We start from the raw sequence: 72,089 nt of genomic DNA on the forward strand, positions 1-72,089 counted from the left end.
TTTGTAATATTCAAATACTGAATCCTTTAGTAGATATAATGTAATATGTATCAGTCACGTTTTTAATATACATTTTTGAGAATTATTGCTCATGATGTTAGATCAATAGATAAACAGTAATTCTTTCAAATATGTTCTTTGAATCTTTCATAATGAGCACACAAATAATCGCTTCTCGGTCTTTTGGCTAAGATCAAGTGTGGAGATACACAAATATATGTTTCTCCAAATCTGAGTTTTACTGGCTGAATCTTGTAGTCGTATATTCAGAATAAACTTCTTTACACGACAAATATTTTATGCACAAAACAACAAAATAGAAAAAATACTTACTTTCCACATATTCCCCAGGGGTTTTCTTTGCTGATGCATTGTGAATTTTTTATTATAATCAAATATATATATATATTTTTAAATTTTCTAAAAATTAATTTCTAACCCACATTTTTTGTTTTGGTTCACTTTCATCAGAGAGTCTGTTCACATTAAAATCCAGAGATATTTAGAAACATACAAACATACATAAACATTTGTGCATTTCTCTCTCTCTCTCTCTCTCTCTCTCTCTCTCTCCAATCAGCATACATGTGGCATTTCAACATGTTATTCTGATTTCTCTACAAATCAGATTAACCTTTGGGTTCAGCCTAACCTAAAGTTTAGAAGTCATAGCTATTTATTTGTATCAAAATGGTGCTATCTTATTATTAATGCTTCTTTTTTCTGTTTTTCTTAAGAACTAGCTACAGTTTTTTCTGACTTGAATGAAAACAGTTTTGAATAAAAACATTGCCATATGTTATATATCCAGATTTTATATACAGAGAATATTTACTTGGAACTGGTAAAGGTTCTTGGGGATTCTTATGGGAAAACATACTAATTGACGATTTTCATCATTAACCCCAGAAACAAAATATCAAAGCTAATTAATAGCCTTGTTACAGTGTCTATAGGGAAGTCTGAAATGTTGATGTTAGAGTGGAGTCTAATTTCTATTGTGGTGTTCAAATGATGAATGAAAAACTAAGTTATACCAAGTGTATGATCTAGGGGAAACTTTCTCACTCTCTTCCAAAACAAGAACTGAGAGAGGAATGTCTAGCTAATGACAATGTTGTTCATAATCATTAATCACTGAATATTTTAAAATTATCTCATAGTATTCATTTTGGGGGCATCAAACATATTTATCACTTATGGTCTCTACACCACCTCAAAGCATGAAGTATTTACACGTGAATATGACGGCCAGAAAAACAATGTGATTACCAACATTCTAGGAAGTAATTTTAAATAGAAATATAATTAAATAAGTTCTTTTCAAGAAACGCACATCTAAATTTTTGCATACACATTCTTTAACCCATGTAGATAATTTATTCTGTCATTAAACATAATGAAAAATTACATTAAAATAAACTCCTTCTTTAAAAAGACTATAGTAAAATGTGAAAAAATATAAAAAACAATTTCAACTGGTAAAAGAAGAAGCCAGATAAATTTCTACAGATATTGATATTAGTAATTCATTAAGACATATATAGCATAGTAGGATGAAACATTATGTATCCCCTTCATAGGTGATACATTATATTTCATAAAATGTTCAAAATTTAATATTAAACTAACAAGAAAAATGTTTACCTTTCTCGTATTAATATATGCTCATCACAGATGTTTTGATAGTACAGAAGAATAAAATACTTGATAGGGTTTGATAATAAAGAAGAAAATTCATTATGATTAGTATGGACTAAAAGATATTTTAGGGAAAATGGAAATAGTAGGTCATACAATTTGTAGAACAGATGACAAAATATGTGAAATATAGTATTTCATGAGTAGCAAAATGTTCAAATATACATGTGAACTGGTATTGCATTAATCCAATAGCAATATTCCAAACAATAACTGCAAAGATTTTATTTGCCGATTAAAATATATCAACCCAGGGTACTCAGGAGTTTAAAGCACGAGGATCACAAGTTCAAGGTCAGGCTTGGCTAAATAACAAGATCCCATCTCATTAAAACAAAAATAATAATTAATTAATTAAAAATAAGGTAAAATGTATCAACTCAACACATCAAATCTCGATGAAACTCAAGCAAAAACTATACTCAGTTTACTCAGTTTTTTCTTCAATAAAGCCAGCTGAAATGAAGCTCAGGCAAAAAAATTATTTAGTTCAAAATCCTCAATATGTGTTTGTGTAGCCCTTTAGCTAATAAGTAAACAGACTCAGTTTAAGTCTGGATCAAGGCCAAAGGAGGTAGTGTAGCCAATGGAATGATGATGTAATAATGCCATATATGGTAGTCATTTCTTACATTCACCTATATTTTTTCATCAGTTCTGGGCTAGAAGGAAAAGAGAAATATCACTAGGACAAACTTTACGCAAGGGATTTATTATTCACTGAAAAGAAAAAAGAGAGAAGGAAGAAGAAAATGACCATGGGGGCCACCCAGAGATAATAAATGTCTCCTCATGGATAAATTAGAGAAAAGAAGGTACACATGCATGAACCCTGAAGATGATCATAAATGGCACTGATGCTTTGCCTCAGTCTATTGGATTGTTGATTCTGTGGAAAGAGGTAAATTTTCAGAACACAGGAGTTCAGAGTTGCTGCTAGATGAAATTGGTGCTCTTATTTGAATGGAATCAGGAAGCAAGAGAGTGCAAGAGATCCCCTCATTATGGAAATGTATACCCAATGTCACAATCCCAGTGACCCATCTCCTCCAGGCACATAACACCTGCCTACAGTTATCATCCAGCTCATGTCCATCAGGGATTAATGCACTGATTAGGCTGAACCTCTCATGACCCAGTAATGTCACCTCTAAACTTTCTTGTATTATCTCCCACATAAGCTTTTAGGGTACACCTCATATCTAAATCATAACACCCTGGAAAACCCCCAAGGCTGGGGATATAGCCCAGTGATAGGACACCCAGGCATCCTGCATGAGACCTTGAGTTCTATCCAGATGGTACAATAAATTTTTGAAAAGCAAGAAGAAGGAATAAAAGAAATAAAAAAAGAAGAGGAAAAAACTTCTCAAGAATATTCCTATGATGCTTTTATAAATAATTGCTGAAAAGTAGCTCAGTAGTAAATATTACTGTGTTTCTTGCTGTTACTCCTCTACATTTTCTACATTTCCAACTATTTTATAAAAAGATAAGTTGTGGTAGTGACCTTTAGAACTTAAATATTTATAAGATATAAAAAAGAATTTTATCAAAGTATAAGAGGAAATAATATTACCCAAAGAATAAAAGTTATTACAGTCTGTTTTTCCCTTTACTGAAGAAATTGAGCATGCATTTGATGGTTCAAGAGACGCAATTTCGTACTGGGAAATGGTATGTTTTTCCATTTTCTTGTCTGAGGGTTTTATATAGATAAATTTTTTTTTTTGGGCCTATGTGTTTTTGGGCATAAGAATCACAGGAGGAGTCTATGCTGCCCACCATGCATTTTATTTTATTTATTTTTTTATTTTTTTAATTTTTTTTTATTGGTTGTTGAAAAACATTATAAAGCTCTTGACATATCATATTTCATACATTAGATTCAAGTTGGTTATGAACTCCCAATTTTACCCCAAATACAGATTGCAGAATCACATCGGTTACACATCCACATTTTTACATAATGCCCTATTAGTAACTGTTGTATTCTGCTACCTCCACCATGCATTTTATAACTGAATTTTTTTTTCTCCCATTTTTCTAGCTGAAGAGACAAAGGGGTAAAAAGGTTTTGCACTTGCTAGTTTCCTTTAAGAATATTGTGTTTCTCTAGATACAAATATTTTCACACATATAAAGAAAAAATATATTAATAAGAAGAGTAAATAAGATTACTCATAATTTAAGGCATTAAATTAGTACAAATAGAAGAGTAGAAAATTTATCTCCAAGCCCACAGGAAAATAAGACGTAAAGTAAAAATTTTGTGGAGTAAAGTTAGCTTGAGACTTAGATGAGAAAAGTGTAAAACACAAAAAATAAATGCAAACTGATAAGCTCCCTCAGAAGGAAAATTATCCCATTAAGTGAAAAAATAAAGATTTGGTGCACTATATTGCCAGGTACAAAAGAATCCAAAAGAAATAGATGTCAGGCTTAATAGATTAATGTTCGTCCTTACAAAGCTTTCACTTTGATGGCACAGTCTGGCCTCTTTTGTAGTAGTTTCTGATATCCTATAACTAAGTTTTACAAATTAAGCATTTTCAAAGGACACATTAGTGAAGTCTCACGAAGTCTGAGTGGAAAACCTGAATATTCTACAATATTTTCACAAAGGCATCCTGTGGGCTGGGTCCCTTCCTGAGCCTCAACTGGGGATCATGAGTTCATTCCAGGATTACACAGGCTGTTGACAGCACATTTATCATGGCTTTGGAATTCCTGAAAACCTGTTTCTCCAGAGACAGCAATGGAAAGATGCTGGAGAGCAACTAAGCTGGCAAGACTCTTGCATAATACAACATAATGATAAGAGAGGCAACAAATCAGCTTTCTCACAATAGAAGCAAGCCTGTCTTCCACTGGTGGGGAAGTGATTATAAAAGGGTCTGATCCCAAGGCTTGCCAATCATGGAGCCTTCATTAAATCCACTTGCCACATCTTCAAAAGCAAATATTTTCCTACAAGCCTGGTGGAGAATGTAAAGAAAAAAAAAGTTCTGAAATATCTTGCACCAAACATTGACAAAATATTAGAAAACAAAGGAAGGAGCACTTTTTTTTTCTTTTTTTGGTTAAAAAAAAAATTCTGTCCTTCACTGAAGTTTCTCTTAAAATAAGATGATCAACCTAAGTCACCAATATTTCTCCTCAATTCCCCTAGATTTTCTGCCACAGCAAATCTAAGTAGATACAAAAACAATTTGAAGAACAAAAGTAAATCCGATTCAGCATATGTGCCAAACATACTCTATCAAACAATTTAGTAGTTGAAACAATGTAACAGACCCCAGATTGTCCAATAGAAGTAATCTGACAAAGACAATAAATAACAGGAGCACTTTAGAGAACAGTGACTTGGATCATGGTCTCTGCCTCTTGCCTGTGGCAGTGCTTGCACTGGGAACTTTCTGTGCAAAGTGGAAGGACAAGATTGCTCAGTTGATATGGTGATGCTCTTCCTGAGAAGGCTTTGTGCAAAGACACAGAATTATATCAGTCTTCACCTTAAGCTCACTCAGACACCAGCTCCTGCGGATAGAGAATTTTGAGCACAGTAAGATAATAACCACAATGTCTCACAAGTGCTTCGACCTGCAATCCTGTCTGCTTTTCGGAATCCTTCCCACAAATAACCTATTGATAATAAAAACATATAATAAATGTGCTGGACTGGCTCTATGTCATTGTTCCTCCATCAGAGGACAATGTCCCACCTGATCTCAGCTATAAGTGTTTATGTTTCTTAACCCCCCTTCACTTCTCCCTGGTTCCTAAGATTCAGCTGTGAAGGTCACAGCAAGCCCATAAACTTTGCTTGCTTTATTTATACTATGGAAAAAACAAACAAACAATACTTGAGGAGGGTTTTTTACTTGCCAATTTCATGAGATTTATGTTTATATTATACGCTCAAGTGTCATTGTATGTTTTTTAAAAATTTTTACTTATTTATTTTTTTACATGAGCTCTCATTATTATTATTATTATTTGCATTACAATTCTTAATACGCCTTTATACCACAATTTATCATATCTCTGTATACAAGATATGTGACATCATATTCACATCGTCATACATGTATTTTGTACAACAATGAGGGTCTCCTTCCACCATCCATGCAATTCCCTTTGTCCCTCCCTTTCCCTCCCACTCCTCTTCCCTATCTAGAAGTAATCTTCTTCCCATGTTCTTCCTCCTTATCCCATTTTGAGTCATGCCCCTTATATCAGAGATGACATTTGGCAATTCAGCACACAAAAAAATAATAAGATCATGGCATTTGCAGGGAAATGGATGGCATTAAAGCATATTATGCTAAGCGAAATTAGCCAATCCCAAAAAATCAAATGCCGAATGTCAAGTGTCATTCTATCTTGCTGATGTGACTTTCTACTTTCTCCTGCCTAAAATAGGCACTCAACATGTTTTTATAAATGAATAAAACATTTGAATTGCAAATTTAACATCCTGTGGCCTCTCTTCTTGTTCTTTCAGTTTTGTTACATTTCCCATTCCCTGAGGTTATATGAGATTGACAGACATTTCATTCAGGTTGAAATGAGATTGACAATAGGAAGTCCAAAGTAATTCAAGACTGTCCTGTCCTCTCTCTTGTTGATGGCATCGTACATTTCTCTGATGTGCAATGTTGGAAAAAATCATGATTTCTAAAAGAATCCAAATTAAAATTTCTCAGCTTTTCTTTAGGGTGCTCTCATCAATACCATGCTCTCCAGAGACATTTTAATTCTGCTCTCCAACAAGAATCCCCTGTGTCTGTTTACAGAGGACATAATCATTTTCTAAATTCTTGCCTGGCACAATTTTTTTTTGTTATGATCAGTATTCTTTTTTTTTTTGGTAACCGGAATTGAACCCTAGGGTGCTTAACCACTGAGCCACATGCCCACATGCCCGGCCCCTTTATACATTTTATTTAGAGACAGAGTCTTACTGGGTTGCTTGGGGCCTCAATACATTGCTGAGGCTGGCTATAAACTCACAATCCTCCTGCCTCAACCTCCTAAGCTTCTGGGCTTATAGGCATGGGCTTCCGTGCCAGGCTTATTTGGTATTTATTTAATGCTTTTTCATGCAACAGACTTTTTTCTTTTGTCCGTCATGCCCTATAATTACTATGTAGTTATCTGCAAACCTCAACATGACACACCTTTCATGAACAACAAAGTCTGCAACTGTCTTGTAACCAACACATGGCTAGCTGGTTTATTATTTTTCTTTCAGTGATCTGGGGCCTCCAAATGAATCTCTGTGACTCCAAAACTATTGAGCACTCCACCTGTGACTCTTTTCCTTTTATGCTGATTGCTTACCTGCCACAAAATTTCTAAAGTTCATGAGGTTTTTCTTAACAATAGTTACACTCAGAGTATTTTAATATTGTTGATTCTTTCCTACACACACATCTCGGGATTCCCTCTGCCTTGCAAAGTAAAAATGCCTTTTTCACTTGTTATTTTCATATGATTATGACATTCATTCCTTATGGATTTTGGATTATTCTGTATTTAAGAACATATGCGATTATGGAGGATGGTGGTGGGTGAGTGGCAGGTAGATGAGATCGGCTGCTCTGCCTTTGAACCAATCAACAGTTTTGCAGCTCCACAAGGAGACAGGAGAGCAGAGCTGCATTCCAACTCAGAAGAAGCACAGAAAATAATAGACTTTTAGAAAAATAAGAGAGTTGCAGAGGTGGAGTGAGTCTGAGTAACACTCTATAAGGCCACGTGGAGTCTGGCTGCTCAGAGGAAATAGGGAATTCCCTTTCTGAGTTCTGGGAAAGGGTGCAGATATCAAAAAGAGTTCAAGAATTAAAGACCACACCATCAGACAGACGTGAATTTAACAATTTTAAGTACAGGATTACAAATGGTCATGATGTGGAAACAAATCTGAACTGGGGACCTGAACTGCACTCCTGTGGAGACAGTGAAAACCGGGACAAGGATCCATGTTAAAAGGGACAAGATTGTTTGCAGAGAGGATAAGTGATCTACACCCACTTTTGCAACTTCTATTCTATTCTTGACATCCCCAGAACCCAGAAGACTATCTCAGTACATTTCTCATTTGTTTTCCTCTCCCTTTCCCCCTTCTCTTTCTCTCCCACTTGAATGGAAAGCCCCAGCCCAATAATAAGACCAGATGGCGATGGGGAGTGAAGGAGGTAGTATTGGGGATTGAGAATACACACACACACACACACTGTATTAATTTATGAGTATGTCAAAATGAACCACACAATTATATAAAACTATAATATATGAATGCAAAATAAATTTAAAAGAAAAACAATGGGAAAGATGAGCCCAAAGGAAATATATTAGAAATCATGCAGAATCTCAACACTTCCTTAAAAAGCTTTCATTTCTGAAGCAGAGTCAGGTATGTTGTGTATTAGTTTTCAATGCTGTGTTACTAATTGCTGCATAAGGACACACATGTAAATCTAGTGTTTGTGAGTAAAGAACCTGGGTGTTCTACAATATAGTTACCAAGTCACCTTGTGGGCTGGGTCCTTATCCTGAGGCTCAACTAGGAATCATAGATTCACTTCCAAGATTACTCAGGTTATTGCCACCATCACTTTTATCATGGCTTTGGAATTCCTGAAAACTGTTTCTTCAGAGACAGCAATGGAAAGATATTGGAGAGCAACTAAGCTGGCAAGAGTTTTAGATAACATAATCACAATAGTGACAGCTCATCATCTTTACCATATTGTGTTGGTTAGAAGCAAGGCACAGCCTTGACATTGGTGAAACACAGACTATGAAAGGCATGAACATGGTGATCTTGAATCCTACCTTAAGTCTTTTTGCCACATCTCAGAAAGAAAATACTTTCTTAATGTCTAGTGTAGAATGTAAAAAATAAATAAAAAATTTTAAAAATGCCTGAAACATACTGAATGTAACATTTAAGAATATTAGGAAAAGAGGGAAGAGGAGGATTAGAAGATGGGAGAACAGAGCTAGGCAGCCATTCCCCATTCCCAACAACACAGAAAGGAGGCAGTGAAGGAACAGCTGATCTGAGAGATGGTTGCAGAATAAATGCCCTAAGATCCAGTATTACAAATCTGAGACCTGGAGAGACTTGAAAATTAGTTACTGGAGAAGAAAATAAATTTAGTTCTTTAACTCAGATCAGAATAGGGCAAGAAAAGGGCAACAGACAGAGAAAGAGCAGAAAAGCACAAAAACTCACCCCTTTAACAACAGCTGGGGAACATAAATAGATCAAAATAAGCAAGACAGGAGCAGCCCCATCCCCCTTACCCTTTTATTTTGACATAGGGTCTCACTAAGTTGCTTACTGCCTTTTTACATTGCAGAGGTTGTCTAAGAACATGGGATCCTCTGCCTAAGTATCCCAAGTCACTGGGATCACAGGAATGCAACATCACCCCTGGCTCAGATCAAGCATTTTGGCCAAATCTTGAAGAGAAAGCAGAGTTGGGCTCTGCAGCCATTTTTGTGGAGCCCACAGCTGAACAGACACCCTTTAAATCAACACAGCATCTTGCCACCTCCAGTAAGCAATAAACTAAACCAGAGGTATCTGCATGTGGGTCTCTTAAGAATCTGTTTAAAAAGAACTTGTTAAGGAATCACTACTACCTGAAAATGCCTGAACCCACTCACTCCCTTTCACCAGGAACAAGGGGAGTGGGGTGGAGTGGATCCAACCTGGGAAGTGTAAGCCTGTTCCAGTGTTCCACACATTCTCCTCAGGAACTGTGGCAGAGATGGAGTGGACACACACAATTCTCTGTGCAGAAAGTGAGAGCTCATATCAAAGCAAGAAGGCACCTTGAACACAAAGCAGAGGAAAGAAAAACTGTCAGGATCGTTACACAAGCTCATCATTACACAGGAGGCCTGACCAGGAAGTTGCCCAAGTCTTAAGAAGGGACTATTGCTCTGATTGCAGCTGCAACCTGCATGAGACCTATCCTAGACGGAAGCTGCCTGGAAATCCAGGCATAGAGGGCAGTCTTTGGACCATGGCAGCAATCAGCAGAAGACCATGAGGAAAAGTTGCCTGAACCCCAGGAAGCTTAAAGTAAAGGTGCCTGAATTGTGATATTAGGCACTGGGAAGTCAGTCAAGGTAGAAAGTTGCCAGAATTCAATGCAGTAAAGAGCAATGGTGCACAAACTGACCCATGGCCAGAGATGGCGAATGTTTAGGCACTGTTTGAACACCTACTGGATGTTACTTCAGCTAGAACCCAGGTAAACCAGATGAGTCTCTTTACTTAGTGATAAGGACAGTACCCCAGTAATCTGTGACAGCCAGGGGAAATGCTTTTGAACCACAAAGAATCTACAACCATGGGACCTGTGCTTGTACACAGCCAACAGGCCTTTTACAACCTTGAAAATGATCCTGAAGAGGAGAGCAAGTACAAGGTGGTTTTTGGCAATCACAGCCCTAGTCCAGAGCCCAGCATCCTGAACTTCTACACACAAGAAAAATGATCAACAGACACAACATGGAACAGGCATGTCAGGCAGTCACAGGCACCTGAGCTGACAAACCAAAACGAGGTGGTGGGAGATCCACAGCAACTCAGGTAGTGGCTCCAGTGACAGCTTCTCTGGAGGGGTCCAAAGCCAAGAATGATGGACATCTTCTGAAGATTCCAAATCCTAATAAAACCCAAACCAATATTCAATGAGAATTTTCTTCAATTTGCCATGTTTATTATAAATAACACTAACATCAACTTAATCATATATATCTCTATATATTATTCTTTATCTGGATTGTTAGTCATTATACTAATAGGTGACACTGTTCCCTCAACACGTTTCAAAGTATTTCTTCTAAACATTAAAAGCATTTAAAGCATGGAATCAGTCTGTGTTTTCCCACCTCTGGTTTATACTTCCTCCTCTTACTCCTAGTCTCCCTCTAACATTATCTACTACTGCATCAAATCCCAACCCATCCACAATTTTCTTCTATTTAACTTGATGTATATTATTTCTTTCCACTTTTCTCTATTTTTTCTTTTTCTCTCTCTTGTGCCTATCTATCTGTCGTTCCTATTTCTGCCCTGTATAATGCTACAGAAGTTATTCTATTTAAAAAAAACTAATCTAAATTAGTGTTATGTTAAAATGCAGCCAAATTATTGCTTATAGCACCACAATTAACAATAGACAAGCTGTAGAACCAACCTAGGTGTCCTTCAACAGATGAATGGGTAAGGAAAATGTGGTAAACAAAACACAATGGAGTATTACTCAACTATAAAGAAAAAGGAAATAATGGCATTTGCTGAAGTGGGAGCTAACTGGAGACAATCATGCTAAGTGAAATAAGCCAGACCCAGAAAGTCAAAGGTCCAATGTTTTCTCTGTTAGGTGGAAGCCAGGCCAAAACAAAAGGACAAAAGAAAAAACAAAGTAAATAAGGGCTTCCATCCCAACAGAATAAAGATCAATCGAGTAGAAGAAGGGAATTGAGGAAGAGAGAGGAAATACAGGTTATGGGAATAACAGTAGAACAAATCTGACATATTTTTCCTATATACATATGTTAATGTACCAGAGTGAATCTCACCATTATGTATATCCACAAGACAATAATTTAAAAGAAAATCTATAAACAAATTGCAGAAAACTCAGTAGAGGAAAGGGAACAAGGGGAGGGAAGAGAAGAGGGAATGGGGAAATAGTGGGGATTGAATTAGAGCAAATTATATTCCCTGCTTTCTTACATGCCAAAATGTATCCTAATGTTATGTATAACTAAAAAGAACAAATTAAAAAAACACAAGAAAGGGGAAAGATGAATTTTTAAAATTTTTTTGGTTAGAAAAATTCTGTCCTTAATTGAACATTCTCTTAAAAAAAGACAATCAACCTAATTCACCAATATTTCTCCCCAGGTTCCATAGATTGATCTGTCATAGCATATCCAGATATACAGAACACAATTCTAAGGACAAAAACAATTCAAATTCAGCATACATACAAAACATACTGTATTCAATGAATTCCATAGCTGAAACACTGAACTGGACCTGAAAATGTCCAATAGAAAAATCACACATAGAAAAGGAAAGTAGGTCATGAACTATTTATTATGTTGCTTACTTGGTTTCTAATGTGAAAGGAACAATATTTTTTATTTGTTCTTTTTAGATACCTATGATGGTAGAGTGTATTTCACATTATTTACACAAACATGGAGTATAGAAATAAACAATATATGAGAAATTTTTCAGATACATATTTCATGAGTTTTATGTTTATATTTACCCTCAATTTTCATTGTATCTTGCTGATGTGATCATCTACTAACTTTATCTTGCCTAAAATACATACTCAATATTCTTCCTGTCAACAAGTAAGAATCTAAATGTCACAGTTAGTATGTATTATGGTTTGGATATGGGATATCCCCCAAAAGCTTCTGAATTAATAAAGAAATATTCAGAGGTAAAGATGATTAGTTTATGAGAGTAGTGAACAATTAGGCCATCTTAATTTTAATGTATTAACTGGGTGCTTACTATATAATGGGAGAGGTGTGGTTGAAGAAAGTAGGTCAATGGAGGCATGACTTTGGAGTTTATATTTTGTCCTCAGTTCCTGGAGAGAGAGAGAGAGAGAGAGAGAGAGAGAGAGAGAGAGAGAGAGAGAGAGAGAGAATCTCCTTCATGTTTTCCATGAGGTCAGCAGCTCTTTCCCACCACACCCCCTGCCATGATGCTCCATATCACCTCAGACCCACTGCAATTAAATCAACCAACCATGGTCTGAACTTATGAAACAGTCATCCAAATCCAAAAAAAATATTCTACCCTCTAATTTTTCTTGTTGGGTATTTTGGTCAGAGCAACCAAATGATAACTAGCACAATATTCTATGGTCTCTACCCTATTTTATGCTTTTTTACATGTTCCCATGAAGTAGGATATATTATTTTGGCAGACATTTGTTTCAGGTTGAAAGAAAATAATATTAACAGTATGAAGTCCACAGTAAGTCAAGACTGTCATTTCTTCCTTGTTGTTGCTAGCAAAAGCATTGCTCATTTTTCTGTTACTTAATGTTGGGGGAAAAACATAATTTCTGAAAGTGCCTAATTAAAATTATTCAGCTTTTATTTAGGGTGCTCTCCTCAGTACCATGTTCTCCAGAGACAGTTTAATTATGCTCTCCAAAAAGAGTCCCCTGTGTCTATTTGGAGGCAGGAAAAAAGCAAACAAAATTGGTTTGTTTAAGAAAGAATATTTACAAAACCAAGTTTTATAACTGGAAGGTGAACAAAGTAATTAAAAAATACAGCCCATCTTTCTTTAAACAATACTTATTGAGAGCCAAGTAAAATGTATTTCAGGTTTCCTAACACCTAGGGTCAGGACTCTGTTCTTTTTAAAGAAAGTCTGGCAAACAAGATGCCAAGTACTTGGTCTTGGATCATACAACCTAGGATAATACTTTACTATTAATCTTCTCAACAATTTTATTTCATATACCATGTAGCTCACCTCTTTTCCATAAATATTGCTCCTTGATTCTTATTCATGAAATGGCCCTCTCTTGATTAGAAACCATTTTCAGTTGATTCACAAGCAAAATATACACCTTTATCACCTCCATTTCTCTGTATTTCCCCAAAATACTGAAAAAATTCCAACTTTTTTTTTTCTTTCCTGCTTTCTCACCTCCATGTCTTTCTCTCTCTTTCTTCCTTCCTATCCCTTTTTCTTTTCCTTTCTTTTTTCCCTTCCCTCTCTCCTTTTTTCTTTCCAATAGCTTTTTCAAACTCCATAAGAGCATCATCTCTGGCTTCAAAATCCTTACCTGTAAGCAGTTCTAAAGCATCCATTTTTCTACTGCCATTTCCAAATCCACAGCTCATACTTTTATTTCTAAATAATAAGTTAGTACTAGAGACACTTTTACTCAATGACAACTTTGCAATACTACTGAAATTTCAGACATTGGGGCTTAACATGAATTGACTACTTGGGACTGCACTTAGAGCTTCTACCACTGCCCAGAATACCAAATTTCTTCTCAAGTCACCAACTCTTTCTCAGACCTTAAGCAGCAGAACTTCTTAGATACTTTGTCTAGGTATGGTTGTAGGACCTTCTCTGAGTATTTGAGGGCATGTCCCCATCCCATCAGGGACTCTATGATGTCAGAAATATGTTTTTTGTTTTGTTTTGTTTTAGTTATAGATGGACACAATATTTTCATTTATTTATTTTTATGTGGTGCTGAGTATTGAACCAGTGCCTCACATGTTCAAGGCAGGTGCTATACCACTGAGCCACACCCCCAGCCTAGCAATATATATATATTTTTTTAGAGAGAGAGAGATAGAGATAATTTTTTAATATTTATTTATTTTTTAGTTTTCAGCAGACACAACATCTTTGTTTGTATATGGTGCTGAGGATCGAACCTGGGCTGCATGCATGCCAAGCAAGCGCTCTACTGCTTGAGCTACATATCCAGCCCAGCAATATGTTTTTTAATGGAGTCATTCTTACAGAATGTTCACTGTATATAGTAAAGATCATCAACCCAGATTCCATCAAGTTTGTCATTATGCAAGAAAATCAGAGGTAGCCACAGGTTGAGAAGTGCATGCAAAGATCTGAAAGAAAAACATCAAACATTGTCACTCAAAGAAAAGTAACCTAGCATTTGGCTTTCAGCATCCAACTACTACCATGTAGGATTATCTCAATGTAAATGCATTTTTAAAAATTTCTGGCTTCATTTATTTTTTTCTCCTTTCTAATCATTGTATAACATACATCACTAAACTTTGGCCCTCAGAAACTGATCTATACAGTGATACATTATTATTGAATTCAAAAAGGAATAAGTTTAGTACATTGGAAAATTCTGAATTTGCTTCTTTAGAATTATGTAAATAATATTTTATAGTCCTGATTCCCTTGTGAAATTATTAACTCTCTATACCAATAAGGGTGATAATGAGTAACATGGAAAATTAAGAAATACTTCAAAATATTTCATGTAGGTGTTTTGACTGTGGAAATAGACAGTTACCCCTGGTGAGCAAACTCCTGGGGGTAACTGGCATCCTGATTTCCATGATTGGAACCCCCAGCTTTTCCCTGATGAGGTTATTAAGATAAGTATGCACATGAACTACCTGGTTTCCATACTGATATGTTTTGAAGGACAGAGGCTCTGAGTTTGCATTTACCTGGACTTTATCTCAGTTAGCTAGACTTCAGGATTAAAAGAAATACTGGCTAAAGTGTAGTCATTGGTGGTGGGTAATATGTAACTTTTTGGGTTATTAAAGAGGATGGTAGAGAGGGGCAGGAACCCCTTTTTTTCTACCATCCTTCTGTCTGTCTGCACCTTCCCTGTGTGTCTGTGTCTGTCCTTTGTGTGCCTCCTCCACAAGTCTCCCTGCACAGATGTTCTTTAACAGTTTCATGTTCAGAAATTCAGAACATCTGTTCATTGGAAAAAATTTTAACAAATATTTTATATTTTAAAATTTTCTACTTAGTTTTTACACACATATAATCAGATATTTAAAGGAAAGTAAGGCATATTTTAAAAGCATAATTTTCTTATGCAGATATATTTATTAAAGCTATCAAGAGACTAACTTTATATTAAATGACTGGGAATGCATATGGAAGATAACAGACAGATTATTTTGTTATGGTTAATGTACATTCTCCAAAACAGTACATTTTTGGTTGTTTGTTTAATTTTTGTTTGTTTTCTTGTAGATGGACACAATACCTTTGTTTACTTACTTTTATGTAGTACTGAGGATCAAACTCAGTGCCTCAAATGTGCTAGGCAAGTGCTCTACCACTGAGCTACTATCCCAGTAACATCTTGCTTGTCAATTTATTCCTTATTTATAGGCCTTTTATGTTTCTTAACTCAGGACATGTAATAAAAATGGAGTCTTAAACTTATTAAAGAATTATTTCTTATTTTAATTTTTAGACCTGGAAGAAGTGAACAAAAGGGAATAAAAAATCATATATCTGCAACTGAGTTCATTCTTCTGGGATTAAGAGATGACCCAAAGCTCAATATTTTCATTTTTCTATTTCTGTTTTTCACCTACATACTAAGCATTACTGGAAACTTAACAATTATCGCCCTCATTCTGGTAGACTTGCACCTAAAAACACCCATATATTTCTTCCTTAGGAATTTCTCTTTCGTAGAAATCTCATTCACCACAGTTTCTATTCCTAGATACCTAGTCAGCATCATAACAGGAGATAAGACCATTTCCCATAATTCTTTCATGGCCCAGGTGTTTTTCCTCATACTGTTTGGCTCAACAAAATTTTTCCTTTTAACTGCCATGTCCTATGACCATTATGTGGCTATCTGCAAGCCACTGAATTACACAACAATAATGAACAGCAGGGTCTGCACCCTGCTTGTCCTTGGTTCTTGGCTAACTGGCTTTCTCATTATCTTTCCACCTGTGATCATGGGACTACAACTGGATTTCTGTGACTCCAACATCATTGACCACTTCACCTGTGACTCCTCTCCTATGCTCCTGATCTTCTGCACAGACACATCCTTTCTAGAGCTCTTAGGATTTTTTCCTGGCCATATTAACTCTCATTGTAACCTTAACATTAGTGATTCTGTCCTATGTGTTCATCATTAAGACAATTCTGAGAATCCCCTCTGCTGAGCAAAGGAAAAAGGCCTTTTCCACTTGCTCCTCACACATGATTGTTGTCTCCATTTCTTATGGAAGCTGCATTTTCATGTATGTCAACACATACACCATTCTTCCATTTGTTCATTCACTTCCAAAATCAACTTCTTTTTCCAGAATGTTTTGTCTCACTTTGATCTCCTTTGCAGTTATCATTTTACATTTATGCATGCTGAAAATCCTAAGATTGTTTTAATGTCACAAAAATAAGAATGAGAAAATGATATTCGGCATTAATGCTAGAATTTTGGTTTAAGAATCCTTGAAAAACTTTCCAAGAAACTTCATAACCTAAGCAAAATAAATGTTATTTCAAGCAACTTTGAAAATTATTTTTCCAAGTGCATATTTAAAAAAATACTATTTAAGTAAGCAAATTTTTTTGCATGTGAAGTAATGTCTTCTTCTATGTTTCTATTTGTCATTCTGTTTTCTATTGTTTTTGCATCATAAATATTGTTCCTATGGTATCAATACATAGATGTTATAGCTTCATCATGAATTCCATATTTTATTGTTATAATGTATGTTTTTTATTGATTTTTTAAAAAAATAAATAACAGCAGATTGCATTGCAATTCTTATTATCACAATATACCACAATTTTTCATATCTCTGTTTGTATATAAAGTATTTTGATACCCAATTCTTGTCTTTATCATGTATTTTTGATAATGATGTCTATCACTTTCCACCATCCTTGCTAATCCCCTGCCCCCACCTTTTGCTCCCACCCCTCTTCCCTATCTAGAATTCATCTATTCCTCCCATGTTCCCCCTCCCTACCCCACTATGAGTCAGCCTCCTTATACCGGAGAAAACATTCGGCATTTGTTTTTTGGGGAGTGGCTAACTTCACTTAGCATTATCTTCTCCAACTGCGTCCATTTACCTGTAAATGCCATGATTTTATTTTTTTTTTATTGCTGAGTAAAATTCCATTGCATATATATGCTACATTTTTTTTTAATCCATCATCCACTGAAGGACATCTAGGTTGGCTCCACAGTTTAGCTATTGTGAACTGTGCTGCTATAAACATTGATGTGGCTGTGTCCCTGTAGTATGTTTTTTTTTTTTTTTTTTTTAAGTCCTTTGGATATAGATTGAAGAGAGGGATAACTGGGTTAAATGGTTGTTCCACTCCAGGTTTTCTAAGGAATCTCCATACTGCTTTCCAGATTTGTTGCACCAATTTGCAGTCTCACCAGCAATGTATGAATGTGCCTTTTCCCCAACATCCAGGCCAACACTTTTTGTTGTTTGTATCCTTGATAACTGCCATTCTGACTGGCGTGAGATGAAATCTTAAAGTAGTTTTGATTTTCATTTCTGTAATTAATAGAGATGTTCAACATTTTTTCATATATTTGTTGATGAACTGTATATCTTCTTCTAATAGAGGAAAAAGTAGGCCCAAGTCTTTATCATGTCAGATTAGGCCCTGACTTCCTTAACAAGACTCCTAAAGTGCAAGAAATAAAATCAGAATTAATAAATGCAATGGATTCAAACTAAAAAACTTCTCAGCAAAGACGCAATCAATGAGGTGAAGAAACAGCCTACATTTGGAGAGCAAATTTTTGCCACACGCACATTAGAAAGAGCACTAATCTCCAGGATATATAAAAATCTTTAAAAAAAATAACACCAAAAAACAACCCAATCAATAATTGGTTTAAATATTTTAAAAAACAGAGGTGTGTTTGGAGACTTAGAAGGTTGGGGGACTAAAAATATTTAAAATATTCACACTCAGCTACAGGAAATTTTAGCTCTTTCAAAGCATTTGGAAAGAGAACAATAATACTCTGGTAACTGTTTAACAATTAGTTTATTATCAAAGAATATTCAGACATAATTTTTATGAATACAATTTATAAATAATAATAATACAACATACCATAATCTTCATTGCAAATTTTATACACTCAATTTATTTTCTCAGAATGTTTTTTTTTATTTTCACCAAATTCCAATCTATGAGAAGAAAATGTTACAATTCAATATTAGTTTGACAAAGTCATATTTCAATCTACTTTTTCCTATAGATTTATTGCCATTAAGTCTGTCTTATTCAATTAATTTTAAAGACTTTTAAATATAGTTTAATTCCATTTGTTTAATTCATTTTAAAATTTATCACATTGGTTAACAAATTTCTCTCAAGATTTATAAAACTCGACACTGTGGCATTACCTTCTCTTTTCCAAATTAAGGACAAAAAGATTATGCTAGCGTATTGATTAAACTTGCATTTGCCTTACACCTCTAATATTTTCAATATGAACACTGCAACAATTTCCCACCTGTCTTTATTTTTCCTCATTATCATATAGCTTTATTTTTATTTTATTATTTTTATGTTTTAGTAATACATTATAATTATATATGATAGTGAAGTTTATTGTAACACATTTATAAATTCATGTAACATAATTTTTTCCATTGCTCCATTTTAGTACCTAGTATTGACCTCCTTCCTTTGCTTTATCGATCTTTCTTCTATTTTTATTGTTTTTATGTTGATTTTTACTTTTGTTTTGTTTTTGTTTATTTGCTTGTTTGTTTGTTTTCATACAGATTATTGAATCCAGGAGGACTTTAACACTGAGCTACATCCTCAGGCCTTTTTTATTTTTTATTTTGAGACAAGGTCTCACTAAGTTGCTTAAGCCCTCTCTAAATTGCTGAAGCTAACTGAACTTGTGCTCCTTCTGCGTCAGCCTCCCCATTTGACAGAATAAGATGCATGTGCCTCCACATGTGTCTTTATTTTTTTAACTGGTGAAAAATAGTGATTCATAAAACTGGAATTCATTGTGATATATTCATACATGTACTTAGCATAATTTGGTCAATTTCATTACTCAGTTGTTCCCCTTTCTCACCCCTCCTACCTCCTTCTCAATTCACTTTCACTATTCAACTTTTCTCACCCCTCACCACTTTTCTTTTTTTTTCTTTTTTTTAATTGGTTGTTCAAAACATTACAAAGCTCTTGACATATCATATTTCATACATTAGATTCAAGTTGGTTATGAACTCCCAATTTTACCCCAAATACAGATTTTCTTTATTTCTCTCTGCCATTCACAAATTAAAGAAATCATTATACTTTTGATTTCAAAAGAACCAAACTAAAATATTGGAGATAAAAGGCAGAATAAATCAACTAAAATTCAGGTGAAAGTTTTTCCAATAGAGTAGGTCAACTAGAAGACAGAATCCTAGAACTAGAAGACAAAATGTCTGGCATTAAATATTTAGACTGTATTAAGAAAATAAGTTAATCATGAACTGAATATACAAGAACTTAACAGACAACATTAAAAGATCAAATGTAAGAATGATTGGAATCAAAGAGGGATCTGAGACACAGGATAAGGTTGAGTATAAACTTTTTGGTTAATATCAGAAATTTTTTTGTATTTGGGAATGAGATGGCTGTCCAGATACAAGGCACATTCAGAACCCCAAATAGAGAAGGTCAGAAAAGAACTTCCCCAAGACTTATTGTATAATAATATTGTCTAACAATTAGGGGAAACAAAAGAAAGAATTTTCAAAAGTCTCAAGAAAAAAAATGTCATGTACTATTTAGAAGTAATTCAATGAAAATTTGATTTCTCTCTCCCTTATCTGGGAGGGACTGAATTATGTGTTTTAAGCCCTGAACAAAAATAACTACAAACCAAGATTGCCATATTCAATAAAGCTGTATTTCAGAATGAAAAGATAAATTTTTGATTTCTTGAAAATTTTCCAAGATAAGCATAAGCTAAAATCTTTGTTCCTAGGCACAAGGATTTTCTTGTTAGGACTTTTTAAATATTGTGCCATAACTGTGCTTTGAATGTACTGGCTGTGAAATTCCTGCAAGTGTGGAACAGAAGCTGTTTGTGCTAGCAGCTTCAACTTGCAAGAAAACACTCAGTTTTAAGAGAGAACACTCTGCTTTTTTTCTGGTTGAAGTAGCATTAAATAGAAACTATTCCCAGAACTGGCAGAAAGAATTTCAATTTAAAGTCTCTTTGCCTTTGCTAAATGGCCATTCATTAGAAGCAGACAAATGCAATGAAAATGAGTTTTCTAAAAAGGTTTAATGAAAGGATTGGAATGTCCACAAAAAGTCATGTGTGAGGCAATTCAAGAAGCTTTAGAGGTAAAATGATTGGGCTATGAGACCCTTAATCCAATTAGTGGATTAATACCATGTTAGGGGTTAACTTGGTGCTAACAGTAGGTGGGGAGGGTGAAAATGGAGAATGTGTGTCACTGGGGTATACATTTTGTTCTTGTTGAGTAAAGGTCTCTCTCTCTGCTTACTGTGATGTCCTGAGCTGCTCCCTCCACCGCATTCTTCTGCCCTTGAGCCTCAATAAATGGAGTCAGCTGTCTTTGGACTGAGACCCTGAAACCATGAGCCCCCAAATAAATTTCCCTCTTAAATTGTTTTTTTTTTCAAGTCTTTTGGTCAGAGTAGAGAAAAAGCTCTCTAAAACAGATAGAGATATTCCAGATAAATAAAGGCAGAAACAAAACAGGAATAGTTGTCCTTGTATCTAACAAAACAGGCATCAAACCCAAAATTAATCATAAAAGACAAAGACAGTCACATTATAAAGTGAAAAATCCAACAAGAAGATATAATGATATTAAATATTTATGCCCCAAACATTAGTGCACCTAATTACATAAATAAGCATGATTCCATGTAATAATTCATATAGAAGCCAAAACAATAATACTGAGATATTTTAACACACCTTTCCCTAGGATAGGTCAACCAGACATAACATCAGTAAAGATTCCTCTGCACCCCCCCAAATTTATTAATTAAATTAAACTAATAAACATCTGCAGAATATTTCATTCAACAATGGCCAAATTCACTTTATTCTCAGCTGCTTATATAACCTAAAAAATAGGCCATATTTTTCACCACAAAACAAGTCATAGAAAATAGGAAAAAAAATATAATTCCTTCCATCTTACCAGATGAAAGAATAAAATTATAAATCAACAACAACAACAAAAGGAAAGAAAGATATAAAAATTAGGAAATAGAGGGAATGAGGTCAGAAATTTAAGGAGCTTTAGAATAATATGAGAATATTGGCTCAACATATCAAAATCTCTATGGCACTGTGCAGGTGGCTCTACGAAAAAAAAAAGTTGGTGGCAGTGAGTGCCTATATAAAATAAGAAAGGTCCCAAATAAAGAATAAATAAATAAGTAATCTAATGATGCATATCAAGGTTCTAGAAAATCAAGAAAAAACATCAAAAGCAGTAAAAGAAAATAATTAAGATCAAAGCTGAAATTAATGAAATAGAGAATTAAAAAATATAAAATATCAGTAAAATAAAGTGTTGATTCTTGGAAATGATGAATAATATTGAAAAGCCCTTAAGCAAACTAATAAAAAGGAGACAAGATCCAAATTAATAGAAGTAGAAATATAAGAGGAGACACAACCACAGACACTACAAAAATCCAGAGAATAACTAGGGTCTGTATTGGAAATTGTACTTAAGTAAATCAGAAAACTGAAAGAAATGGATAAATTTCTACTTATATATGAATCACCAAGAGGATATAAACTAAGAAGATATTAAAAAAAAACACTAAACAAAACAAGAACAAGCAATGAGATTGAAGCAGTAATAAAAAGGCTTCCAACAAAGAAAAGTTCACAATCAAATGGATTATCTGGTGAACTCTCTCAAGCTTTTAAAGAAGAATTACTGCCAAGACTCCTAAAAATATTTCATGAAATAGAAACAGAGATGAATCACTTCCAAATTCATTTTCTGAGGCCTGTATTCCCCTTATACCTAAACTAGATAAGGACACATCAAGGAAATAAAATTACAGACTAATGTCACTTATGAGTGTAGCTGCAAAAATACTTAATAAAGAGCAACTATGTTTAACAAAATATCAAAAATCACAACCATAAATCAAGTTAGTTTTTTGCTATGGAAGCAATATATGCAAATCAATATATGCAATATATCCAATATATGCAAATCAATAAATATAATTCACTACATGGATTATATTTACAAAAATGTCTTCATTATTTCAATAGATGTGGCAAAAGCCTTCAATAAAATTCAACACTCATTCATGACCACAAAATTGAAGAAATTATAAAAGAGTAGTTTGGCTTAAGATCATAAGGCTATGTGGATAAACCCAGAGCCAACATCATATAGAATGGGATAAAACTAAAAACACTTTTTCTAAAATCAGGAATAAGTCAAAGACGTGCACTATCAACACTCTTATTCAATATAGTATTTGAAATTTTAGCCAGTTAAATTAGGTATAAAAAGGAAATGAATGGATACAAATAGAAAAACAAGAAGTCAAATTATCAAGCTTTGTAGATGATATATCTGATACTTAAAAGTTATAAAAAAACTCTATCAAAATACTATTTGAACTAATATACAAATTCAGCAGAGTAGTGTAGTACAAACCCACATACAAAAATCAATAATGAATTCACTAAAAAAGAAATCAGAAAATAATTCCTTTCACAATAGCTTCAAATAATAAAAATAAAATATTTATGTTTAAGTCTAAAAAAGTGAAAGATCTCTACAGTGACAATTATGGAATACTGACTAAAAAATTGAAGACAATATTAGAAGTTGAAAATATGTACTATGTTCTTGTCTAGCCAGAATTAATACTGCTAAAAAGATGACCTTACCAAAAGTGACTTATAGATTCAGTGCAATCCCCATCAAAATATTAATAACATTCTTTACAGAATTAGTTAAAAACAGTCCTAAAATCCAGATGGAAAAATAAAAGACACAGAACAGCCAAAGCAATTAATAAGAAAAAGAGCAATACTGTAGGCATATAATGCAGAAGTGCAGTAACAAAAGCAGCATGGTATTTACATTAAAACCGACCCATAAACCATGGAATAGAAGACACAAAACCAACCCCACACAAATAAAGCCATCTGATTCTTGACAAAGACACCAAAAAACATAGGCTGGAGAAAATATAGCTCATTTTGACAAATGGTGCTGGGTAAACTGGATATCCATATGAAAATAATCTCAAAATGGACCAAAACCCTGGAAATTAGACTAGATACTTTGCAGTTGATAGAAGAAAATAAGGGAAACACTCCAACATGTATGTGCGGGCAATAACTTTCTCATTAGGATCTAAAGCTCAGGAAATAATACCAATAATTAATTAATGGGATGGCATCAAGTTTAAAAGCTTCTGCATAGCAAAGTAAATAAGAGCATGGAGCGTCTACACAAAATATTTGCCATCTACTCTTCTGACAGGGGATTATATCTAGAATATATATTTAAAAAACTCAAAAAACTTAACATTAAAAACTAAAATAAAAATAACCCAATCAACACATGGCCAAATGAACTGAATAAGAAATTTCCCACAAGAAGAAACAAATGGTAAGAAATACATGAAAAAAATGTTCAACAGCCTTAGCAATCAGGGAGCAAATCAAAGCTACACTGAGATCTGAACTCATGCCAGTTGGAATGGCAATCATCACAAATAGAAATAATAATAAATGCTGGCACTTATTATTCCACTGCTGGTAGAATTGTAAATTAGTATACTTGCTGTGGAGAAATGTATTAGTCAGGGTTCTTTGGAGGAACAGAATCAATAGGAAGCATAACTAAGGGGATTTACTAGGTTGGCTTACATGACCAGAAGCTGGATAGTCCACAATGACTGTCTGCATGCTGGAGAGGTGGAAGAACCAGTAGCTGTACAGTCTGAGAGACTGAAGCCTCAGAACAACAGGGATAAACAATTCTACCCTAGTCTGTGACCAAAGACTTCTGGAAACTCCCTGGAGAATCACTGGCAGAGTCTGCTTTGGAAAAGTGTAGAAGCAAGAGTCTGATATCCTCAGATGATTGCAGTAGCAATCAAGAACCTGTTCAAGAAGAATTGAGTTTGCATCTGCTCTGCTTCCTTATTCTTCCAACTTTTATTCCATCCAAGCCTTCACCCTATTGTATCATGTTGCCCACATTTAGGGAGGGTCTCCATTTTGGTTGGCTAGCCCACATGCCAATCATTTCTAGACACACCCTCATTGACACACTTATAAGCCTCTTACTCCTTGACAGCTCTTAAGCCAATCAAGTTGACAATTCACATTGACCATTACAGATATATTTATGAAGGCTTATAGCAGCCCAGTTCACAATAGCCAAGTTATGTAGAGAGCCTATATATCCATCAGTTAATGAATGAATAAAGAATATGTGGGGGGCAGGGGTTGTGGCTCAGAGGTAAAGCGCTTGCCTAGCATGTGTGAGGTACTGGATTCAGTTCTCAGCACCACATAAGATAAAATAAATAACGATTGTGTCCACCTATAACTAAAACTAGTAAATAGTTTTTAAAAAGAATGTACAAAAAAAAAAAAAAGAATGTACACAATGGTGTTTCATTCAACCCCAAAAAATGAAATCATGTCATTTGTAGGAAAATGAATGGAACTTGAGAGGATTAGGTTAAGTTAAATAAGACAAACTCATCAAGTGTTGTTTTTGTTTGTTTTCATATGTGGAAGCTCGGGAGAAAAAAATGGAAAAAGGATGGAGGATATTATGAAAATGAAAGGGAAACAAATAGAGTAAAGGGAGGAAATCCGGAGAGGGATAAAGGAACTGAGGTACTGGAAAATAAAATTGATCACATTATGTTATGTGTATGTATAAATGTGTCACAATCAATGCCCTTATTATATAATTATAGTGGTCCAATAAGAAATTAAAACAATTTTGAAATTTTTTTGGGGAAAAATTATCAATAAGCAAACTTTCATGTAGCATCAGATTACCTGAATATATATTTTATCTGTGAACTATTGAAAATATAAATTGTTCAAAGACCTGTGCAATCAAAATATTTACAATGTTTTATTAATATTTTATTCTAAACTTCATTTAAAGAATATATATTTTTCTGAATATTTGTAAAATATAAAATGATGGAAAAATTATTCCCTTCATGATATATCAAAGTCTCCATAAGATATAAACACATATAAATCTTAATATAATGAGTCAATAGTATTAAGAAGACACTAGTACAAAAAAGTACAAAGATATCGAATTATAAAGAAACTGAGATATAATGTATGATGTTATCTTTTAAATGGACTAGATGAGAAATACACTTAAAATACCTCAAAATGTATACTATGTGCCATGAATCATCAATGGAAACTAAAAAAAAAATTAACACAATTATGACACTAACTATATCAAAACCTTAAAGAAAATACATATTAAATGAGTAATTGAAATTTTTCTCAAAGGTGAAGTTAATATTCACGTAAATGACCTCAAAAAAATGCCACTCCACCCCATGTATGAATTGGTTTGGAGATTTTTTTGGCTCCAGATACAGTTAGGCAATGCTAAAACTTTAAAAAACTGAAGCAAACTTTGCAAATATTCAGAATGAGAAGACAAATACTCATTTTTTTCCCCTTATGCTTGCTATGAATACTTCCCAGATAAGTTTTTACATCTCATAAAACTATGGGAGGGCTGGGGTTGTGGCTCAGTGGTAGCACACTTGCCTGGAACATGTGAGGCACTAGGTTTGATTCTCAGCACCATATATAAATAAATTAATTAAAGGTCTATTAACAACTAAAAAAATATTAGAAAAAAAACTGTGGAATATTCATGAAAACAATTGCAGTTGCAAACAGATGGAAAATTTTTTGTTCTTTTCCATTAGAAGAATTCATACTGGTAAAATGTCTATACTATCCAAGTGAACTATAGATTTAATGCTATTCTCATCTAAATACTAATGACATTTTTTAATATGGAAAATTTAAAAATTCTCAAATAGGTATGGGACCATCAATACTCAAATAGCCAAGCCAATCAAAGAGAAGGAAGAAAATTAGGTATCACTTAATTTAGGACTATATTATGAAACAACAGCTTTCAAAAGAGTATAGTTCTGGAATTAAAAAAAAAAAACACATAGAAGAATCAAACAAAATAGAGAAAAACCACCACAAATATGGTCAACTAATCTTAATTAAGGTCACGAATAATATACAATGAGACAAAGTCTCCTTAATAAATGGGAAAACTAAATATATACATGCAAAAGATTAAAATTGTATCTTTATTTATACACCTTATAAAAATTTTGAAATGGATTAAGGATGTAAACATAAGATCTGAAACCCTAAAACTCCCAGAAGAAAACAAAGAAAAGTCTCCTTGACCTTGGTCTTACAAATTTTTTTTTGATATGACACCAAAAGTGTATCTATAAAAACAAAAACAAATGATACTGTATTAAGCTATAGTTTATAAACAGCAAAATATATAATCAGTAGTATGAAAAAGCAATGTGAATAATGGAAGAAAAATTATTTACAAACCATATAGCTGAAAAGGGGCTAATATCCAAAATATTAAGAAACTCCTACAACACAATAGAAAAGAAAAGAAAAGAAAAACTCCTTTTTTTTTTTAAGGACAAAGACTTAAATAGACATTTTTTTTTTCAAATAATACATACAAATGGCCAAAAGTTTCTCATCATCACCAAACATCATGGAAATGCAATTAAAAACCACAGTAAGATATTACATTATACCTTTTTTAAATTACTATATGAGTAAGACATGAACAAAGAGATAACAAGTGTTGGTAAGGGTACGGAGAAAAGAAAGCCTGATGCCTTCATGGTTTTTAGTGAGAAATTAGGTGATAGGCTCACCAAGGATTGCTTTGAATTCCTCTGCTGCTCCAAAAGTGTTCTTTTTATTTTTGTCTTTCAATAAATTAATTTATAATGTGGCTTCATATAATTATTTTTGAGCTTATCCCACCTGAAGTCTCTTTAACTTCTTTGGTTTGTAGATGTATGTCTTTCATCAAAATTGGGAAGTTTCTCAGTGTTTGTTCAAATATCATTTCTGCCCCACTCTTTCTTAGTTCTGCATATGAGATGCACGCAATACTATGTTGATCTTCTTGGAAATAAAAATAAATGTAAAAGTTACTTCCAATTTTAGATGAACACTTATAACTTAGCTTAACTAATGAAAGGAGCAATACTCTATGTAAATTTCAGCTGCTATAATATATCTCAATAACCTCCAGTAATTTTTTGAAAGTGTTCCATAGATTATTTTTTCAGGACTTTTTTCTTAATAGACCTCTCACTTTTTTTATTTTTATATTTTAAACTGATTTCCCTCAACCTTAAGGATAATACTTGCAAAGTATGAAAGTAAACATCAGAAGATATTTGTTTATTTTTCCTGGGATTCACCCTTCCCCAAATACCCAGTTAACATTTTGCTGGATAATTTCCTCAGACTTCTCCTGGGACATAGGTACCATAATCACACAATTAAAATATGATTGCTAAAATGGATCAAGCACACAGATCAATTAGGGCTCTATTATTTACCACAAAAGTAATTAAGCTTTCATTTGCCTCAATTTTTTTTTTCTGAAATTATGTAAAACAAAGTACACTGAAGGTGCTATTTTTACTTTATTACTAGGGGAAAATAATGGATTTGGCCCTCTGAGAAATATCAAAACTAACTCTAGAATTTTTATCATTTATAATGGCAGAAATTTCATCTAAAGTTATGATCCTAAGGTAGTGGATGGAATATGTCAGGCCTCCAAGTATTAAATGATGATTAAAAGATAAAAATAAAATATTTTACTGGGTGTTTCAAAATGAAGCATAAAAGACTTTGTGAGGGAACTTGCAGTTTTATGGAAGGAGAGAGCAAAATATATTTTGAACAGTTGCATGACTTTTGATTTAAGCAAATTGAGAATATTATTTTGTATTCAACACTTAAGCTTTGCCATCAATATTTGATAAGAGGCAAGTAATTTTAAGTTTTTTTTATCTATGTTTCAACTTCTATTTATTCTATCTTATTTATTTCATTATGTTTGATCTGGTGTGCTTATTTATATATATCAGATATATATATATATANCAACAAAGAACAAAGGCCTTCTCAATCTGTTCCTCACACATGATTGTTGTCTCCATCTCATATGGAAGCTGCATCTTCATGTATATGAAAACATCAGCAAAGGAAGGAGTTGCTTTAACAAAAGGGGTGGCTATGCTCAACACTTCTGTGGCTCCTATGCTGAATCCATTTATTTACACTCTAAGGAACCAGCAGGTGAAACAAGCAATTAAAGACATTGTGAGGAAGATATTTGCCTCAAAATCATCAATCTGAACATGATTTACAACTAATTCAGGTGCATGATTTTAACTATAAAGCCAAAACCATTGCTGTTTAGTTAGTCTTTGCTTTCTTATCTCTTCTAAGAAAAACAACTTTTTAATGCTATTTGGGATTAATTTAATGTACTTGTATATCAAGTCCTTTATGAACTCACACACAAAATTATTGTGGAATGATTTGATGCATTTTTGTATGATACACTTCAAAAATAGGTCTAAAGTCTCTTTATATATGAATTTATATACTTCAAGTATATACATGCTAATGATAATCACTGCACATATATTTGAACAAAATAAGACATTGTGTTTCTTGAGTTAGTAATTCATATATGTGTTTATACAAATATATACATACACATATATGTTCTTACAAATGTGTGTACATATAGGTGTGTCTGTATGTGTATGTGTATACCCTCTTTTTGCCTTTTGGTGGTTCTAGAGATCTAAAATACTGTGTTTTAAATGATTACTGTTGTTGTTTTTTTAATAGGGTAAACAGACATATAGGTTACAGGAAGAAATAATATATAAACAATATAGGTTAAACAAGGTGGAAGAGGAGGATTAATTTTTGTACTGAACATTTGAAATTAAATTCACAACTTACTTAAAATCTATATGATTTAAAAATTGAGTAATATTCATGATCATGATAGCAAATTAGAAATAGGCTCAATATTATTGCTAGCTTTTGCTTCTAAATAAATATATTATATTTATTATTACCTGAATTATTTTACTTATTTATGCTGGCTTTCACAAGAAAAATTAATATAACTATGACTTTAAAAACAATTTTATGTTGGGTATACTCATGCACACCTATAATTCCAGTGGCTCAGTAGGCTGGGGCTGTACTATCACAAGTTCAAAGCCAAGAATCAAACTCAAAATATAAAATTAAAAAAGGCTGGGGATGTAGCTCAGTGGTTAAGCACGTGTGGGTTCAATCCCTGATGCAAACAAACAAAAAGACCAATTTCATGGGAGTAGAACTTTTCTAATTACAGTTATTACTTAAGGAAAAGGCAATATCAAAACTCAATTTTTTATAAAACATTTCTAAAAAAAAAAAAGCAAATGTGAGCTTAGGAATGACACTTTCTGAGGAATTTTACCTTACTAGGCCATGATTTAGAAATCTATATCCATGTTGTATACTAGCTAATATTATTTTTTCTCTTTTATTAGTTGTTCCACTCTAATTTTGGTAAAGTTTGCACATTGATTTATGTGAGGTAATATTGTTTGCCAAATAAATATTAAAGATAAAAATTGATTAAGAAAAAAAGATTTAAGACATTAAAAGTATAAGGAAAAGTTATAAAATCTAGGAAAATTCTGCTTAGCTTAAGGGCTAGAAAAAAGTACTTCAAGTATGCCATGAATTATTATTATTATTATGAATTTATTTTGTTCCTGCTTTTAATATATCATAACTTCATGGTTCATGTTTTGTTTCCTTTTCCTAATAATCAGATAATCACATAATAAGTAGCATAGTTCCCAACAGTTCCCAATTCATTCACTTTAAAAAATAACTCATTACTTTTTTATTTTTAAATATATTTTAGCAGTTATTGACCTAGGATTGATATAAAGAAAGTGCACCATGTAAGGCACAAAATCTGATTTGTTTTGACATTATATTTACATCCATAAAATCATCACAACATTTAAGAATTCAAGGTATTAAACATATCCATCACCTCCCAAAATTTCATCCCTTCTCCCCACTCTTTTTGTTTTTAATTTAGTAAGAACACAACATCAACATTTACTCTATTCCCAAAATTTTAAGTGCAAAATACATTATTGTTAGTATAGACACAATGATATGTATTAGATCTCTAGAACATATACATCCTCCATAATTGAAACTTTATACTCACTGAATAGCACTTGCTGATTTCCCCAATACAGCAGACCTAAAAAATTCATTACTTTCTGCTTCTGAGTTTGACTATGTTCAGTATGTTGAGCCAAGGCATTATTTATCATTGACTGACTGACTTTTATCATAGTATGTCTTCCATGTTCATGTATGTTGCATATGGCAAAATCTCATTATTAATTAGGGCTGAATAATATACTAATGTATATATATCATGTTTTCTTTGTCCACTAATCTGTAGATGGATATTTAAAGGATTGCTTTCATATCCTCCATATTTTGAATAACGATGTAGTACATATATAAGTATTTGAAAATCTCTGGAAGATCCTGATTTCAATTCTTTTGAATACATATAAAATGAATTTTTGGATTTCCATATCATGTGGTAGTTCTATTTGTGACTGTTTTGAGGAACAGCTGTACTGTTCTCTGTATTGGAGGTGCCATTTTACATCCTCATCAACAGTGTACATGAGTCTCAATTTTTTCTCTTCTGGCCAACACTTGTTACTTTTATTTTGGAGGATTGTTGTTTTTACTTTTATTTATATAATAGCCATCATAACAGGTGTGATGCTTCACTGTGGTTTTAACTAGCATTTCTCTGATAATTAGTGATGTTGATAACCTTATACATTTGTAACTCATCTTTGGGAAAATGACTATTCAGGTCTTTTCCCCATTTTTTTCAATTGCATTAGTTTTTTTTTTCTGTGAATTCTATGGAGTTCCTTTAATTTTGAATATTAATCCCTTACAATGTTTATATTTTATAATTTGTTTTTTCCATTCCATGGAATGACCTTTCATTCTGTTTCTTTTTTTTCTGTGTAGAAGCTTCTGAATTTGATGTGCTGACACTTGTCTATTTTTGGGTTTTTCACCTGAGCTTTTGGTGTCATTGCCAAGATCAATGTCATGAAGCTTTCCACATATATTTCTTCCTAGGAGTTTTACTGTCTCAGATGTGTGTTTGTATGTGTGTGTGTGTGTGTGTTGTCTCAGATCTTATGTTTAGTCTTTAGTCTTTTACCAGTTCACATTTGTGTATAATATAAGATAAGGCTCTAGTTTCATTCTTTTGCATGTGAATATATCATTTTTGAAATTCTATTTACTGTATGAAATGTCCTTTCCTATTGTGAATTCTTAGCACCATGTAAAAGATCAGTTTTCTGTACATGCAATTAGATTTTACTGAGCTCTGTATTCTGTTCAATTAGTTTACATGCCTGTCTTTATATGAATGCCATACTGTTTAATTGTAGCTTTGTCATATATTTAGAAATCAGCAAGTGTTTGCATCCAGCTCTATTCTTGTTTCTCAGGACAGATTTGCTATTCTAATTCTTAGGATATTCCATTAGAATTTCAGACATTTTTTTTTTCTTTCAGTAAAAAACTGCTGTTAAAATCTTGATAAGATTTCATTGAATGTGTAGAGAACTTTGTGTAAGAAACAATTTAAAAAACTTAAAACTTCCAATCCTAAAACAAGAAATACTTTTATGTCATTCCTCAGTGTTTTACAGTTTTCAGCATGGAAGTCTTTTCACTAATTATTTAAGTTTATTTTAAGTGTTTTATGCCCTGTTTTTGTAAATTAAATTGTTTCCTTACTAATTTTTCAAATATATGTTGTTGGTGTGGACATGCAGCTAATTTTTGTATGTAGGTTTGGTATCTTGCAACTTTACTTCGTTTATTAGTTCTTACTGTGTGTGTGTGTTTGTGTGTGTGTGTATTCTTCAATGTTTTCCTCATAGAAAGATAGTATGACTTTTTTTCCAATTGAATGCTTTTCATTTCTTATTTTTATCAAATTAAATAGCTATCACTTTCAGTTTCTCATTGAATAAAAAAAGTGATGAATATGGCAATATATGTCTTGAATTTGATCTTTAATGATCAATTTTTCCATCACTGAATAAGATGTTAGTGATGGGCTTGTTGTATGCTGTATTATTACTTTGGGATTATTCCCTTCTAAACCTAGTGCATTGAGAATTTTTAATCATAAAATAGTAATTTAACCCCAAAATACTCAACATGGGAAAATCAATTTATTAGATAAATGACATTAATGAAATGAAGGATAAAAATCACATGATCATCTCAATAGATACAGAAAAATTATCAAAATTCAATACCTTTTTATTATAAAAAATACAATTCCTTATTTTTCGTTCCTTATAGAAAGCCAAAAGATCCATCACCATCGATTTCAATTAAAGGGTCAATTGGATAGTATTGATTAACATTCCTTTGAATAGGTGCAAGTCTCTGAATTATCTCTTTGATGTAAGAGGATCAGTTATATGTTTCATAGCAACAGTGTGCTGCTTAAGTGTATTAGTGCTGGAATTAGGTTGCCCGGCTTTGTATGCTGGCTTTGTCATTTAAACCCTGACACTTTGAACAAACCATTACCTTCTCTAGAATTCAGATTTGTTCATTTTTTTGTAAAGGAGAAAAATAATTGTATTCAATGCAAAGATTATTTTGTTCTGATTTTATGTAGGTTAAAATCTAAACTACTGCAAGTAAACAAGTAAGTTCTCAGTAATATTAACAATTATAATTGTAATAGGTCCATTACAGTGTAGCACTGGTCCCAGCAAACTGTGGGATCAAGCCACCATAGACTGAAACCTCTAAAACCAAGCCACTTTATTCTGACCAACACTGAATTTATGCTGATCAACACAAGCTGCAGAATTGGGGCAAACCTATAGTTGGATCAGCTCTAGTGATGAAACAATGAACATATCAATAACAAGAGTGCAGTAAACCTGGACTTAGGACACTATCTAGTGTTGAAATGGCAGAAATGACTAACTACTCAGAAAATAAGCAGCCCACTTAAAATTCCTAGAACAAAAGGCCTAAACAAAGACAGATTATGAAGATTAGAATTAACACTCAGTGCTTAAATAATGTTGAACATTATTAAGCATCAAGAACTTTCCAGAAAATACTAATTGTCAAAATGTCAAAATAATGTGCAGGAAGCCAACCAGATAGTAACCAATATAGATGTACTCACTACTATATATATGTGTGTATATATATATATATATATATATATGTATTGTATCCACCTAAACTATATATACATATAGTTTAGGTGGACATAAAGATATTGTGTATATATATATATAGTTTAGGTGGACACAATACCTTTATTTTACATATTTTTATGTGGTGATGAGAATAGAATTCAGTGCCTCACATGTGCCAGATGAGGGCCCTACCACTGAGCCACAGCCACAGCCACAGCCTCTATGGATGAATTTAATAGGATCAGTTGATAGCTTATTAGAAGACATAAGAACAGAAAACTTTACTAACTGAAAAGGGAATGCAAATATCCATATATAGGAAACTCAATGATCACCAGACAGACTTAGCTTGACCAAGTATTTTCCAAGACATACTTAAATGAAGTTATCAAATGCCAAAGATTAAAAGAAGATTCTTAAGGAGGCAGGAGGAAATAAACAACACATAAGGATGTCTCAATTCACCTGAAAACAGATTTTTTTAACAGAAATATTACAGGTTGGAGAGAGTGGCATGAGATTTTTAAAACAGTGAAGGAAAAATAAATTATCAACAAAAATAGTGTACCAATCAAAGCTATTCTTTGAAATGAAAATGAGGAAAAGGTGTGCTTAGTTAAATATTGGGAGAATTAGCCACCACCAGAAATGAATGCCAAGAAATACTAGAGGGAGTTCTTTAAAAAGAAAGAAAGTGATGTTGAAGAATAGGAAGGAAAGATGTGAAGATTTAAAACTCAATAATAAGAGTTCCCATACAGACAAATTCACAATGCCTTAATGTTATACAGTAGAGTCTATGAAGATGATGAACAAAACAAGCCTAATAAGTACATTATATGTTTCCATGAAATATGTGGGGTGGGATATTAAAAATTCAAAATATGGGGAGGAATGGAGTGCAAATGTAGTGGTTTTGTTGGTATAGTTTCTTTTTCAGTAGTCTTGTTTTCTTAGCTTTATAATCATGCTGTGTTGGTATCTTTTATTTTAATAACTTGTTATAGTCAAGGTTGTCTTTGTAACATTCACAGTAAACACAAAAAAATTTGTAAGCCAAAAATAATAAGCAAGAAATAAAAACACTCTCACAAATGAAGTAAATGACTTAATCACAAAAGAAGTCAGTAAGAAAGAGGAAAGGATAGACAGGAAGTATACTAAAACCAGAAAAGAAGTTACAAAGGCTGTAGTAAGACTTTGCTATTGATAATTTATTTAAGTGTAAGCATGTTAATACTAATTAAAAGATGCAAAGTAGTTAAATGAACAACAACAACAACAAAAAGAAGGAACTATAAATTGTTGACAAGAAGCTAAATTCTCCTCTAAGATTCACACAGACTATAAGTGAGGGTATATGTAATAAGATGTTCCATGAAAATAGAATCTAAAATAAAACAGGAGTATCCACAGTTACATCACAAAACCATACCTTAAATAAAAACTATCGGGCCAGAGGTGTAGTTCAGAGCTAAATTGCTTGCTACAATGTGTGAGGCCTTGAGGTTCATCCCCAGCACCACCAACACCATAAAAGGAAATCAAAAACAAATTTTAAAAAATGATACAAGGGAAGTAATTAAATAGTGATAAAGGGTCAATTCTATAAAAGGAAATAATAGTTACTTGTGCTTCCAATATTTGAGCACACAAATATATAGTGTAAATATTAATAGATGTAAAGGGAAAAATCGACTCCAAACCAATTATAGTATGGGACTTGTACATCTCACTTTCAGTAATGCACAGAATTGTTCAGGCAGAAAATCAACAAAGAAACAGCAGAGTTAATTGTACCTAACAGACATCTACAGACCTTTCTTCCAACAAATGAAGAATACATGTCCTTCTAAATCCATGGAATAATTTCAAAATAGATGATATGATAGGTTACAAAACAAATCTCAAAAAATATTTTTAAAATTGAGATCATGTTCATTTATTTTTACAAACATAGCATGATATAATAAAAATAGAAATCAATAAAAAAGAAAACTTTGGACATTATATAAATCCAGGGAAAATAAACAAACTCTGTTTTGAATAATCAATAGTTAATGAAGTTTAAAAAATTCTTGAAACAATTGAAATTGGAAACACAGCATACCAAAACCAATGGTATACAACAGAAGCAGTACTAGGAAGAATGTTCACAGCAGTCACACTTGCATCAAAAAAGTAAAGACCTTAAATAAAGAATGTATCTTTGCATCTCAAGGCAGTTGAAAAAAGAAAAACAAAATTCAAAATTAGTAAAAAGAGAAATAATGGTCTAAGACAAAATGAGTAGAATACAAAATTTAAAAAACAACACAAAAGAAAAGTTAAATGATGAGCTGTTCCTTCAAAAAGATAAACAAAAGTGACAATTCCCTAGCAAGACTATTGAAAAGACAGAGAATATTCAAACAAATTAAATCAGAGTTGAAAATGAAATTATTAAAATTGGCACTGAAGAAATAAGAAAATTGTTAGATATTAATATGAATAACCAAACCAAAAATATGATAAGCTAAAAGAAAGAAAACAAATATCTGGAAACATATACCTTGCCCGGATTTAATCATGAAGAAATAGAAAAACTGAACAGGCCAACAGTGAATAATGAGGTTGAATCAGTAAATAATATCTCTCTTCAAATAAAAAAACAGGACTAGATGGCTTTACTATGAAGTTTTACCAAATATGCAACAAATATTAATTTCATTTTTAAGTGGCTCCATAAATTAAAGAGGAAGAACTTCTTCCAAATTTCTTCTATCAATTTAGCATGAATTTCCCTGATACCAGAACTAGACAAGGATATAAAAATAAAGAAAGTTACAGGCCAATATCCTTCATGAATATAGATGCAAAATTTTCATCAAAAATCAGCAAACTGTATCAGGTGACACATTAAAAAGATTATTCACCATGATCAGGTGGGAATCCTGCCAGGGATGCAAGGATGGTTCAAAATGTGCAAATCAGTAAACAAGATATACAGCATCAACAAAATAAAGGATAAAAACCTATGATCACATGAATAGATGTAGAACATACATTTGATACAAACTCACCATCACTTCATGATAAAAATGGCACACATGAAGTATCTGAACATAATAAAGGCTATATATGATAAGTCAACAGTCGCAATCACAGTGAATAGAGAAAAGCTTGAAGCTTTCTCTCTAACATCTGGAATAATAATGCTATTTCCACCACTTATATTCTAGCAAGAACAATCAGGCAAATGAAATAAATAAATGACATCTCATTTAGTAAATAGGAAATCATATTGTCATTGTTTGTAAGATAATATGGTGTTAGGTAGGGAAAATTCTCAAAACTCAACTGAAGAAATATTGGAACTAAAATTAATTCAACAAAGTTGCATGATACAAAATCAACACACAAAAAATGATTCTTGTTTCTGTGCACTAAGAGCCTAATATCTGAATTAGAAATCAAAAGAGATTATTCAGCTATAAAAATAATGATATTGTATCACAAAATGGATATAACTAGAGAACAATATGCAAAATACAATAAGTCACATGCAGACAGACAAATATTACCAATTCTTAAGTAAATGTAGAAATATTAAGTAGAAATATTAAGTTGATACCCTTTTAAACTATAATAGTGATTACTAAAATTGGAATGGGGTGGATAATGAGGGTAAGAAAAGTGGTACCCAAATATAGTGAGATAATATTCTAAAGAACAGGGGCAACTGTAATTTATAATAACTTATTTTATATTTAATGAATAACTAGAAGAAAGAAGCTGGAAGCCTCTAAACACAAATAGAGATGTATTGCTTGCATATAGAACAAATAATGTTCAACTTATCCATGTTCTCCAGTTTTCAACTGTAAATTCTGATTAACATAATTACTGATTTAATAATAACTCTGTATACATAATAATTTTTGTCAATTAATTACATGTAGAAGATAATTTTCCAAACATTTTATCACAGAGGCATCAATAAAATATTTTATAAACAGCCATAATTATATCCTTAGAAAGTATAATGGGGATAAAGGGGATTTGAATCTGATTTGTGCTTTTTTATTTTTATTTTTTCCCATTAAGATGAGCACCTGTCCTCTAACTGATTCTCCTTTGCTATCTTACTGTCTCAAAGGAAAGTGTCTCTGCTGCTGCCTATTTTAGTTGCCTATTTTAGTTGCTTTGCCAAAGCTAATTACACAGAGGGCAGAGTAAGTGATGTTTGAACCTGGGCACTAAGGATACTTGGCTATTAATTCAATTAATCCCTGTGTGCCTCCAGGAGAGAGAGTAGAAAACATAAATATCACTACTTTGTGAGTAGAAATATTTACTGTCTGCTCAGAAACATCAGAGCATCATTCTTCTCAACCCAAAGAAAATTATTTTTTTCTTCTCCCTCTCAGATTTTCTACCAGCATGATGGAGAGCAAAGAAAATATTTCCAAATTCAAAGTAAGAAAGAGTTTCTAAAGATCTGAACATACTATGTATAAAAGGGAAACTAGGAAAACTAAATACTTTCTAAAACATATCTAGAAATCAAATTTAGATGATGTTGCTACTCCAGGATAAGTCACATCTTCTTTAACACAACGCAATTAAACCCACTAAGGAGCTGCCAGTCAAAATGATGAAAAATTATCAAGAGTAATTAATGTAAGGTAGATGTGAGAATTTTTTTGAGGGATAAGAGAGAAATATTGGTTGGTGTATTTTCCTGAAATTTCTTTAAGCTTTGCTTCAACTTTTTAATATGGACAATTGTAAAAAAACATGTTTTAAAATTATTCAACTGATCCTTGAGAAGACTAATGACTTTGTCAGGGCATATTTAAACATCCTTTTATACCCACTGATCCAGTAATTTGTAGTTATCCATGTAAAAGACACATGAAATATGCTTTCCATGTTCTTGGAAATGTACCACAAAGAATATTACATTGCTGAAAATTTCAAAATTTTCTAAGTTGTAAATATTCCTTTACTATGAAATATCTTCTATTAGTTTAACGAAATTATTCCCTTAATAGCTAAGTGAGACAAATTACTCTTTATTGAGAGAAGTTTTAGTTGTACATCATTCACTGCACAAAATCATCAAGGCTAAGATTTTCACCAAGACAGTTTTGCTGGTTTGTGTTCAGAGGTGGAGTATGAAGAATGAGATGACAGAAAGCTTGTCAACTTTTATCTACTTTATAGCTTATTCTCCTCATTGCAGTTTTTGTGGCTCTGAAGTAGTTGAGAGACAATTGGTTGCTAGATAAACTAAAATCAAAGAGCAAGTTACTGTAAAGTATTAGCTTATGATTTACTTGTATTAAAGAGAAACCATTAATACATTGATTTTTATCTAACAAAGGCAAAATAGGATTTGTGTTTAAAAAGACTGAGCTGAATATGGAAAACCCCAATGAATTTGAAAACACAGAGCTGTTTTCCTTTCCTTGAATAAGCTCTTGGTTAATCTGAGAAGTTTTCAGAAACCAATCTTGAGGTGGGGGTGGGATATCATCAAGGGGAATAGATTTGGTTTTATGGATTTCTTTGAAAACCTTGATTCTCCGAAGTAAATGCATGTGACACACTATCATTGTACAATATTGATCAGTATGCTTTGTTAGCATCTTCATCCAAGTCATACCAGGTCTGTGCCATTTCCCTTAGAGTTCTGCCTATCTATTTTCCTGTGATGATATCCTGAAAGCAAGATGAACCTTACCATATATTTCACATTGTATTTTCTAAGGCATGTGGCATTGGAAGGAAGAATTCATTTTTTCCAGACCCACAGAACTCATGGTATGTGAAGGAATTTTTTAAAATTTTTTAATATTTGTAGATGGACAGCATGGTCTTATTTAATTTATTTTTTATGTGGTGCTTAAGATCAAATCCAGTGCCCCGCACATGCTAGGCAAGTGCTCTGCCACTGAGTTATAGCCCCAGCCCTGTTTGCAGGAATTTTTAAAAAGCAAATTGAGTTAAAAAATAAAATAAAATAAAGTCATTCTTAACTCAAACTGTTATCTCCTGCAGAAATATCCTTTCATTTAATGATAGGGAAATAGTAAAAGCTCAAGAGACTGTGTTTTCAGATAGTGCATATGTTCATTGCTGGCATTATAAATAATTAATGCTGGCTGACTAGGGGCAATCGTTACTCCATGAACAGAAGCACAGTCTGTTCCTCTATTTGAAGACTACATGTAATGATCAGATGCTATATTAACAAAATAAGACCTGTTGTGCAGGTAAAGGAATTCTATTAATATTTAACTCATCCTTCATTTATATGTACAATATAATGCAAATATATAAATTAAATGATGGTTTATGGCATAAGGAACAGCACTAATGGAGTGGGTAGATGACAATGTCAGTGTTGAACACTAAACTTTAATTGCCTATGTGATTCTCAAACATATGCATATGAAACTCTTAATCTTTTTTCTACCTTCTAATTTCTCCACTACCATTTGGTCTAATTCCCAATATATATATTTGAGAAAAATATCTTTAACAATTCTAATTAAGAAGACGAATATTACACATTACAAAAAATGACAGAGTTTTAGTACAATTTAAATAAGTTTCATGAAATGTAACCTAGCCTAGCGCCTGGGAAATGGTGGATGATAAATGGAATAGATTTATTTTACATAACTTGATTCAAATTTTCAAACAGCCAGGTTCAATCAATGCCTGAACCAGAATTATTAAGAGCGAGGAGGATGAAAGGATCCAGAGCACTTAATTCCTTGGGAAGACTAGGGCCAAAGAATGTCAGAGTGGAGCACTCTGGCAGAAGGATATTGGGAGTTTGGGAAGATGAGCATGGAGAATGGAGGCTATGAAGCAATCATTACCTTAACACAACTTCCCCTAGCCTGCACTGGTGGAAAGATTTCTGAGAGGACAAAACTCAAAAATATTAGGAGAATTATGTCAAGATCATTGTATTGTCTTGAGCAACTAATAAAAATAAATAAATAAATAAACCATAGTGTATATTATTTTTATATATTGTATATTACAAAATATATAACAAATAAATTACCTAATAAAATTATAGGAAAAAAGAGATGATATATTTACACCTACTCAGTAAAATATAAAGACTAAAAGAGACATGAAATGGATTTTGTGTTCCTGAGGTGAAAAACAGGTGAAATTTGAAGTTTGGGTAAAGGATCAAATGAAAGGCTATAAAAGTACAAAGGAAAAATTATGTGAAAAATAATTAAAGAGGCAAATTTTTAGTTTAAGACACTCCAAATAAACATCCTAGGTCTTTTCTAAATGGTACAGTAGATCAAATGACATTAATGGTGATTCACCAATAGCCTACTCACTAGGGACAGAGATCAGTGGGTATGGAGCCAGATGCCATTTGGCAGTATGTGACAGCCTGTTCATAATTATGGAAGTGAAAATTCATTTAGATAGTGTAATGGTCTTCAGCATATATTTTTAATAGCTTTATTGAGGTATAATTTGTAATATAAATTGCATATACTTGAAATACTATATTTTATGAGATGGGACTTAGGCATGCTATGAACACGCCATCACAATAGAGGTAAGGAACATGTCCATCAGCTCCCAAAATTTCCTTATTTCCCTTTTAGGTTTTGGTTTTATTTGTTTATAACTGTTGTTGTTTATTTCTTTGTTTTGGTAAAAACACTTAACATAACGTATACTCTCTTTATTTTTTTTCGTGCCCAAAATAGCAGTGCTAATAATGGCACCATGTTGCACAGCAGATCTCTAGACTTACTTATTATTCATCCTGAAATTTTATAGCCACTGAACAACTCTCCATTTCCCCTTCCTCTGCTCCTGGCAACCACCCTTCTGGATCTCTGCTTGAATCTGACTATGTTAAATACTCACGAAAGTGGAATCATGCAACACTTGACCTTCTGTAACTCATTTCACTTTGATAATGTCTTCCAGATTATTCACGTTGTTGCATATTGCAGGGTTTCTTTCTTTTTAAAGTTGAATAATATTCCATAGTATGTGTGTATGCATGTGTCATATTTTCTTTTAATCCATTTATGTATTAATGGTAATTCTGGCTTGTTTCCATGTCTTTGCTATTTTCAAATTTGTTGCAATGAACACCGAAATGCAGATTTTTCTCTGGGCTAGTTATTTCTATTCTTTTGGAAATATGACAAAAAGTGGGATTGCTAGATTATACAGCCATTCTATTGCTAGTTTTCTGAGGAAACTTCATAATGTTTTCTATAGTAACTATTCCAGGTTACATTCCCATCAAAAAAGTGCACAGATTCCAATTTCTCCACATCCTCATAAAAACATATAGTAGCTGTTGTTAATGGATATCATAAGAGATATAAGGTGAAATCTGATGGTAGTTTACAACTTAGTATGAGCTGTTAGAATGCTGAGTAGTCAGATTTTTTTTTAATGTACAACTCCAAACACCCAACATTTCCAGTGTAACAAAGATCGTACTTTTCTTCATCTGTACCTGGTTCCCGTTCACTGCAAAAGAAAAAATCACTGCTATTGTACCATTCCTAAAAACTGTTGGATCCTAAGAAATTTATCATTCAATCATATTTTAGGTGAATCAATGGACTAGAAGAATGGAGAAAGGAGAAGTAAACCTGGCCAGGCAAAGCAAAGTGGAATAACAGTTTTTCAGACTGTTACTGTTCCAGGCCATAGAAATGTGATGATATTATTTTTCCCTTACAAAAGGTGGGTTTATTTATTTATCTCTATGGCAAGCATTTTTCTCTAGAAACACTATCACTGAATTTGCTTATGAAAAATACCGAAAACTAGATGGCTAAATGAACATCCTAATATGACTAAAAGAAGTGAATAGAATTAATACTATGAACATGAAAATGTTTTATCACTAATTACTTTCTGGTTATATCAGCAAATATCCTTGGAGTGTCAGTGTGACAGAAATATTTTTTGTGTATAGATAGAAAAGTAAATTAAACAACAAAGAAAAAAACTATCTTGGTTACAATCTCAGGATTTCATAGCAATTCTAATCTTCCAGATATTGCAGTGAGAGCCTTTTAGCTATGAGTATTATCTGAAATATTCTCTACTTTTAGAAGTATGGGAATACAAATTACAATTACATAAAGGTACATTAATTAAGTCATTTCTTCAACATTATTAAACATGTGTAATGTGTCAGGTACTGTCTTTGTAGGTACAAAATAGAAAACAGAAAAAGAACAAATTCCCTGTTTTTAGAGTACATTTTCTATTGACCCAAACAATCTATTAATCTTGAGAATATTCAGGTACTCTTGGGCTTCTTGAATGTATCTGTTCATATTATCTATATGGTTCATTATCCACACATATGTTCTATAGTAAGAACGAACAAAATCTCTTTGAGAAGATTAAATTTTTAGACATGCAATAAGAGGTATAAGTCTCAAAAAAGAATAATATCAGAAATCAAAATATTTAGTAGGTGGTATAAGCAACAAAAAATCAGAAAGTGAAATAATTGCAGTATCAAAAAGTGATATATGGGAAGCCAATACTGTAAAAAAGGTGGGAATCCTAAGTTCCTAACAAGGAATAGTCCAGGAAAGAGTTAATCAGAAACTAGAAAGAAAACAGCAGCTGCAGAGGGACAATTAGTTATTAAGGGTAAAGGACTGGGTAGTACACAGAATGGGGAAAACCCCGGAAAAGGAGAATCTTTATAGTTTAGAACTGGGCATATTCAGGCCTTTTGTTTTAAAAAGTATTCAAAATAAAAGTTTAGTTTGAAGCACATGTAAAATAAGAACTTTGAACCAACTGACAGATTAGGCATTAAAGAAGTATAAATCTCCCCAGTACATAGACAATGCTGCTTTGTTTTGTCCCTAAATTTAGTATAAAAGCCAAATATGAAGAAATTTAAGAGCACATAAAATATTGTTTCTGCTTTAGAGAAATTTATAGGAATCTACAGGAGAAATGTAATTACCGTGTACAGCATAATATAATGTGATATACTCCATGAATGGATAAACAACAGGTACTTGGAAACACCACAAAAGTATCATATGCTTTGGGTTCATGAATGAAGATTTCCTGAAAGAACTGATACCTATAGGGAACTCTGAAGGACTAATAAGCATTAATCAAAGTTAGCCTGTGCAGAGGAGAAACCATATAGAAAATATGAAGAATTTCAAGTTGTCAGTGTTATTGGAACTCAAACCATAAGGAAGACAGGTAAGAAAAGGACAAGTATTGAAATGAGAAAATCAAAGAAAGTACTTTCCATTAGCCTTGCAAGTTAAACAAAAAGATAATTCTTTCTATATCAAAAAATAATTAATACTGGAAGAAGATAATGTAAATCATTTAGAGCATATGGTAATTGAGATGTGGACACACAACTTGTTATGTTTAGAGCATCCTCAGATTTGGTATCTATGGAGTATCCTACAGATGCCCAGGGATGACCTATGTGCTTAATGATGATTTTTATAGAAAATAAAAGTGAATCAGTTAATCATTCATGAAGAGTATAAAGAAAAAAAGAATAACAAATAGAACACAATAAGTGAGAGGTCTGAAAATAGAATATTAGGGAACACCAATATTTTATATATGAATAGAGAAGACAGGCCTAAAAAGAGAGACACTAAAAATAATAATATAAACCTAGAAAGAAAATCAAAAAGATGCCAAGGGATTAATCTAAAGAATGACCAAACTTTGCTTTTTATTTCTGTGTCAATTTCAGGCAAGATGAAAACTAAACTATGCCATTGGCTTCAACAGAAATGAAGTCTTTTGAGGTGCTCGGAAAGCTATAGGGAATTGCAAGTGAAAGTCCCGCACGGCCAGTTAAAACCTCAATGGATTGAAGATGAACTGAGGAAAATGAATGTTTTCAAATGAATTTACAACATCAGGAAAAGGATACAGCCTAGAAGGCTCTACTTAGCAATATTAAAAATAAATTAACTTCTTGGACTTTGAGAGAAAAGGGTTCACAGTCAAGTAATTCAGCATAAATGTATACATAAGAAAGCACTCTTTTTGTATATATCTTGCACATAACAAGTGTGCACAATATAGTTAAAATAGTTATACATCAAAATGTCCATAAGTGCTAGAGTTCCCACTATAAGAAATCCTGTTTTGGTCACTGTCATTTATTTGTTTTCCAGGAGAAAATATATCCTATCCTTACAACAATCACCAGGTAGTAACAAGTGAAGAGAATCCATGCTCTTAGTTACCTGGATATGCCCTGTATCCAAGGTTTGCCTTGGACAAAGAAATGTTAGCCATCCATAAAATGACAAATTTCACTAACCCATCTGGAAATCCAGTCCATGTAATGATTCATATGTGACAAATTAATATGACAAATCAACTACATTTGCAAATTAGAGGGTTAATAAATGAATAAAAATGGGATTGTTTTACAATAACATGAAACCTTAAGGAAATCTTTATTGTTCCTACCCATAAAATTCATGAAGGCTCCTAGAATAGTAAAAATATTGATTATGATGTAAAAGGAAAAGATAAATGTAAGCTGATTTGCTGGGCTTCTATATGCACACCTTTGTCTTGTAGAATTTGAATATGTTTCTTTTCATACAATCTTGGATTAGGTAAATATCAATGTTCAATGATGAGGAACTACACAGTAATAACCACTTTCATCCTGCTGGGACTGACAGATGACCCCAAACTGCAAGTTCTGCTTTCTATCTTCCTGTTGCTCACCTACATGTTGAGTGTAACAGGGAACCTGACTATTATCACCCTCACACTGGTGGATCCCCATCTGAAGACACCTATGTACTTCTTCCTCAGAAACTTTTCCTTCCTAGAAGTTTCATTTACTACTGTCTGTATCCCTCGATTCCTGTACAGTTTATCAACTGGAGACAATACTGTTACCTACAATGCTTGTGCAAGTCAAGTATTTTTTGTTTTTCTCTTTGGAGCAACAGAATTTTTTCTCCTGGCAGCCATGTCCTATGATCGCTATGTGGCCATCTGTAAACCCCTTCATTATATGACCATCATGAACAACAGAGTGTGCACCTTATTAGTCCTCTCTTGCTGGGTAGCTGGCTTGATGATTATTGTCCCACCCCTTAGCTTAGGCCTCCAGCTTGAATTCTGTGATTCTAATGCCATTGATCATTTCATCTGTGATGCAAGTCCCCTCCTAAAGATCGCATGCTCAGACACATGGATATTAGAACAGATGGTTATCATTGTGGCTGTATTTGGGCTCATTATTACCCTAGTCTGTGTGGTTCTGTCCTACACATACATCATCAGGACCATTCTGAGATTCCCCTCTGATCAGCAAAGGAAAAAGGCCTTTTCCACCTGCTCCTCCCACATGATTGTGGTTTCCATCACCTATGGCAGCTGCATCTTCATCTACATCAAGCCTTCAGCAAAGGAAGAGGTGGCCATAAATAAAGGCGTCTTAGTTCTCACCACTTCTGTAGCACCCTTGCTAAACCATTTCATTTACACCTTGAGGAACAAGCAAGTGAAACTTGCTTTCAGTGACTCCATAAAGAAGATTGTATTTCTCTCAAAGAAGCAGAAGTTTTGATGAATCAAAAGAAAATAAAACATTCTGTAACTGTTTTACTACTGCTTCTAACTTACTTCATGGTTTCCTTTCTACATTCCAGTCATATTAGCCTTCTCAAAGACATTTAATATTTAATCTTGATCTCATCTTTATTAAACTCTTTATTACTTTAAAACAAATTCATTCATTGTGTTTTCCTTCATAGTGAAACTGAAAAATATTTATGATCAGGATAGCAAATCAGTAATAGATTTAATATTATTGCTAGCTTTTGCTTCTAAATAAATTTATTATATTTATTATTACCTGAATTATTTTACTTCCTTTTGCTGGCTTTCACAAGAAAAATTAATATAACTATGATTTTAAAAATAATTTCATGCTGGGTGTAGTGGTGGACACCTATAATTCCTGTGGCTCAGGAGGCTGGGGCAATATTATAACAAGTTCAAACCAGGCTCATCAACTTATCGAGCATCTGTCTCAAAATATAAAATAAAAAAAGGCTGGGGATATAGCTCAGTAGTTAAGCACACATGGGTTCAATCTCTGATGCAAACAAACAAACAAAGAGACCAATTTCTTGGGAGCAGAACTTTTCTAATTACAGTTATTACTTAAGGAAAAGGCAATATCAAAACTCAAAGTTTTATAAAACATTTCTAAAAAGAAAAGCAAATTTGGGCTTAGAAATGACACTTTCTGAGGAATTTTACCTTACTTAGGCGATGATTCAGAAATCTATATCTATGTTGCATATTAGCTAATATTATTTTTTTTCTTTTATTAGTTGTTCCACTCTAATTTTGGTAAAGTTTGCTCATTGATTTATGTGAGGTAATATAGTTGCCAAATAAACATTACAGATAAAAATTGATTAAGAAAAAATATTTAAGTCATTAAAAGTATAAGGAAATGTTATAAAATCTAGGAAAATTCTGCTTAGTTTAGGAGCTAGAAAAAAGTAATTCATGTATGCCATGATTTATTTTTATTATCAATTTACTTTGTTCCTGGTTTTAATATATCATAACTTCATTTTTCATATTTTGTTTCCTTTTCCTAATAATCAGGTAATCATCTGTCACATAATTAGTATTATAGTTCCCTGCAGTTCCCAATTCACTCACTTTAAGAAAATAACTTGTTACTTTTTTATTTTAGCAGTTACTGACCTAGGGTTGATATTAAGTAAGTGCACCATGAAAGGCACAAAATCTGATTTGTTTTGACATTAAATTTACATCCATAAAATCATCACCACATTTAAGAATTCAAGGTTTTAAACGTATCCATCACCTCCCAAAATTTCTTCCTTTCTCTCCATTCTTTGTTTTTGTTTTGAATTTAGTAAGAACACAACATCAACATTTACTCTCTTCACAAAATTTTAAGTGCAAAATACGGTATTGTTAATATAAACACAGTGATATGTATTAGATCTCTAGAACATATACATCTTCCATAATTGAAACTTTATATTCATTGAATAGCACTTGCTGATTTCCCCAATACAGCAGACCTAAAAAATTCATTACTTTCTGCTTCTGAGTTTGACTATGTTCAGTATGTGGAGCCAAGGTATTATTTGTCATTGACTGACTGACTTTTATCTTAGTATGTCTTCCACGTTCATGTATGTTGCACATGGCAAAATCTTATTATTAATTAGGGCTGAATAATTTCCTAATGTGTGTGTGTTTGTGTGTGTGTGTGTATATATATCTCATGTTTTCTTTGTCAACTAATCTGTAGATGGATATTTAAAGGATTGCTTTTACATCCTTGGTATTGTGAATAACGATGTAGTATACATAAGTATTTGAAAATCTCTCAAAGATCCTGGTTTCAATTATTTTGGATACATATAAAATAAATTTTGGATTTCTATATCATGTGGTAATTCTATTTGTGACTGTTTTGAGGAACAATTGTACTGTTCTCTGTATTGGAGGTGCCATTTTACATCCGCATCAACAGTGTTCATGAGTCTCAATTTCTTCTCTTCTGGCCAACACTTGTTACTTTTAGTTTGGAGGATTGTTGTCTTTACTTTTATTTATATAATAGCCATCATAACAGGTGTGATGCTTCATTGTGGTTTTAACTTGCACTTCTCTGATAATTAGTGATGTTGATAACCTTATACATTTGTAACTCATCTTTGGGAAAAAAACTTTTTTCCATTTTCTTCAAATGCAGTAATACTTTTTTCTGTCAAGTTTATGGAATTCCTTATATTTTGGATATTAATTGCTTACCATATTTATATTTTATAATTATTTTTCCATTCCATGGGAAAGCTTCTCAATTTGATGTGCTGCCACTTGTCTATTTTTGGGTTTTTCACCTGAGCTTTTGGTGTCATTGCCAAGATCAATGTCATGAAGCTTTCCACATATATTTCTTCCTAGGAGTTTTACTGTCTCAGATGTGTGTTTGTATGTGTATGTGTGTGTGTGTGTGTGTTGTGTGTGTGTATGTGTTGTCTCAGATCTTATGTTTAGTCTTTAGTCTTTTTCTAGTTCATTTTTGTGTATAATGTAAGATAAATCTCCAGTTTCATTTTTTTGCATGTGAATATATCATTTTTGAAATTCTATTTACTGTATTAAATGTCCTTTCCTATTGTGAATTTTTAGCACCTTGTAAAAGATCCGTTTTCTATACATCCATTAGATTTTCCTGAGCTCTGTATTCTGTTCAATTAGTTTACATGCCTGTCTTTATATAAATTCCATACTGTTTAATTGTAGCTTTGTCATATATTTAGAAATCAGCAAGTGTTTGCATTCAGCTCTCTTCTTATTTCTCAGGACTGATTTGGCTATTCAGATTCTTAGGGTATTCCATTAGAATTTTATACATTTTTTCTTTCAGTAAGATACTGCTGTTAAAATCTTGATAAAATTGCATTGAGTGTGTAGATAACTTTGTGTAAAGAACAATTTTAAAAAATTAAATCTTCCAATCTGAAAACAAGGAATCCTTTTATGTCATTCCTCAGTGTTTTATAGTTTTCAGCATGGAAGTCTTTTCTCTAATTACTTAGATTATTTTAAGTTTTTTATTCCCTGTTATTGTAAATTAAATTGTTTTCTTACTAATTTTTCAAATATATGTTGTTAGTGTGGACATGCAGCTAATTTTTGTATGTTGGTATGGTACCTTGCAACTTTACTTGTTTATTGGTTCTTACTCTGTGTGTGTGTGTGTGTGTGTGTGTGTGTGTATTCGTCAATGTTTTCCTCATAGAAAATCATGACATCTATACAGGAAGATATTATGACTTTTTTTTCCAATAGAATACTTTTCATTTCTTATTTTTATCAAATTAATCTAGCTATCACTTTCAGTTCTTCATTGAATTAAAAAAAGTGGTGACAATGGGAATATATGTCTTGAATTTGATCTTTAATGATCAATTTTCTATCACTGAATATGATGTTTGTTATGGTCTTGTTATATGCTGTCTTACTACTTTGAGATTATTTCCTTCTCAACTTAGTGTATTGAGAATTTTTAATTATAAAATATTAATTTATCCCCAGATGCTCCACAGGGGAAAAGCAATTTATTAGTTAAATCACATTAACAAAATGAAGGATAAAATCACATGATCATCTCTATAGATACAGAAAAATTATCAAACTTCAATACCTTTTTATTATAAAAAATACAATTCCTTATATTTACTTCCTTATAGAAAACCAAAAGATTCATCACCATTGATTTCAATTAAAGGGTCAATTGGATAGTGTTGATTAACATTCCTTTGAATAGATATAAGTCTCTGAATTATCTCTTTGATGCAAGAAGATCAGTCATATGTTTCATAGCAACAGTGTGCTGTTTAATTGTATGTGTGCTGGAATTAGGTTGCCTGGCTTTCTAGGCTGGCTTTGTCATTTACAACCTTGACACTTTGAACAAACCATTACCTTCTCTAGAATTCAGATTTGTTCATTTGTTGTAAAGGAGGAAAAATAAGTGTAGTCAATGCATAGATTATTTTGTTCATATTTTATGTAGGTTATCATCTAAAATACTGTAAGAAAACAAGTAACTTTAAAGTAATATTAACAATCATTGTAATTTTTCCATTACAGTGTAGCACTGCACTGATCCCAGCAGAATGTGGGAACAAGCCATCATAGACTGAAACCTCTAAAACCAAGCCACTTTATTCTGATGAACACAGAATTTATGCTGAACAATACAAGCTGCAGAACTGGGGCAAACTTACACTTGGATCACCCTCTAGTGCTGAAACAATGAACATATCAATAACAAGACTACAGTAACCCTGGTCTTAGTACACTATCTAGTGTTCAAATGGCAGAAATAACTAAAGACTCAGAAAATAAGCAGCCCTCTTAAAATTCCTAGAATAAAAAGCCTAAACAAAGACAGATTATGTAGACTGGAATAAACACTTAGTGCTTAAATGATGTTGAACAACATTAAGCATCAAGAACTTTCAAGAAAATACTAATTGTCAAAATGTCAAAATAATGTACAGGAAGCCAACCAGATAGTAACCAATATATATATATAGTGAGTTCATCTATATTGGTTACTATCTGGTTGTGTATATATATATATATACACATACATACACATACACATATATGTGTGTGTGTGTATATATATATATATATATATATATATATATGGTTTAGTGAACTCACTATATATNTATATATATATATATATATATATATATATATGGTTTAGGTAGACACAATACCTTTATTTTATATATTTTTATGTGGTGCTGAGAATTGAACTCAGTGCCTCACATGTGCCAGTTGAGTGCTCTACCACTGAGCCACAGCCACAGCCTCTATGGATGAATTTAAAAGAATCAGTTGATAGCTTTTTAGAAGACATGATAATAGAAAACTTCACTAACTGATAAGGGAATACAAATATCCATATATAGGAAACTCAATGATCACCAGACAGACTTAGCTTGACCAAGTCTATTTCAAGACATACTTAAATGAAGTTATCAAATGCCAAAGATAAAAAGAAGATTCTTCAGGTGGCTGGAGAAAATAAAAAACACATAGGACATCTCAATTCACCTGAAAACAGACATTTTAACAGAAATATTACAGGTTGGAGAGAGTGGCATGAGATGTTTAAAACAGTGAAGGAAAAATAAATTATCAATAAAAAATACTGTACCAATCAAAGCTATTCTTTGAAATGAAAAAGAGGAAAAGGTGTGCTTAGCTAAATGCTGGGAGTATTAGACACAACCAGAATTGAATGCCAAGAAATGCTAGAGGGAGTTCTTTAAAATGAAAGAAAGTGATGTTGAAGAGTAGGAAGGAAAGATGGGAAGATTTAAAACTCAATAATAAGAGTTCCCATACAGACAAATTCACAATGCCTTAATGTTGTACAGTAGAGTCTATGAAGATGATGAACAAAACAAGCCTAATAAGTACATTATATGTTTCCATGAATATGTGGGGTGGGATATTAAAAATTCAAAATATGGGGAGGAGTGGAGTGCGAATGTAGTGTTTTTGTTGGTATAGTTTCTTTTTCATTTGTCTTTTTTTCTTAGCTTTATAATCATGCTGTGTTGATATCTTTTTAAAAATAACTTGTTATAGTCAAAGATGTCTTTGTAACATTCACAGTAAACACAAAAAAAATCTGTAAGCCAAATATAATAAGCAAGAAATAAAAACACTCTCACAAATGAAGTAAATCACTTAATCACAAAAGAAGACAATAAGAAAGGGGAAAGGATAGAAAGGAAGTACACTAAAACCAGAAAAGAAGTTACAAAGGCTGTAGTAAGACTTTGCCTATTGATAATTTATTTAAATGTAAGCATGTTAAATTCTCTAATTAAGAGATGCAAAGTAGTTAAATGAACAACAACAAAAAAAGAATGAAGTATAAATTGATGACAAAAAGCTAAATTCTCCTCTAAGACTCACACAGTAATAAGATGTTCCATGAAAATAGAATCTAAGATAAATCAGGAGTATCCACAGTCACATCACAGAACTATACCTTAAATAAAAACTATCACTGAGTTGTAGCTCAGTGCTAAAGTGCTTAACGAGAATGTGTGAGGCCCTGAGGTTAATCTCTGGCACTGCCAAGACCAAAAAAAGAAATAAAAAATAAATTTTAAAAAATTATACAAGGGAAGTAATTAAATAGTGATAAAGGGTCAATTATATACAAGGAGATAATAGTTATATATATTTCTAATATTTGAGCACACAAATATATAAAGTAAATATTAATATGTGTAAAGGGAGAAATGAACTCCAAACCAATAGTAGTATGGAACTTGTACATCCCACTTTCAGTAATGCACAGAATTGTTCAGGCAGAACATGAACAAAAAACAGCAGAGTTCATTCTACCTAACAGACATGTACAGAACCTTGCATCCAACAAATGACGAATACATGTTCTTCCAAAGCCATGGAATAATTTTCAAAATAGATCATATGATAGGGTACAAAACAAATCTCAATAAATATTTAAAAAATTGAGATCATGTTCATTTATCTTTTCCAAACATAGCATGAAATAATAAAAATAGAAACCAATAAAAAAGAAAACTTTGGACATCATATAAATCACATAACAAACTCTGTGTTGAATAACCAATAGTTAATGAAGTTTAAAAATTCTTGAAACAATTGAAATTGGAAACACAGCATACCAAAACCAATGGTATACAACAGAAGCAGTACTAGGAAGAATGTTCACAGCAGTCACACCTGCATCAAAAAAGTAAAGACCTTAAATAAAGGATATATCTTTGCATCTCAAGGCAATTGAAAAAAAGAACAAATAAAATTCAAAATTAGTAAAAAGAGAGAAATAATGGTTTAAGACAAAATGAGTGGAATAGAAATTTTAAAGAATAACACAAAAGAAAAGTTAAATGAAGAATTGTTCCTTAAAAAGATAAAGAAAAGTGACAATTCCCTAGCAAGACTATTGAAAAGACAGAGAACATTCAAACAAATTAAATCAGATATGAAAATAAAATTATTAATTTGGCACTGAAGAAATACAAAGAAAACTTAGATATTATTATGAACAACTATACCAAAAATTGATAAGCTAGAAGAAAGGAAAACAAATATCTGGAAGCATACACCTTTCCGGATTTAATCATGAAGAAATAAAAATATTGAACAGGTCAACCGTGAATAATGAGTTTGAATCACTAAATAAAATCTCCCTTCAAGGAAAAATCCAGGACTAGATGGCTTCACTATGAAGTTTTACAAATATGTAATAAATATTAATTTCATTTTTAAGTGGCTCCATAAATTGAAGAGAAATAACTTCTTCCAAATTTCTTCTATCATTTTAGCATGAATTTCCCTGATACTAGAACTAGACAACATAACAATAAAGAAAGTTACAGGCCAATATCCTTCATGAATATAGATGCAAACATTTTCAGAAAAACTAGCAAACTGAATTAGGTGACACATTAAAAAGATTATTCACCATGATCAGGTGGGAATCCTGCCAGGGATGCAAGGATGGTTCAAAATGTGCAAATCAATAAACAAGATATACAGCATCAAAAAAGTAAAGGATAAAAACCTATGATCACATGAATAGATGTAGAACATACATTTGAAACAAACTCACCATCACTTCATGATAAAAATGGCACACATGAAGTATCTGAACATAATAAAGGCTATATATGATAAGTCAACAGTCTCAATCATAGTGAAGAGAGAAAAGCTGGAAGCTTTCTCTCTAACATCTGGAATAATAATGCTATTTCCACCACTTTTATTCTAGCAAGAACAATCAAGCAAATGAAAAAAAAAATGACATCTATTTTAGTAAATAGGAAATCATATTGTCACTGTTTGTAAGATAATATGGTGTTAGGTAGGGAAAATCCTCAATACTCCACTAAAAAACTCTTGGAACTAAAATTAATTCAGCAAAGTTGCATGATACAAAATCAACACACAAAAAATGATTCTTGTTTCTGTGCACTAATAGCCTATATCTGAATTAGAAATCAAAAGAGATTATTCAGCTATAAAAATAATGATATTTTGTGTCACAAAATGGATATAACTAGAGAACAATATGCAAAGTACAATGTCACATGCAGACAAATATTACCCATTCTTTCTCATAAGTAAATGTTAGAAATATTAAGTTGATCTGCTTTTAAAATATAAGTGATTACTAGAACTGGGAATGGGGAGGATAATGGTGGTTAGAAAAGTGGTACCCAAATACAGTGAGATAATATTCTAAAGAACAAGGGCAACTGTAATTTATAATAACTTATTTTATATTTTATGAATAACTAGAAGATAGAAGGTGGAAGCCTCCAAACACAAAGTAATAGAGATGTATTGTTTGTATATAGAACAAATAATGTCCAACTTATCCATGTTCTCCTGTTTTCAACTGTAAATTCTGATTAACAAAATTACTGATTTTACAATAACTCTGTATACATAATGATTTTTGTCAATTAATTACATGTAGAAGATAGTTTGCCAAACATTTTTTCAAAGAGGCGTCAATGAAATATTTTATAAGCAGACATAATTATATCCTTAAAAAGTATAATGGGGAGAATGGGGATTTGAATCTGACTTGTGCTTTTTAAATTTTTTTTCCCATTAAGATGAGCACCTGCCCTCTGACTGATTCTCCTTTGCTATCTTACTGTCTCAAAGGAAAGTGTCTCTGCTGCTGCCTATTTTAGTTGCTTTGCCAAGGCTAATTACACAGAAGGCTCAGTAAGTGATGTTTGAATCTGGGCACTAAGGATACTTGGGTATAAATTCAGTTAATCCCTGTGTGCCTCCAGGTGAGAGAGCGGAAATCATAAATATCATAATTTTGGGAGTAGAAATATTTACTGCCTGCTCAGAAAGATCAGAGCATCATTCTTCTCAACCCAAAGAAAATTCTTTTTTTCTTCTCCCTCTCAGATTTTCTACCAGCATGATGGAGAGCAAAGAAAATGTTTCCAATATTGAAAGTAAGAAAGCTTTTCTAAAGATCTAAAAGTACTATGTATAAAAGGGAAACTAGGAAAACTCAATACTCTCTAAAACATGTCTAGAGATCAAATTAAGATGATGCTTCTAACCCAGAACAAGTCACATCTTCTTTAACACAGCACAGTTACTAAGGAGCTGCCAGTCAAAATGATGAAAAATATCAAGAGTAAGTAATGTAAGGTAGATGTCAGAACTGCTTTCTCTTTTGAGATAAATATTTGTTGGTGTATTTTCCTGTAATTTCTTTAACTTTTTAATATGGACAATTGTAAAGAACATGTTTTTAAATTATTCAACACATCCTTGAAAAGACTAAGGACATCTCAGGGCATATTTAAACATACTTCTATAGTCACCCATCCAGTAATTTGTAGTTATCCATCTAAAAGACACATGAAATATGCTTTCCATGTTCTTGAGAAATGCACCACAAAGATATTACATTGCTGAAAATTTCAAAATTTTCTAAGTTGTAAATATTCCTTTACTATGAAATATCTCCTATTAGTTTAATGAAATTTTTCCCTTAATAGCTATGTGAGAGAAATTACTCTCTATTGAGAGAACTTTTTAGTTGTACATCATTCACTGCCCAAAATCATCAAGGCTAAGATTTCCACCAAAACCGTTCTTGCTGGTATGTGTTCAGAGGGGGGAGTATGAAGAATGAGATGACAGAAAGCTTGTCAACTTTTATCTACTTCATAGATTATTCTCCTCATTGCAGTTTTTGTGGCCCTGAAGTAGTTGAGAGACAATTAGTTGCTAGATAAACTAAAATCAAATAGCAAGTTATTGTAAAGTATTAGCTTACGATTTACTTGTATAAAAGAGAAACCATTAATACATTGATTTTTATCTAACAAAGGCAAATAGGATTTGTGTTTAAAAAGATTGAGCTGAACATGGGAAACCAAAGCGAATTTGAAAACAAAGAGCTGTTTTCCTTTCCTTGAATAAGCTCTTGGTTAACCTGAGAGACTTTCAGAAACCAATCTTGAGGTGGGGGTGGGATATCATCAAGGGGAATAGATTTGATTTTAGGGATTTCTTTGAAAACCTTGATTGTCACTCAGAAGTAAATGCACGTGACACACTGTCATTGTACACTATTGATCAGTATGCTTTGTTAGCATCTTCATCCAAGTCATACCAGGTCTGTGCCATTTCCCTTAGTGTTCTGCCTATTTTCCTGTAATGATATTCAGAAAACAAGATGAACCTTTCCATATATATCACATTGTATTTTTTAAGGCACATGGCATTGGAATGAAGAATTCATTTGTTCCAGACCAACAGGACTCATGTTATATGAAGGAATTTTGAAGTTTTTTTAATATTTGTAGATGGACAGCATGGCATTATTTAATTTATTTTTTATGTGGTGCTGAGTATCAAACCCAGTGCCTCACACATGCTAGGCAAGTGCTCTGCCACTGAGCTACAGCCCCAGACCTGTTTGCAGCAATTTTTAAAAAGCAAATTGAGTTAAAAATAAAATAAAATAAAAAAGTCATTCTTAAAACAAATTGTTATCTCCTGCAGAAATATCCTTTCATTCAATGATAGGGAAATATCAAATTCTCAAGAGACTGTATTTTAAGATAGTGCATATGTTCATTGCTAGCATTATAAATAATTAGTGTTGGCTGACTAGGGGCAATCATTACTCAATAAACAGAAGTACAGACTGTTCCTATACATGAAGACTACACATAATGCTAAGAGGCTATATTAACAAAATAAGACCTGTAATTCAGGTAAAAGAACTTTATTAATATTTACTCATCCTTCATTTGTGTCTACATTATAATGCAAATATATAAATTAAGTGATGGTTTATGGCATAAAGAACAGCACTGTTGAAGTGGGTAGATGACAATGTTACTGTTGAACACTAAACTTTAATTACCTAGGTGATTCTCAAACATTAATATTCATATGAAACTCTTAATCTTTATACTACAATTATTCTAGCTTATAATTTCTCCACTAGCATTTGATCTCAGTCCCCTTCTTCCTGGTGAAAATTATTAGCTCTGTCTAATTCCCAAACATATATTTTTGTGAAAAGTTTCTTTGACAATTCTAATTAAGAAGATGAATATTACACATTACAGTGACAGTGAGAGTTTTAGTACAAATTAAATGAGTTTTATGATATGGAACCTAGCCTGGTGCCTGGGAAATGGTGGATGATGAATAGGATAGATTTATTTTATATAGCTTGCTTCATGTTTGCCAATAGCCCAGTTTAATCAATCCCTGAGCCAGAATTAATAAGAGTGAGGAGGATGAAAGGATCCAGAGCACTTCATTACTTGGGAAGACTAGGGCAAGAGAATGTCAGAGTGGATCACTCTGGCAGAAGGACATTGGGAGTTTGGGAAGATGAGTATGGAGAATGGACACTATGAAGCAATCATTACCTTAATACAACTTCCCATAGCCTGCACTGGTGGAAAGATTTCTAAGAGGAAAAAACTCAAAAATATTAGGGAATTAAGAGGATTCTTTTCTTATAAAAAAGGAGAAGATATATTTACCCCTACTTAGTAAAATATAAAGACTGAAATGAATGTGATATTGTGTTTCTGAGGAGAAAAATAGGTGAAATCTGAAGCTTGGGTAAAGGATCACATGAAAGGCTATAAAAGTACAAAAGGAAAAACTATGTGTCAGATCATTAAGGAGGAAAATTTTTACTTTAAGACACCAAATAAACATCCTAGGTCTTTCCCAAATGATACAGTTGACCAAATGACTTTAGATGTGATTCACCAATAGCCCATTCACTAGGGACAGAGATCAGTGGGTATGGGGCCAGATGCCATTTGGCAGAGTATGAGGCATTCTGTTCATAATTTTGGAAGTGAGAATTCATTTAGATAGTGTAATTGTCTTCAGCATGGGTTTCTTTTTAACAGCTTTATTGAGGTATAATTTGTAACATAAATTGCATATATTTGAAATACTCAATTTGATGAGGTAGGACATGTTCATACCATGAAGACGTTATCACAATAGAGAAAATGAACATATGTCCTTCAGCTTCCAAAATTTCCTTGTTTCCCTTTTAGATTTTTTTGTTTGTTTGTTTATAACTGTTGTTGTTTATTTCTTTGTTTTGGTAAAAACACTTAACAGGACATATACCCTCTTAAATTTTTTTCAGTGCCCAAAATAGCAGTTCTAATAATGGCACCATGTTGCACAATAGATCTCTAGACTTACTTAACTTCCATACTAAAATTTCATAGCCACAGAACAACTCTCTATTTCCCCTTCCTCTGCTCCTGGAAACCACCCTTCTGAATCTCAGTTTGCTTGAATCTGAGCATGTTAAATACTCACAAAAGTAGAATCATGCAACATTTGACCTTCCGTAATTCATTTCACTTTGATAATATCTTTATCAAAGTTATTCATGTTGTTGCATATTGCAGGGTTTCTTTATTTTTAAAGTTAAATAATATTCTATAGTGTGTGTATGTGTGTGCCACATTTTATTTTTATCCACTAATGTGTTGACATAAATCTGTGTTGTTCCCATGTCTTTGCTACTTTCAATTTTGTTGCAATTAACACAGAAATGCAGATTTTTCTCTGGGATACTTATTTCTATTCTTTTGGAAATATGACATAAAGTGGATTTCTAGATTATACAGCCATTCTATTGGTAGTTTTCTGAGGAAACTTCATAATGTTTTCTATATTAACTATACCAAGTTACATTACCATCAAAAGGGTGCACAGATTTAAATTTCTCCACGTTCTTATCAAAACACATATTTGCTGCTGCTAATATATATATATTGTAAGATATACAAGGGACATCTTATTGTAGTTTACATCTTAATATGAGCTGTTAGGAAGCTGAATAGTCAAGTTTTGTTTTGTTTTATTTTTTTGTACGACTCCAAACGCCCAAGATTTCCAGTGTAACAAATATTGCACTTTTCTTTATCCTGTAACTGATTCTCGTTCACTACAAAGGAAAAATTCACTGCTATTGTGTATCTTACCTCAAAACTGTTGGATCCTAAGAAATTTATCATTTAATAATATTTTAGGTGAATCAATGGACTAGAAGAATGGAGAAAAGAGAAGTAAACCTGGCCAGGCAAAGCAGTTTTTCAGGCTATGAATGTTCTAGGCCATAGAAATGTGATGACATTATTTTTCCCTTACAAAAGGTGGGTTTATTTATTTATCTCTATGGCAGCATTTTTCTCTAGAAACACTATCACTGAATTTGATTATGAAAAATACAGAAAACTAGATGGCTAAATTAACATCCTAATACAAATAAAAGAGATGAATAGAAGTAATACTATGAACATGAAAATGCTTTATCACTAATTACATTCTGGTTATATCAGCAAATGTACTTGGAGTGTCAGTGTGACAGAATGGTTTGGGGATATTAGATAGAAAAGTAAATAAAACAAAGAAGAAAAAAAACTATCTTGGTTACAACCACAAGATTTCATAGCAATTCTAATCTTTCAGACTTTGCAGTGAGAGCCTTTTAGTGATGAGTATTACCTAAAATATTCTCTACTTTCAGAAGGATGGAAACACAAATTACAATTACATAAAGGTACATTAAATTATTTCTTCAAATATTATTAAACATGTGTTATATATCAGATACTGTCTTTGTAGGTACAAAATATGCAACAGAAAAGAACAAATTCCCTGTTTTTAAAGTACATTTTCTATTAACCCCCAAAATCTAATAATCTTGAGAATATTCAGGTACTCTTGGGCTTCTTAAATGTATCTGTTCATTTTATCAATGTGGATCATTATCGATTTTAGTAAGAATAAACAAAATCTCTTTGGGAAGATTAAATTTTTAGACATGTAATAGGAGGTATAAGTCTCAAAAAAGAATAATATCAGAAATCAAAATATTTAGTAGGTGGTATAAGCATCAAAAATTCAGAAAGTGAAATAATTGCAGTATCAAAAAGTGATATATGGGAAGCCAATACTGTATAAAGGGTGGAAATCCTAAGTTCCTAACAAGGAATAGTCCAGGAAAGAGTTAATCAGAAACTAGAAAGAAAACAGCACCTGCAGAGAGAGAATTAGTTATTAAGGGTAAAGGAATGGGTAGTACACAGAATAGGGGAAACCCTGGAAAAGGAGAATCTTTAAAGTTTAGAACTGGGCATATCCAGGCCTTTTGTTTTAAAAAGTATTCAAAATGAAAGCTTAGTTTGAAGCACATGTAAAAGAAGAACTTTAAACCAACTGACCAGAATAGGCATTAAGGAGTACCCCAGTACATAGACAATGCTGCTTTGTTTTGTCCCTATATTTAGTATATAAGCCAAATATAAAGAAATTTAAGAGCACATAAAATATTGTTTGTACTTTAGAGAAATTTATAGGAACATACAGGAGAAATGTAATTACCATGTACAGCATAATATAGTGTGATATACTCCATGAATGGATAAACAACAGGTACTTGGAAACACCACAAATATATCATATGCTTTGGGTTCATGAATGAAGATTTCTTAAAGAACTGATACCTATAGGGAACTCTGAAGGACTATTAGGCACTAATCAAAAGTTAGCCTGTGCAGAGGAGAAACCATATAGAAAATATGAAGAATTTCAAATTGTCAGTGTTATTGGAACTCAAACCATAAGGAAGACAGGTAAGAAAATAACAAGTATTGAAATGAGAAAATCAAAGAAGGTACTTTACATTAGCCTTGCAGGTTAAACAAAAAGATAATTCTTTCTATATCAAAAATAATTAACACTGGAAGAAGATAATGTAAATCATTTAGAGCATATGGTAATTGAGATGTGGACACACAACTTGTTATGTTTAGAGCATCCTCAGATTTGGTATCTGTGGAGTATCCTACAGATGCCCAGGGATGACACATATGTTTAATGATATTTTTATAGAAAATGAAAGTGAATCAGTTAAATAATTCATGAATATATAAATAAAAAAGAATAACAAACAGAACACAATAAGTGAGAGTTCTGAAAATACAATATTAGAGAACTCAAATATTTCATATATGAATAGAGAAAAGAAGGCTAAAAAGAGAGACGCTAAAAATAATAATATAAACCTAGAAAGGAAATCAAAAAGATGCCATGGGATTAATCTAAAGAATGACCAAACTTTGCTTTTTAATTCTGTGGCAATTTCAGGCAAGATAAAAACTAAAATGTTCCATTGGCATCAAAAGAAATAAAGTCTTTGGAGGGGCTTGGAAATATATAGGGAATTGCAAGTGAAAGTCCCACACAGCCAGTTAAAACCTCAATGGAGTGAAGATGAACTGAGGAGAAATGAATGTTTTTCAAATGAATTTAAACCATCATGAAAAAGATACAGCCTAGAAGGCTCTACTTAGCAATAATGAAGAAAAATTAACTTCTGGGACTTTGAGAGAAAAGGGTTCACAGTCAAGTAATTGACCATAAATGTATGCATAAGAAAACATTCTTTTTGTATATATCTTGAACATAACATTTTCTTACACTATAGGTAAAATAGTTGTACATCAAAATGTCCATAAGTGCTAGAGTTTCCACTATAAAAAATCCTGTTTTGGTCACTGTCATTTATTTGTTTTTCAGGAGAAAATATATCTTATCCTTACAACAATCACCAGGTAGTAACAAGTGAAGAGAATCCATGCTCTTAGTTACCTGGATATGCCCTGTATCCAAGGTTTGCCTTGGACAAAGAAATGTTAGCCATCCATAAAGTGACATCTTTCACTAACCCGTCTGGAAATCCAGTCCATGTAATGATTCATATGTGACAAATTAATATGACAAATCAACTACATTTGCAAATTAGAGGGTTAATAAATGAATAAAAATGGGATTATTTTACAATAACATGAAACCTTAAGGAAATCTTTACTGTTCCTACCCATAAAATTCATGAAGGCTCCTAGAATAGTAAAAATATTGATTATGATGTAAAAGGAAAAGATAAATGTAAGCTGATTTGCTGGGCTTCTATATGCACACCTTTTTGTTGTAGAATTTGAATGTTTCTCTTCATACAATCTTGATTTTTACACAAGGATTAGGTAAATATCAATGTTCAGCGATGAGGAACTACACAGCAATAACCACTTTCATCCTGCTGGGACTGACAGATGACCCCAAACTGCAAGTTCTGCTTTTTATCTTTCTGTTGCTCACCTACATGTTGAGTGCAACAGGGAACCTGACTATTATCACCCTCACACTGGTGGATCCCCATCTGAAGACACCTATGTACTTCTTCCTCAGAAACTTTTCCTTCCTAGAAGTTTCATTTACTACTGTCTGTATCCCTCGATTCCTGTACAGTTTATCAACTGGAGACAATACTGTTACCTACAATGCTTGTGCAAGTCAAGTATTTTTTGTTTTTCTCTTTGGAGCAACAGAATTTTTTCTCCTGGCAGCCATGTCCTATGATCGCTATGTGGCCATCTGTAAACCCCTTCATTATATGACCATCATGAACAACAGAGTGTGCACCTTATTAGTCCTCTCTTGCTGGGTAGCTGGCTTGATGATTATTGTCCCACCCCTTAGCTTAGGCCTCCAGCTTGAATTCTGTGATTCTAATGCCATTGATCATTTCATCTGTGATGCAAGTCCCCTCCTAAAGATCGCATGCTCAGACACATGGATATTAGAACAGATGGTTATCATTGTGGCTGTATTTGGGCTCATTATTACCCTAGTCTGTGTGGTTCTGTCCTACACGTACATCATCAGGACCATTCTGAGATTCCCCTCTGTTCAGCAAAGGAAAAAGGCCTTTTCCACCTGCTCCTCCCACATGATTGTGGTTTCTATCACCTATGGCAGCTGCATCTTCATCTACATCAAGCCTTCAGCAAAGGAAGAGGTGGCCATAAATAAAGGCGTCTTAGTTCTCACCACTTCTGTAGCACCCTTGCTAAACCCTTTCATTTACACCTTGAGGAACAAGCAAGTGAAACTCGCGTTCAATGACTCCATAAAAAAGATTGTATTTCTCTCAAAGAAGCAGGACTTTTGATGAATCAAAGGAAATAAAACATTCTGCGACTGTTTTACTGTTGCTTCTAACTTTTTTCATTGTTTCCTTTCTACATTTCAATCACATTAGCCTTCTCAAAGACATTTAATATTTCGTCCTGATCTCAAGCTTATTAAACTCTTTACTTTGAATCAAATTCATTCATTGTGTTTTCCTTCATAGTGAATCTAAAAAATATAATTTCCATGGAATTAAATTTTTCTCCACTTCTGAGCTAGGAAAAGAAAAAAAATAATATATTAAATTGTACAAATTAACATGTTAAATTATATGGCAATAATGCTAGTAACTTTCTTACTGTAGTACAGTTATAAAATGAATAGCACAAATGCTTATTCAAAACATAAAAAATAGCAGAGACATGCTTACATATATTAAACCAAATAAGACATTCCAGACCTATTACACTAATTAGGAAAAGAGACATCAACAGGAGTATATGATTAATCAGAATTGAAGGTATCTTTAAAATCACTTGTAAAATTACTTGTATTTCCTTATATAAAAGAACAACATCACTTAAAATATACTTAATTTAAAGCAATATAAATTTAAAATCACTTATCATAAGTTACTAATTCAGAATAGATGCATGAAACTTAATTGGAACAATAAATTTTAAGTTGCAAAAAATGGAAAAATTAATTAAATCAACACAAAAATATAGGGAAAAATTAAAGATATCAATGATTTTTAATGAGCAAAATAGGAAAAACATAAGGGAATATAAATGGTGATATAGGGATCAAGAGAACAATGCAGAAAATACTCAAAAATTAAAGAGCTTAGTGTTTGAAGCTATTAACAGTGTACTTGTCAGTTAACAAAAAAGAAAAAAAAAACCCAACTATATATCGCATGTAAAATGCACAACTCTGAAGCAAAGAAATCCACAGGCTTAAAGTAAAAAGACAGAAATTAAAATCTGTGGAAATGGAGCCTGAAAACAAGCAGGAGTAGCTGCTCTCATATTTAACAAAGCAGACTTCAAGACAAAATTAATCAGAAGAGGCAAAGAAATTCTCTTCACACTGTAAATGGAGCAACCCAACAAGAAGATATCATAATATTAAATATTTACGCCCTGCAAAGTTTTCAAAATAGTAACTAAAGAGCCTGTGGATTCTACTGATGTCTGTGGTGATATGTCCTTTTTCTTCTATAATTGTAACTCTTCTCTCATCTCTCATTTTATCTCATCTTTCTCTTTATTTAGTTAGTTTGGCTAAGGGTCTATTATCTTGTTTATCTTTAAAACAATCAAATCTTTATTACATCTTCTTGTACTTTTTTATTTTCTATTTCATTAATTTTATCTCAGATCTGAATTATTTACTTAATTCTACTTGTTTTAGAATTGGTTTGCTTTTGTATTTCTAGGACCTTGAGATGCAACATTAGATGTTTATTTGGGATCTTTCTGGGTTTGGGGTTTTTTATTTTGTTGTTGTTGTTTTTATATAGGTACCAATAGCTATAAACTTTCCTCTTAGAACAACCTTCAAAATGTCCCAGTGATTCTGTTCTGGTCTATGTCTAGTCTCACTTTATTCTAAGAATTTATTTATTTAGAGAAAGAACATTAGAGTAACAGCCCACATGGCCCCTTCATCTTCTTGCTCTTTAATGCCATGATCATCATGGCATCTTTTATTGGTGATTCAATTCTGGATGTAATGTGTATGGAGATGTTTTTATCAATAGGAAGGAACAAGGCAGGTTTTGCTTGTTTTCCACTGCTGGTGTTTAAAAATGGAGATGTGATATCCACGCCGCTGGAATTATGCAAACTTCACTACCATACAAATACAGAATATTGCTGCTTTTTTCCTAGAGTTTCTGCTAAAATAATTTAAAACCCTCTACCTAATTAACTTGATAACAATAATGTATAAAGAAGGAAAACAGGACCAGAGTTGTAAGAAATTATGCATGAAAAGAGAAGACTTCCTGAACTTAGATCATTAAATGTAAAATTGCTGATGAAGAAAGATGTAAATCAGTTATATTTTTCAAGATGGAGCCATTTCTCTTTCTTTTCTCCTCATGCTTAGAACATTTCTTTCTCAAATATCATGGTTACTAGAATTTGAAGATCTACTGAAAGCACATTTTGGTACAATTGCATGTCAAATCTTGGTAGACAGAAGAATACATTCTGGTCTTTGCTATCTTTGAAATAAAATGTTAACAAATAGTCCATACTGTTGATACAAGTTAATTGCATTATTATGTTGTGATAAGACAAAGCAAGTAGCACATCTCCTTGTTCAGAGATCTCAGGATGGGTATCCAATTAACTCAGATCACCACCCTCCTTACTTAGGATGAGGTTTCAGTCTGCTTCCAAGTTGACTTAATTAACATAGTTATCTGTCTCATTTAGTTTTTGATTGCAGTTTTTTTTTTTCTGGCTACCATAGTTGACCTAGTTATCTACTTGGGAAGCCAGAGTAGAAAGGGTATTTCATAGTAAACTCAGCTGCCTTGCCTTCCCTGTTTCACTGTCCTGGGATCACTATCTTGCTTGAAATATATCAGTAGATCATTATTAATACTCCCATTGTTTAATTCCAAAAATTTAATCAGCTTTTAATATTAGTACTAACTATATCTGTCTCTGAGAACTTCTGTACAATATAAAGAGATCAGGGAAAAATTGGTCCACATGTAACTTGACTTCAATTACATCTAAATAAGCATTAGTGTCTTAGTCCATTTGTGGTCCCATAGCAAAATACCTGAGACTGGATAATTTATAATAAGCACTAATTTATTTTCTCACATTTATTCTAAAACAAAGGTGCTGGCAGCTTCAGTTGTACAGTGAAGCCTGCTTTCTTCTTTCAAGAGGCACCTTGCGACTGCATCTTTCAGAGGGGAGGAATGTTGGGTCCTCACCTGGCAGAAGGTGGAAGGTGAGAGAACCAAATGCTGAATAAAGCCTCTTTCATGAGGACCTCAATCTTATTCACTGGAGAGGAGCCCTCATGGCCTATTCACTTTTTAAATGTCTGATTCTTATGACAACAGTAACCATTATATTTCCGTGACTAACTTTGGGAGAGTACACATTCAAGCCGTAGCAACTAACTTTTTTCTTTTTCAAAATTTAAATAGTTGTGTTTATTTACTTTAATATTCTATTAGCTGTGAGTATTTAAAATGTTATAATTTCATTCCACACATATTTTGGATATCAAGACTTTTTATAGATAAATAGAGGGTATGTAGGAACACCACAGTTTTTATCACTCTTTGATGAATCAATGAATTAGAATATTTAATAAATTACTCTTTTGCACCTATTATTTGATATTTTGAGAAATTCTAATTCTAGACCCATCTACTTTCCACTTCTGTTAACTCAGTCTTATATTTATTACCCTTCTCATTCAACAGAGAAAATAGATTTAAATTATTTAATCATCATTTTCGAGTATCATGACTCCCATTCTCCCTTTTATTTTTTCATTGTACTTCTTGACACCTTCAGCCTCCTCCATAAAGCAATCCAGTTCCACTGGAAAATTATCTTTTTGTTCTTGTTCCTATTGGTTAATAATGGATATATATATTGGACATGTAGTAATCCAACATATATAAGTGTCAGGAATTCTTTCTCTTTCCCATCCAGTGGATCAATTAGTAAGATGATATAAATATGCAGTGAAAATGAAGCGAGGAAAAAATAGGACAATTTATCTTTCTGGGTATTAGGAATGTTTCAAAACTTATAGACTAAAGGTGGATCAGTTTCTTCCTTTCCAAGTGAAGAAATAGTGTAAGCTCTAAAAACAAATTGAAATAGTTGATTGTTTATTAAGTCAAAAAATGGCTAATTACTTGGAGTAAAATTACATATCCTTATACATTATACCAAATTATAATTAATATAGGACACAGATGTAAATATAAACTAGGTAAATAATAAAATCACTGGAAGAAAATATAAGTAACATGTATGTCCAGATCAGGGTCAAAAGAAAAGGTCAAATAATGCTGGTAAATTTAGAAATCATGAATCAAAATTAAGAATATATATTATGATATAAGAACAAATTCTTCTAAATATAAACTCTATCATTAGTATTAAATATTAAATCATGAAATAAGATTTCTAAGATATAAGACTTCTAAAGACAATAAAAATTAGATGTTAAGGACATGCAAATATCTTAGGAAAGATAACAATTCAGCAAATATTTTTATCCAAAAACAGCCAGTGGGCAGTGTGTTAAAACATGTAGTAATTGTCTTTCTGTGTCTGGCTTTTTACATCAACATAATGCACATCCAAATAATTTCATCCATTTTGTTGCAAATGTCAAGATTTCATTCAATTTTATGCCTGAACAATATTCTATTGTGTATATGAGACATATTTTCCTTACCCAGTCATCTATTGATAGGCACCAGACTGATTCCTTATCTTAGCTATTGTGAATAGTGATGCAATAAACCTGGACAGGTAGTTATTTCTTTAGTGAGTAGATTTCATTTCCTTTGATTGTGTACCCAAAAGTGGCATACCTGGATCATACGGTACATCTATCTTTAGTTTTTAAGGAACTTCTATACTGTTATTCACAATAGCTCTGCTGGTTTACATCCCAAAGAGTTCCTTTCTCTCCACATCCTTGTCAACATTTGGATATTTTGTTTGTATTTTTGCTTTTTGATAATAATTCTAACTACGGTGAGATGGTATCTCATTATAATTTTCATTGCTTTTCCTTCATGGGAAATCCCTAGTGATTTACTCCTCTGTAATTCCTAATATTTCTAATATGTGCTTTTTTTCTTTAGTGATTATTATTTTTTGTGTGTTTGTGTGTGTGTGTGTGTGTGTTTCTTTTACTGGCAGTCTGGTTAGAGCTTTATTAATGTCATGCATCTTTCAGAAGTCAATTTTGCATTTTATTAATTTTTCTCTATTTCCTTTTTCATTTTCAATTTTATTGACTTTATTGTCCTTATTATTGTTTGTCTTAGTATGCTTGGAGTTAATTTCATCCTTTTTTATTGTACCTCATTCTCAAAGATTATAAGTATTTCTTTTTCTTCTGTTTAGGTACTTTGACTTTTGGCATGCAGATTGCCTAAAACATCAAATTCAGTCATGATAAATCACACAGCAATAACAACATTCATCTTTTTGGGACTTACAGATGACCCACAGCTGCAAATTCTGGTTTTTAACTTTTTATTCTTGACATACATTCTGAGCATCACTGGTAATCTGACTATTATACTTCTCACCCTGATGGATTCCCATCTTAAAACACCTATGTATATTTTACTTTGAAAATTCTCCTTCTTAGAAATCTCATTCACAACAGTCTGTGCTCCCAGATTCCTCTACAGTATATCAACTAGGGATAACACCATAACTTACAATGCTTGTACCAGTCAAATATTTTTTATTGGACTCTTTGGGGCCACATAGTTTTTTCTCCTGGCCGCCATGTTCTGTGATCACTATGTGGCCATCTGCAAACCCCTTCATTACATCACCATCATGAACAACAGAGTCTGTGCCATCCTCGTCTTTTCTTGCTGGATCTCTGGGTTGGTGTTCATCATCACACCTCTCAGCATGGGCCTCCAGCTGGAGTTCTGTGACTCCAATGTCATTGATCATTTTGGCTGTGATGCATCTCCTCTTTTTAAGATCTCATGCTCAGACTTGTGGTTTCTAGAACAGACTGTTATTATTGGCGCAGTGTTTACTTTCATTATCACACTAATAGGTGTGATTCTTTCTTACAGAAATATCATTAGGACAATTCTCATATTTCCTTCTGCTCAGCAAAGATAAAAGCTTTTTCTACCTGCTCCTCCTACATGATTGTGGTTTCCATCACCTATGGCAGCTGCATCTTCATCTATGTCAAGCCTTCAGCCAAAGAACAGGTGGACATCAATAAAGGGGTATCTGTGCTCCCTACATCTTTTGCCCCTTTGTTAAATCCATTTATTTATGCCTTGAGGAACAAGCAAGTGAAACAAGCTATCAATGACACAATCAAAAAAATTGCCTTTATCTTGTACGAGTAGAAGCATGCTGGATATAAGCAATCAAATGAAAATGACAAGTTAGTTCCTTTATGTCTTTCTTGAAGTTCTAACTAGATTACCTAGATTAACTTTCTCATGGTTCTTTAAATATTGATTTAGGACTCTTCTTAGATAAAATTAATTTTTCTCTCTTTAATATCAGAATTGTTTCTATCATTAAAATATATCAGGCCAGGCATGGTGATGCACATCTGTAATCCCATTGACTCAGGAGGCTGAGGCAAGAGGATCACAAATTCACGACCAGCCTCAACAACTTAGTGAGATCCTAAGAAACTTAGTGAGACCCTGTCTAAAAATTTTTAAAAAATTAAGAAGGGCTAGGGATGCAGCTCTGTGGTTAAGCATACCTGGGTTTAATCACCAGTACTGAAAAATTAAATTAAAATATGAGTACATCAGAATTTATTTCCAGAAACTAAAATCTTCCTTTCTTTCTTATTTGGATTTTTTACTATTATTCAAAAAAATGGTATAACTTGGCAGGACCATATTTATGATTTCTGGGAAAATTTTGGAACACTGGTCTTATTTTATATTTATCTGTATTTTAAATATACAAATATTATGAATATTTGAAACATAAGAAATACCTTCATCTTATTAAAGTTATCACAATATGAATGTTTATAGCAGATACAATCATATTAGTCACATTATGAACCAGCACAGTATCCTATAAACAGATGAGTAAATAAAGAATATGTGATATATAAAACTCCATTTTGAGTTTTACTCACCATAAAGAAGAATAAAGTTATGATATCTGCTGATAAATGGATGGAACTGGTAAGCACCAGAAAGGCCATGATCCAAAAAGTCAAGGGTAGACTATCTTTTCTCATATGTGAAAACTAATAACAAAATGTGAGGGAAACTCCATAAAAATAGAGATCAGTGGAATGGAAAAGGGAATTGACGGGAAGGGAAACAGACTGGGAAAAAGGAGGAGTGGTGCAATTAAACTGACCAAACTATCCTATGTACATACCTGAATATACCATGGAGAATTTCAACTTTATGTGTCTCTATAATGCACTAATTAAAAATAATACTATAAATATGTAGAGGAAGGATTCACTGAATGGAGAAAAAGGAATAGAGGGAGGGAGAAAGGTAGATAAAGGGGAAGTACTTGGGATTGAACTGGAGCAATTAAATTTCATGCTTGTATAATTATGTCAAAATGAATCCCAATATTATGTATAAATATAATACACTAAAAAAATTAAATGAAGTATCCTAAAAATAGTTTATTTTCCCAGCATCTTTACCAGCATTTAATGCTGTTTATATTATTGATGACTGCCATCCTGAGTGAGTTGTAATCTGTAGATTTGTATTTCCCTGATGGCTTATCATGTTGAATATTTTTTTTTCATGTAATTGTTGTCTACTTGTATTTTTCCTTTTGAGAAGTATATGGTTAGTTTATTTGCCCTTTTATTAGTTTTTTTAATACTGAGATTTTTTGAGTTCTTTATATATTCTGGATATTAGTTCTCTGTCAGAAGAATAGCTGGCAAAGATTTCCTCCCATTCTTTAAGGTTTAATTTCATTCAATTCTGTCCTTTGCTGTGCAGAAGCCTTTTTATTTGATGCCACAAATTTATTATTTCTCATTTCTTGAGTTATAAAGCTCCTATTCAAAAAGTCTTTCCCTGCACCTATATTTTGGGGTGTTTTCCCTACATTTTCTTCTAAGAATTGAAATGTTTCTGATCTTATATGTTTGAACCATTTTGAGTTGCCGTTTGTGAGAGATATGAGTCTAGTTTCATCTTCTATATATGGATATCCATTTCTATTTACATCAATTGTTTAAAAGGTTCTCTTTTCTCCAATGTATATTTTTAGTATCATTGTCAAAATTAGATAAATGTAACTGTTTTTGGTTTATCTCTGTGTCTTCTAGTCTATTCCATTGGTCTATATGTCTGTTTTTATGCCTGCATCATGGTGTTTTTGTTACTGTGTCTCTGTAATATAATTTGAAATCAGGTATTGAGATGCCTGATTTTGGCTTGAAAATTGCTTTGTCCGATATGAGAGTGGCTTTTAGGTTTCACTTGAATGGAGTATTGTTTTCCATCCTTTAACTTTCGGTCTGTGAATGCCTTTGCCTATGCAGGATTTTCTTGGAGACAATATACAATTAAGTCTTGTTTTTAATCCAATTTCCCAATCAATATCACTAAATTAGAGAATTAAGACCATTTAAATTCAGCCTTACTACAGGGACGTGTGTGTTAATAATCATTTTGTTTTATTTCTAATATCTGAACCATTCCTAATTTTTGTTTGTTTATCTACTTTTCTACATTCTTTTCAATGCCCTTATGGTTATTTTTTGCTTTCTCTGCTATGTGGAGGATTCCTTTAAGCATTCATCAACTCCTTCATTTATGCTTATCTTAAAAGGCTTTTTATTTCTTATTCAATTCTGAAGGAGAGTTTTTCTGTATATGTCAATTAGGGTGGAGAACCATTTTCTTACTGTGCTTGAAATATATCATTTCATGCCCTCTGGGCCTTAAGAGTTTCTTCCGAAA

General features: G+C 32.6%; 2 protein-coding genes and 2 pseudogenes across 2 annotated transcripts; all 4 read left to right on the forward strand.

The window, feature by feature from the left end:
• Window positions 1–10,076: 10,076 nt before the first annotated feature.
• Window positions 10,077–28,757, forward strand: LOC107148785 (annotated as a pseudogene).
• A 16,641-nt stretch (window positions 28,758–45,398) lies between these two features.
• LOC107148786 (olfactory receptor 6C2-like) lies at window positions 45,399–46,346 on the forward strand. Its single transcript, XM_015493503.1, has one exon. The coding sequence runs from the start codon at window positions 45,399–45,401 to the stop codon at window positions 46,344–46,346; it is 948 nt and encodes a 315-aa protein (XP_015348989.1).
• A 16,140-nt stretch (window positions 46,347–62,486) lies between these two features.
• On the forward strand, window positions 62,487–63,434 carry LOC107148787 (olfactory receptor 6C2-like). The gene has a single exon (XM_015493504.1). The coding sequence runs from the start codon at window positions 62,487–62,489 to the stop codon at window positions 63,432–63,434; it is 948 nt and encodes a 315-aa protein (XP_015348990.1).
• A 5,143-nt stretch (window positions 63,435–68,577) lies between these two features.
• LOC107148788 lies at window positions 68,578–69,515 on the forward strand (annotated as a pseudogene).
• Window positions 69,516–72,089: the final 2,574 nt, after the last annotated feature.

This window comes from Marmota marmota, unplaced genomic scaffold (assembly GCF_001458135.2).
Source record: "Marmota marmota marmota unplaced genomic scaffold, marMar, whole genome shotgun sequence".
Lineage (NCBI taxonomy): Eukaryota > Metazoa > Chordata > Mammalia > Rodentia > Sciuridae > Marmota > Marmota marmota.

Coding starts and splice junctions, on each gene's coding strand:
- LOC107148786 (XM_015493503.1), top strand. CDS start 45,399: ATGAGGAACTACACAGTAATAACCACTTTCATCCTGCTGGGACTGACA.
- LOC107148787 (XM_015493504.1), top strand. CDS start 62,487: ATGAGGAACTACACAGCAATAACCACTTTCATCCTGCTGGGACTGACA.